This window comes from Notothenia rossii (genome assembly GCF_949606895.1).
Source record: "Notothenia rossii genome assembly, chromosome: 5".
Classification (NCBI taxonomy): Eukaryota; Metazoa; Chordata; class Actinopteri; order Perciformes; family Nototheniidae; genus Notothenia; species Notothenia rossii.
In genome coordinates this window covers 40,842,028-40,914,116 of record NC_136903.1, presented here as the reverse complement: position 1 = coordinate 40,914,116, position 72,089 = coordinate 40,842,028, and the positions used below count along the sequence as shown (strand labels likewise).

The 72,089-nt window shown below is 41.1% G+C and overlaps 2 long non-coding RNA genes across 4 annotated transcripts; one reads left to right on the top strand and one right to left on the bottom strand.

The window, feature by feature from the left end:
• Positions 1 to 9,514: 9,514 nt before the first annotated feature.
• On the bottom strand, positions 9,515 to 19,746 carry LOC307040767. 3 transcript variants are annotated; one of them, XR_013808597.1, is made up of 5 exons: positions 19,492 to 19,746; positions 18,786 to 18,856; positions 18,517 to 18,563; positions 16,003 to 16,320; positions 9,515 to 10,031 (listed from the first exon to the last, which is right to left on the bottom strand). It is a non-coding gene; the product is annotated as an uncharacterized lncRNA (long non-coding RNA). The 3 variants fall into 3 exon arrangements; XR_013808598.1 differs by lacking the exon at positions 16,003 to 16,320; XR_013808599.1 differs by lacking the exon at positions 9,515 to 10,031 and having other exon boundaries at positions 15,874 to 16,320.
• Positions 19,747 to 34,997: 15,251 nt separating this feature from the next.
• Positions 34,998 to 44,875, top strand: LOC307038715. Its single transcript, XR_013808074.1, has 2 exons — positions 34,998 to 38,390; positions 39,660 to 44,875. It is a non-coding gene; the product is annotated as an uncharacterized lncRNA (long non-coding RNA).
• The last annotated feature ends 27,214 nt before the right edge of the window (positions 44,876 to 72,089 follow it).

Sequence of the window (72,089 nt, the reverse complement as noted above, 5' to 3'; positions counted from 1 at the left end):
TTCCGTCGTATTACCTTTTGGCAATATATTTTTTGTTTTTGTGTTTATCTGTGTATTGTTAGGGGGAAGGGTGGTAGCATCTCTATGTTTTTATGTAATCTTGTGTTGTATTTTCTACGGTCTTGTGTTGTTGTTTATATATTTTCCCCTCCCTTCCCTTGATGCGTCGATGTCACCCTTCAGAGATGAGCATGACAGGCTACAGTGTGATGCAGCCAAAATCAATGAATCTTTCAAGAATTATTATTCTAAATTATATAGCACAAAAAATAACTTGAATGAAGAAGCCTTAGATAGTTTTTTCGGAGATTTTAACATCCCGAGCGTCAGCTTGGCTGAGAGATCTGCTATGGAGGCACCTGTTTCCCAAAAATGAAATAGAAAACGCAATCATGAAGATGGCATCAGGGAAAACTCCAGGGGACGACGGTTTTGGAACAGAGTTCTATAAATGTTTTAAAGAACAGCTTTCACCATATTTACTGTTGTTATTCAATGAAATATTAGAATCTGAAGCCATGCCTCCCTCCATGAGCAGGGCCAATATCTCATTGTTGCCTAAACCGGGCAAAGATCCTTCTCTGATGGGTAACCACCGCCCTTTAAGCCTTCTAAACTGTGACTACAAGATTCTAGCCAAGATACTGGCACTCCGTTTGGAGAAGGTTGTTCCATCTATAGTGCATCTAGACCAAGTAGGTTTCATTCCAGGCCGCCAGTCCTCAAATAACATGAGGAGGGTTTTTCAGATTATCCTAGAAGCAAGCTCCACTAATTTGCCAATGATTGCAGCATCACTAGATGCTGAGAAAGCTTTTGACCAAATAGAATGGGCATATCTGTTTTACACGCTCAAAAAATTTGACTTTGGGCCCAAGTTGATTAGCTGGGTTAAGGCTTTGTATAGCGCTCCCTTCTCTTCTGTTAGAACTAATGGGTTAATCTCAAAACCTTACCCCTTACACCGTGGTGTGAGGCAACGGTGTTCTGTTAGTCCCCTACTTTTTATTATGGCTCTAGAACCATTAGCCTGTGCAATTCGCGCTAATGGTGACAAACATGGTGTGAACATTCATGGACACGATTTCAAATTAAATATGTACGCTGACGATATACTTCTTACTTTGAGCAAGCCAGCACTCTCTATACCCGCAGTTCTTGATATGATACATTTATTTGGCAGCCTCTCTGGATATAAGATAAATTGGAACAAGAGTGAAGCAATCCCACTTAACTCATATACATATAAACACAACCTAATGAGCACCCCCTTTATTTGGAAAACAAATGGAATGAGGTATTTGGGAATTAACATCGTCTCTCCTATCTCTAAAATCTTTAGCCTTAACGGCCCTGCTATTTTCCAGTCCATTAAGGAGGACATCAACAGGTGGATGGCCATACCACTTTCTCTATGGGGCAGAGCAGAAACCTTGAAAATGAATGTTCTCCCAAGGCTTTCTCATATTATCTCCTCTATCCCTCTTGAATTCCCACTAAAATGGTTTAAAAATATCAAATCCCTATTCACTCAGTTCCTTTGGAATAATAAAAAACCAGAATCGCACATAATAAGTTGATCATTCCAAGATCAATGGGAGGTTTGGGAGTCCCAGATGTATTCCAGTATTATCTGTCCTTCAATGCAAAGTATCCATTATCGTGGGCGTACAAAAGTGCCTCTTCGGCAGTTGGCAATGGCTGGAGCAATCCATCATTTCTGTAAACCAAAACATATCTCTGGCATCAATGTGGTACTGCCCAAAACCACCACCCTCAATGGATAATACCATCATCTGCTTTTCATGCTCTATTGTAAAGCAACTGCACAGGAGACTCAACATAGAGGGGCTCTCTTTACCATCTTGCCCCATTTGGAGTAACCCCTGTATTTCTGCAGGAGGAGGCACTTTAAGTAATAATATCTGGCAGAAGGCTGGTATTACTACAATTGGACAGATATATAGAGACCAAACCCTTCCATTTCAACAAACTCAAAAATCAGTATGGTCTCTCAGGCTCATCTTTTCTATCATATGCACAACTAGCATCTATTATTAGTACAAAATGTAAGGAGGGAGCCATGCCTGCTTCATGTATGGAAGAGAACCAGCGCCTCAAGAAAGCAATCATATAATCAGGTGTGGTCTCTAACATTTATAAATTATTATCTAGGGATGCCCAGAATACCTATTCTCCTGTCCAACTTTCCTGGGAGCATGCCTTGAATATCTCTCTGTCTGCTTTGCAATGGAACTTCATTTGGAGGTCAGCTATGTTCTCTTCTAAATGTGTAAGATTCAGAATCATACAGTTCAAAATTCTCAATAGAGCTTACATCACCCCTGTTACAAAATCCAAGATGGACAATAAACACAGAGACTTATGCTGGCATGAATGTGGCAAGCGAGGTACATTGTTGCACCTACTCTGGGAATGCCCAGCGGTAAAAAAACTTTGGTCAGAAGTAATATCCTTATTGTCTGAATCTTTAAAAGTTAATTTCCCTACATGTCCCATTGCATGTCTACTGGGTCTCAAGCCAGATGGCAATCTTGCAAGGACTACCGATCGGCTCTGGACATTGGGCTGTTTAGCCACAAAAAGACTCATCCTATTAAACTGGAAGGAACGCAAACCAGCCTGCTTTACTAAGGACTCATGGCTGAGGGAGTATCTGGACCTACTGAACATGGAGCGTGCAGCTTCTCTGCTGGGGGATTTTGAGGGGAGACAGGAGGATTGCGGTTCACTGTCCGCAGCTCTCCTATCTAACCCTGTCAATATGGCATCTCCTGTGTAATGTATAATGTATTGTGTATGTAATGTCCTGTGTATGTCACAATCAGCTGTTTTAGGAAGTCATCCTTGCATCCACCCCCCTCCCCCGTTACGTTTTGTTTAGCTGTTTGTTGTTACATGTTTTGATGTACGGTTTGTTATCTGGAGCAATGTCTGTTTATTTTATAACTGAAAAAAATATATATATATATATATTAAAAAAAAAAACACACAAAAGTAGCACAGAGCTCTGTAAAATGCAAGAATAAAACATGATAGCTAAAAAAAAATGAAAGCGACCCTCTACCACACAAAACAACACCTGTAAATAACCCAATTTGTGTTCTTTGACATTGAAAATGATATTGCATTGTGTTTGTTACTTTCGTTGCAGTTCTTTGTCTTAAGTGTAATTTGGCATGCTTTTATTTTGAAGGCGAGTTTACGCTGTTGACAGGAAGCTGGTGTAGCTATGGAAACAAGATGAACTTCACAGCGGGCGGAACTTGTCATAAAGTCCGCGATAATAAAACCCACCCATTTTGAGATAAGATATGATTGGTCAATTGTTTGTACTATCATTTGACATTACTCTCTCATTGAGTTACTATACTGTAGCGGGCCCTGTAGCAGGTGAATTTTAAGCTGGACCACCAATCAGCTCCTGTCTTCACAGTAACTCGCAGAGACGAGCTTCTTTCATTTAACCCTTCACATTCAAACAGAAACTGAAAAGGCAGATTCGAAGGATTTATTTCTTTGGAAATGTTATTTTAAATACAATTAAATCAAGTTCTTTATTTTTTTTATGTTTTTTAATATTATTTTGGAGAATATCTTAGGCCCTTTCTGAGGGCCTAGAGGGCCCTGATGGCTCGCCAGTGTACTAACTATGATAAACTATGTAATACTACTAGTAATTGAGTTAACACAACCACCAAAGTCCATTTATTTTAAACGCGTCATTCAGTTGGGTTTTTAAAGCTGCATTACTGCTTTATTAGAGCAGAAATCATTGGAAACCCAGTAGAACACTCAAATCTGTGCTGGCTAAATCCAAAGTTATAAACAGCATTGCTGTCAGGGTAAAGTTTAAATTAAGTCAAAACTGAGCGTTTAAAACGTTTCAGTTGAAACTAGTAGTGTTACTTTATGACACTGATAATACTTGTGTACTTTTACTTTGGCAAGATTTTGAGTGCAGGATTTTACTTGTGCAGTAATGGCTTTATTTACATTAATTTAAAGTGATGTACTTCATGTAAAGTAGTGGTCACCTACCAGTCGATCGCGACCGACCGGTCGATCGCGAGTGTGGTGCGGGTAGATCGCGGACCGTTAAAAAAAAAGTAACAAAAGAAAGAAAAATAAAATAAAAATAATAATTTTTGAAAAATACATTTTTAGATGTAAACCTATCATCCACCACCCCATTAGCAGGTGCCACTTGATTGACGTATATTTGAGACACCTCAATAATATAATACATTAACCGTGCTTTACGTGAACCTCATCATGACACAAGAGACGACGGCAGGACTGTAATTTCCCATGTTCAGTGAACGCAACTGAGGCAACACACCGACCAATCAGAGAGTTGCATGGAAATACACGTGTGCTTGTGTCATTCAAGCTCGGCTCTGTGTGTGTGTGGCGATAGGCATTTAGTGTGATAGAGAGGGAGTGAGGGAGAGAGGGAGTGAGGGAGAGAGAGGGACCGGTGCTAGCGGGGACCATGATGTTAGCATCTGGTTAGCTAGCTGCACTAACGGACATGAGGAGCTGTTTCCACAACAAGCTGGAGGAGAGTCCTCTCCTGTCAGACTGAGGGGCTCAGGTGAGCTAAAGGACTCTTGAGTGTTGAGAACAGTTTTGTCACAAATTATTCAAAAGATTATTTCCGTGGCACACCGTCATATGATCATTATAGTTATACAAACAATAAGAGAATAAATGAAAAACAGGTATGAAATAGCCTACTATATGGCAGTAAAACAAGAATACAGTTTAATGTTTACAGTTCTGTTTTATATGGGTGCTGAGAGAGGTATCCATAGATCTCTTCCTGTTGCTCTCAAAGTGCACCAGATTGATGCTTTCAACTTCAATATTTAAAAAAAAGTCTTCCCGGGGGAGCATCCCCCCGGACCCCCCTTGAGGAGGTGAGGTCCGCACCCCAATAGCACTTTACCCCTTGCCTATATGCCGTGAGCTGATTATGGAGCCTTCATTGTAACAGTAATTCAGATGCAATTAGCCTATATAAAAGGCCTCAAATTGGAAGCATTGTCTGGGCTGTCTTTTTCCCTCAATTCTGCAATAGGTAGATCTCGCCTTTCACCTAGGCCGAGGTCGGTGATCTTGGGCTTAAAAAGGTTGGTGACCACTGATGTAAAGAGACTCATTACTTTCAACAAAGCCAGGTGTGTGTTTGTGGTTGAGACAGAAGCGGTGACCTAACCTGGCTCATCAATAATACTAATAATAATAATAAGTGACCTAACCTGGCTCAGCAGAGGATTTTCTTAGTTACAGACTGACCGCTCACCCAATCCTCACTCCACTGACTCAACAGTAGATTATAACGCTGACAGCAGATTGGAAGGATTTGCACATTGCTGCATTTAGTTTGAAACAGACTTTCTGTGACTTTCTTGGTTTGATACTGAAGTGCAAATTGAGGTCAACTGATGGGACCAAACAGTGGGTCAGGACCCGGTGCTGGGTCATGGGAAGGCTGCTGTCTCTAAATGATTCTGCAAAAAAAAGATTTGGTTCTTTATTCTAACCCGCCAGCTATTTGAATTCCTTTAGCATGACATAATATAGTCATAACTCAATCAATGCAGGTAAGCAGTCTAATAAACCAAGTTTAGAAGCTTTAAAATGTGGCTCTACTGATCTGCAGATCCTGCCAAACATGTGAGTGTGTGTGAAGTGGCACTTGAAGACCTCGACCACACACCCTGCCCTCTGTCAGCACACACAATCCAAATCTGTAAACACCCTGCAAAGCCGCTTTTCTTTTCCCCCAAATGTGCCAGAATCTTCTCAAATAATTGGGAATAGTTGAAATTCAGAGTCCAAAGAATGGCATCATTAAGAGGCTTTGATTGGTGGAGCACCTTCATTGTGGCGGGCAGTCTGAGTGAATGAGAGTCAGTGAAGGAGTACTCTAAGCGTTTGAAAAGATAAACACTATCCCAGCAATAAGATGAAGTGTTATTTCAGAAGACTATTGAAAGTCTTTGGAATGGAACAAATGGAGATGCATGCTGGGAATTAACTAGGCGACTTAGCTGTGGTACGAAAAGTAGAAAGGTTTTGATGACATTCTATCAAATCTCTGGAGCAGGGATCCAACACAAATACTCTCAGAGGCACAAGGCCACAACATGTTGATTTACATATTTATGTTTCAACATGTTTCACTCCATCAACTATGTCCATGGCGTGCTCTAGATTTGTTTATGTTTTTGGTTATGTTTACACATCCAAACCTGTTTTCAGTGTAGTAGTAGTACTACCTCATGTAAAAATGCAAAGCTTTGCTAATGCTGTTAGGAAGTATGATGATTAAATGTTTGCATCTTGCAGGCTTCCAATTGTGAGTGGACCATTTAACCACTGTCATGTGTATTTTTGTAGGATAGGCCTTCTATTATTAATATAATCCTTATAGATGCAATTAACAGTAACCAGTTATCTTTATTGTAAGTGTTTTTTGTCAGATAAGGGTTGTGAAATGTTGTCATCTTCAATTATATATTTATGACTAACTCTGGCTTCACAATTTGATATTGCTAACAAATGCCTGTTTGTTAACCTATCCAGCAGAAACAGAGCAGCATGTCAGGTGTGCGTCCGGCTGATGTATTAAAATATTCACTCTGTTTTGGTCCACAACAACTTCTGTGAAAATGTCTTGTTTTTAAAATGCTCCATTGTGTGCACCAGTCGTCTGCTGAGCAGGAAGTGAACGGTGGGTTTTCAGGGCTTTTGTAAAAACAACAGATGTCTGTTGCTGCTGGAAATGAGTGTGATCAGAGCATTGAGACTGAGCCAAAGAACTGGTGAAGACATTTTAAATTGTTACTGGCACAAATGACAAAATATAATTTTCAAATTAGATATCTTGCTATATTATTAACTAACCCATATTATTGATGGCAAAAGTTCAATTATTTGCTGCAATCCTTGGTGAATGAAACACCTATAATGTTGATTTGCAGTGGGAATATGAAGTTGCAGCAAAAAGTCAAATCCCCCCCAAAATAAACAAATACAAATCCTCTTGCCACAGACAAGGCAGCATAGTCCCGCTCCTCATTCCAGCTTAAACTCTATAGTTAATGTTTCCACATGGTGTTATACAGTAAAGAGTTATTTCTTATCAGTGTGAAAGACAGACAGACACACAATCCTCTCAGATCTGGATCGTCCTCCCTCCTCCTTCCTCTTCCCTCCCTTTCTGCTCAGCTGAATAACCACTAAAGGTAAGTGAGATCATAATGACCCTGCATCGTCCATACAAACCTGATTAGACATGCAACCCTCTGCCTAATGAGCTGAAAAACTGCTGTGTGTGTGTGTGTGTGTGTGTGTGTGTGTGTGTGTGTGTGTGTGTGTGTGTGTGTGTGTGTGTGTGTGTGTGTGTGTGTGTGTGTGTGTGTGTGTGTGTGTGTGTGTGTGTGTGTGTGTGTGTGTGTGTGTGTGTGTGTGTGTCTGTGTGAATGAAATGTCTGTATTTTGCTCCTTTAGTCACAGCTGTGTGTGGTATCGTCTAACGTACAATGACACTATAACCATGTAAACACACACACACACACACACACACACACACACACACACACACACACACACACCAGAACTATGTGTTGATGCATGTAAGTGATGTGTCTTGGTGCCATTAGGGGGCAATCAAAACCAGTTGACAGAAAAAACACAATAGCTGTCTTATTAAGTAATAATAGATATGGCCTTATATTATATTTACACATCCTACGACAAAGAGGAACATTAGAATTCACTCAAACTGTTGTTGGTTTTCTCTCAAAAAATGTCACTCCCTCTTTTAGCTCTGGTTTGGTCTCCACCAACCCCTGAGGAACACACTTTAATTGCTACATGCTGCTCCTCTCCAAAGTCAATAACTTTGTCTTACCATTTGATTTCTTTCTTTGCTGAAAACTCCTGCTGATGGAAATGGGGTTGATGAGATCTGTGAAACTGATACATAAGTGAAATGTGCAGGGCTGGAAAGTTGGTTGTACCTTTGCTGTGCTGTTTCCAGCCCCCAAACCAGCCTGAAAATCATAAAGTAGAAAAGCTATACCGTATATCAATAGAGTATCCAAGGAATACACACTATAAAATATAAAGAATAAATGAAAACGCTCTACAATAGACCACTACACACTACAAAAACAGAAACATATAGACATAGGTTAAACATAATAAATGGTATAAATGTAGTGTGCATTTTTGTTGCATGTACCATAAATTCTATGTAGTATGTGCATTTTTTATAATTGGGGAGTGGACGTCACATCCTCTGTGGGGGGTCCGTGGGTAAATGTTATATAGGTTACTACAAAACATGAAACAGTAGACCAGGGGTCTGCAACCCTAGGCATTCATTTTGTAAACCCTTTGAAGAGTAATGTCACACCGGTGTGAACGAGGCTCCCTCCTGTCAGATGGAGGGAGTAAATACAGCAGCAAGCTTTGGGACGGCCTCCCTTCCCTTCGGCAGAAACAGGAAATGCCGTAACTGTATGTAACAACAGTTTCAAATCAGCATCTCTTAGACAAAAAATTAAATTAATAACTAAAATAAAACTCCAAACATCTTTCATTGTGTTACTTTTTTGTAAAGCTCTTTTAGTTTTAAACCTGATGTTTATAAGCTCTTTAGTTTTTGCAACAGTCTGTAAATATACACAACTTTATAATGAAATGCACACATTTACCTTTTTCTTGACTAATCACAGGCATGATCCTAAGTTAAAAAAATATGAGGTTATCATGAGGTTGTTAACATCGCAGTTTATCAGTGGATGTTTGCTGGAACTACTTGTAGACAGCTTGTTTCCTGACGGACACACAGCGTTGACTCCGGTCAGGTAGAGACGTTTTGCAGAGAGGTTGGATGTTTTCCGCTATCCCTAACCGGCAAATAAAGTATTTCCTAGTAACCAAAGGAAAGGTTAATAAAACATGTTCCCATTGTTTTGCTATCATCACTCCTCAGTGTTTTTCTGTTGAGAAATAGGGTGACACGAAGCAAAAAAAGAAGATTAAAACAACATGGAAGCTATATTGGCGTTAGCAGCGTCCACGATAGTAACGATAGTAAAAATGGAGTAGGCCTATGCAAATTAAATGTATACATTTTTTGGATGGAAATGTTATCAAAAGTTTAAACATGTGTTAACTTCAGCATTATTTAAATAAATGCATTTGAAATACATAAAGATATCTAGAGAAAAAATGTCATGTTATGTGCATACAGTAAAAGGTGGACATAACATATTTTGAGTGATCAAGGACGCTTAAGTGTTTGTAGCCTGTGTTGAATATCATTTTAAGAAAGCATGGGAATTTTTTAACATCAAATAATGTAGCTAGCAAATGTATAGCCATAATAACTGCCAGTTATTTATTTTTATTTCAATATTCAGAAACAAATAGATTGGCTATATGCACACATACTTTTTATACTAGTCTTTACATAGAAATACAATAACAATAACCTGTTTCAGGAGAAATATAAAAAGGTGTTTTAAAGTGACAACTTCCTGAAAGAAACACACAACCACCTGGATACATACAGAGTGCAAACACTTGACTTAAGTCCAATCTACATTTAAAACAGCTGTTAAACAATAATAGCAATTGGTCTTGATGCTTTTTATACTCGTTTTGACATAGAAATACAATAACAATAACCTCTGTTCAGGAGAAATACAAAAAGTGTTTTAAAGTGACAATTTCCTGAAAGAAACACGCAACCAAACTGGATACATACAGAGTGCAAAAACTTGACTTAAGTTCATACTACATTTAAAGAAGCAATTGGTCTTGATGCCAAACATGTTCGAATTTAAAGAAATGCATGCAGTCCAGGTGGATTAAGGCTGATATGCTAAACGTGGCTGGCTAAGCCAGAGGGAGGTGAAGAGTCGAGTGTGGCAGTGTGGTGTTCACATTCACTGGCAGGCTCCCATGTGTCTTCCCAAGTTCCGCAACTGTAGAGTGGACAACGTGTCGTTAGAACAAAGAACAAACCTTCCGATCATTGTTAAAGAAAAACAAACACAAGATTAATTTACCAACACATGTTTGTATTACCTTCAGTTTTACTCCTTTTACTGTCAATGTTGTTCATGAAGCCTTACCTAAGCTAGATCCTAAGAAACCGGCTGGCCCGGACAACGTAGAACCTTTCTTTTTAAAGATAGCTGCAGATTTTATTGCTCTTCCTCTTACTACTCTTTTTAACCTCTCCCTCAGCACAAATGCAATTCCAAAAGTATGGAAGTCAGCTTATGTCTTGCCTTTGCTAAAACGAGGGGAGGCAACTATTTTAAATAACTATAGGCCAATCTCAAAATGTTCAGTTCTGGCGAAGGTGCTCGAACGCCTAGTGTTATAAATAGGTATCTGGCTTGATGATTGTCTTAGGCCCCGGCCACAAGAGGACGCATACGGCTAAACGCATAGGATTAACGCAAACGCAATCGCAAAAAAGCTTCCGTCCACACGCAATGTTCACCGGATAGTGTCTGTCCACACGAGACCAATATGGTCTAGCTGCGGCCGCGGACAGTACATGACACTACACGACACGCCCACCTGACACGTCACTACGGTGGCTGAGAAGGGTCTAGCTGCGGCCTCGAAAGTTGTACTTCCAAATATGGTCAGAAGAGAGCACGCCCAAAATGTGAGATGCTGACGCAAGGATATTTAAGGAGACATGGAGGTTTACAGACAACAGACAACAAACAATATGGCGCACCGAGTACAGGTAATTAACGTATTGTGGTTTATATAATATATATAATATAGTTTATTATATTAATATTAAATGTAAAGGAATGGAATAAATATATATATATATATATATATATATATATATATATATATATCTTAGCTCTTAGCTTGACATGCTCGACGTTCAGTTAGCATATATGCTAACTGAACATGCTCGACGTTCAGTTAGCATATATGCTAACTGAACATGTTCGTTCAGTTAGCATGTCAAGCTAAGATATATGTATATATCTTAGCTTGACATATGGAACAATGCATGTACTCTAATTTTTACAAGAATCTGATGTGTTAGCTGCTATACTGTAGACATGTAAATATGTATAATTATATTATTATTTTAAGTGTGGTTTAAAGTTAAATGATAGTTTTTGGGTAGAGCCAAGTAACCCAGGTGGATGCAATCAGGTAATTAGGACAGAGCCTCTGTTTATAGATGGGGTTTGTGGCCATGCTGTTGGCCTGACATTTAAACTAGCTGAAGGGCTTCCTGTTTGAACCACAGTTAAATCTAGAGGTTGTTTTGTGCATAACATATCAACCAAAGAGTAGAGCTGGCTGAATCAGATGGAGTTAAACTTTTTCATTTTTTTTTCAACAAGATATCAAGACACAAAATGTGCTCTACCAAATGGTGGCGCTGGCAGTTAAAGGGTTACCTTCTGAAAGTGAGGAAGTATGACCAGCTTTGTCCCATAGGATTATACAGGCCAGTCCATTGCTGCTTGTTTAAGGAGTTAACTATTTCCAATATTAAAGTCACTTAAATTGTATTCTATTTTATTCACCTATAGACAAACAACACAACACTCCGTGATGGAGCACGCCCAGAGCTCAACAAATTGGACTCTGACACCTTCCAGTGTCCATTTTGTGAAAGGACCGGGTAACACCCTGGTCTGATGGCTCATTTGCAGAGCCACCAGAGGTCACTTGTGAAATATGGAGGTAAAAAAATCTATGATTCTATATGATCATTGAATACTTCATCACATTACATGTTATTTGTTAGATGTGTTTAATGCCTCACTCATTATGGATACATGTGTTATTTCTGTGCCCCAGGACATCCTTGGTGTAAATTAATTTTGCATTAGAAATTGAACATTAAAAAATTAGATTTATATTCAGCTTATGAATTGTTAATAATGCTCGAATAGTATCCCTATTTGGGGTAGGCACAATATGAGCATAATCACACATTCAATCTGCAAAAATTCAGTTTATAGGCAAAAATATTATTGTTGGTGACATGATTATTTATTGCTCTCGCACAAACACCTTGTTTCAAATAGCATATTTACAAGAAATTCATTTTGGTTTGTTTCTAGAATCCTCTAAACCACTTTCTGTCTCTTTTTTAGGTTATAATGTTTATAAATGCAACCATCTCAAATGTGTGGCCAGCAGCCATTATCACTGTGGCTTTTGCCCAACAATCATTGGGAGAAAGGAGATGTTCTTTAGTCACTTTAAAAACTGCTGCACCGAACATCCAACTACGTTGGCGGCGGCCCCAGCAACCACAACAAATCCTCCAGTGATGGCCCAGACGGCCGCTCCAGTGATGGCCGCGACGGCCGCTCCAGTGATAGCCCAAACGGCCGCTCCAGTGATGGCTCAGACGGCCGCTCCAGTGATAGCTCCGGCTGCTGCAGCAACATGGCACAATATTTCCACAGCCCCCAAAATTGATGTCAAAGCGCTAAACCACAACATGTTGTTTTTGTAGCCTACAACTAAAAAGGAAAAACCTACAAATGCACATACAAAGGCACCACTCATCCAAAACATCGGACATCACAGCAAATCGCCACCTAAAATCACAGTTTATAGATAAAAAAAGGGGACTTTTTGCAGTTTCCAGGACATTTAAGGGTCCTGTGCACTATATTCATGTCCAAAAATCTAACTTAGGTATCACCTGTCAGTTGGAAACGTGCAACAGGGCATATGACTATGCACGGAGAAGTGGGCTAGTCGGGTTTGACTGCGTCCATGTCCAGTCCTTGACGCACAGCCCTCTGGCCACCAATTCACCTATTGTTCACGATGAAGGGATTCTCACAGACATGGTAGTGGGTTACTACTCCTAAAATACATACTACATAGAACTTATGGTACATGCAACATTTTTTTTGTGTGGTACTGTGTCATTCTGAATCGAACCTGGATCATTTTTGGAGGAGTTAAACCGTGCATGTCAAAATAATGGTTGACTGTCTGATGCCCCTGGACACTGACGAGGACCACTCCTATAACAGGAGGCCTTACAGCTTCCTTCCTAAAGAGTCGGTTAGAGAATGGACACATTAAAGTGTACAACCCCTGATGCATGTGAATTTATAATATTACATATATGACTTCTTTATACCATCTTGTCTTATCAGTGAGATGGAACTTTGTTCTCATGACCTCCCCAAGAACATGAGTGAGGAAGTGCAGCAAAGGCTGAAGGACTTCAGTGAAAGATTCCGAGGAGTTTTTAAATAGGCTTTAAACTCCTGCAGGTCAATATTTTTTTAAGTTGACCAGCTCTGATTTTCCACATGATGTTCTGTTCAATAAATGTTCATTGAGGAAAACGGTATCAGTGTCTTATTATATTCATCACAGTGAATGCTGAACTTGCCGGACCATATACTGTAGTTGAAAGTAAACAATGAAACACTGGCTTGCTTATATCAAATCAATGCAATTCCCACATGCCCTACCCCGGAACCTGCGGTCTTCAGACTGTGGCCCCCCGCACCAACCTGCGATCCTTCAGGGACAGAGCCTTCAGTATGGCAACCCCCACTCTCTGGAACGCTCTCCCTGCGGAGATCTGAAACATCCCCACGCTTGACGCCTTCAAAAGGGCCCTCAAGTCCCATCTGTCTGCCAAGGCCTTTGGCCCCAAATCTATTTGTTGTTTTGTCTGACTGCCTTTTGTTATGTTTGTTTCTACTCCTGTTCTTGTTTTTAAAGGGACCTTGGATCTCATGAAAGGCGCTATATATATCCAATTACTATTAATACATCATTGGAACGGTAAGAATCTCAGCTACAACACTGACTAAAGCCTTTCCATCTCCAGTATGCCTACATGACAAGCATTTTTATACAGTAAACATATCTTTGATTTATTGCAAAATTATAAAATAAAATTCACCCCTGCTGTCATTCTGGCTTTCGCTGTTCAAATGAGATGTCAACCATCAAAATGGGATAAGGGGTTCCAAGGGGTTCTCAAACGCATAGGTTATTAATTTATTTGCCTAATAGTTGCTTAAAATGCTACAATAACATTTGCAATTCGTTTTTAATCTGCCATGTACGGTCTCTCAGCCACCGTAGTGGCGTGTCAGGTGGGCGTGTAGGGGGCGTGTCGTGTAGTGTCGTCAATTCGCTTTTAATCTACCATGTACTGTGGTGCCTTTCAGCCACCGTAATGTCGTGTCAGGTGGGCGTGTCCTGTAGTTTCGTGTAGTGTCGTGTACTGTCCGCGGCCGCAGCTAGACCAAGCGGCAAACTCTGTGGAAGAGCCGGGACGCCAATACGGAAGTGGCACACACTGCAGTTCATATATTGGCCGCTAGGGACTGACTGCAGAAAGGAGCAATTTCCATAGACCCCCATGTTAAAATGCCCAACTTTACAGCAGAAAAAAACATGTTTCTACCCATGGATGCAATAAATATTATTATGAATATAGTTAGATTCCCCCTTCATGATTATGGATCTGTGAGTGAATTGTTTTCTAACACGACCCTTTTATTTATATTAGGTCTTAAAGTTTTTGCATAAATTAGGGCGTGGTCACATTGAGTGACGGCTCTGTGAAGTGACTGCTACTGTTAGCTTCTTGTCTCTCTGCTAGCTGCTCCGTGAAGCTAACTACAGGCACTCTGCCTGTTCAGCTCATCCAGGGAACACAACTTGCCCCGGGCCGTGTTTGTTTGTTCTTCACCCTTATATATCGGACTATTGTGACTCGCTCTGCGGTTGAAACAGACGCTGCATGAATGCGGTTTTGCGGTAAGTGAAATTCGAGTACTTATTTATGTGTTAATGATTTTAATCAGCTAAGTAATTAATGTTAAGGCTTGGGTTAGCGTGTAAGCGAGTGGTAGCTACATCGGCGCTAACGATGCTAATAGTAGCCTCCAAGTTAAAATCATAAACTATATTTATAAAGGTTAAAACGAAATAGACAAGTGTTAAGTGGGATAATACTGTACAACAAACGGCTTCTGTTTGAGGTTGATAGAATAAGGTCATCCTTGTAACTTAGAGAGATATTTTATTATGTAGGTAGGAACTGTATGCATCACTAAGGTTAATTTAAATTGGCTATGCTCAAGTATGTAAACTAGCTAATGTTGAAGTAGTAGTGTATGTGAAATCAACCTCACAATAAGATGTGTGTATATTACAATTATTAATGTCATATTTCAAGATGATTACTTAGATATTACAATATGGTTGGTTGATCTTGAGTTCATTATTGAGCTTACACGTTAACAACACAGTCATCTGAAGAACAAACCCAAACCTTGTTGTTTTTATGAATTGCATTACCAAATTGGTATCAAATAAACAGTAAGCATTGGTAACACAACTTCCAAAGTTACAGTAGAATAAAAAGGACCCTGACTCGGACAATACACAATCCAACATGTTCAACAGAAGAGAATCAGTTATATTGTTTGTACACATGGTACTTTAAGTATATATCTGTTTGTTTAAGGTGTCCAGGTGATGCAGACAAGCTGGACCAGATAACTGATATATCAGGTTAAGAGGCACATTCAAATAAAGATTGGTCTTTAAATACATGTTGTCTTTTTAATTGTTTGTCTAAAGTCAAAGATCTAGAACTGGTACTTAGTTTTAATGATACAGTCTGGTTATTATGCTGTTTGGAGGAGGCCTCACAGGTAAGAGCACTAACTAGCTACCATCACATGTACCTTAGCTTGACTTAAATGTATTAAACGTATAGTTAAGTGATATCAAAATATAAATAACTAAACATGTTAATATTTGCTTGATTCCAGTGTTGAATTTAGCACAATTGCATACAAACGTTAAGGGATTTTAAGATTCTGAAGTATTATGCTAAAAACTCAATAACTTAGATTATTATTTATAGTTTTGCTGAATAGTTTCATGTCCGCTTACCTTAGAAACGTAAAATGCCACGGCAGTGTGCAGATGGGGAGCATGTTAGCTTAGTTTGGTAGCTTCAGCTAGTTCTGGAACTTTCAGCTCGGTGGCAGGAGGTCCCGCCTCGGCTCCGCCTCTTTGCCCTTATTTGGAGCAGGCTGGAGTAGGCGGGAGTTGAACTCTGACGTCACTGTCGAGCAGATAGTGGCCGACTCCGCCTACTAAGGGCTTCTCGGCAACTCTGCAGAATCCTATGGGTGACGTCACGGACCCTACGTCCATTTATATATAGAGTGGCGAAGTCCCTCCCCTTCCGGTGGACCTCCATGGGACCTTATATCGGAAAAATAATGTATTGAAGTCAATGGGGAGAGAAAGATTATCTTTCGATCCCGTTTGAATTGTGCCACGAATTACACATATGATGTTTGTCAATTTAAAAGATAATTTTGCAAGTCAAAAAAATTAAAATGTGTCGTAAAACTGTGAAGTTACACATTTCTTTGTGTGAAGCGCTCTACTAACTACAAATCTGGTCTTGCACACGTCACCAAGATGGCCGTCACTTTGGTACATTTCACCTCTTTCTTTCAGAATGAGGCGAAAAGTATTAAAAGAGGTGAAAATCACTACAAGTCTTGGCATGTTGAAAGCTGTAAATATGAAAAAGGGGAGTTAGTCGGTTCCGTAAGAGCCAGCATGCGGGACGGCTTTACAAGGTTTCGGTGAGTAACACGAGTGTAATGTGTAACGTTAATGTCAGCTAGCTAACATTAGCTAACAAGGTACACTCTCGTGTTTTGTTTTAGTTGCTCTTCGAGAACAAGCAAGAGGTACTGGTATGATAACAACCTGGTACAAAGCACACAGGCATCTTGTTAAAGTAAGTAAGTACAGTAAGTAAATGTATTTTTAGCTATCTGGAGGGAATACATCAGTTATGACAGCACTTAAGCGACTCTGGGATTTGTAGTCTTTCTAGTTGCGTATTTTTCATATTCTTATATTTCAACAGTTTTAAGACAAACTTTGAATTTTTTGACATGGAAATGATTTTTTAAGATTGACAAACAACATATGTGTAATTCATGGCACAATTCAAATGGGATCAAAAGATACGTTTTCTCTCTCCATTGACTTCGATGTATTATAGCAGGGGTGGCAGCGGGAGGGTTAACTCAGTCTCTGAGAAGACGAGCGCGCAGTGCCTTTCACGCACCGCCTTTCACGCACCGCCTTCGCTGTGTTTACCTTCATAATCATAAGGCTAAAGGGCGACCGCAGGCTGATGTGTTTTAACCACACACCTCTACACACACACGACAACGCAGACTTTTGTTCCTCCATGTTTCATTGTTATTGTTTCACTGAGCGGACCCGCCCCTTTTTTTTAAACGCTCCCTTGTTTGGTCCATCTGCGGCGGTAAAAGTTTTTGTGCGCTGTGATGATTCGGCTGTACCTTTAATAATGAATATTAAATGTTGTGAGGAAATCTTTCCACCAATAATTCCACTAAGTATTCCAAAATGTATTCACTTCAGGTTTACGAAAGTAACTGTAATCAGATTACTCGTGTTTCAAATGTAACGCGAGCTGAATACAGTTACTTGATTTTTGTATTCTGATTACGTAACGCCGTTACATGTATTCCGTTACAACCCAACCCTGGTTGTATGTCATCCTTATTGTTGTTCTGTTGTTTTTATGTTAAATGTGTAACTAATGTCCTGCAGGTCACCCTTGAAAAAGAGATCTTTTGATCTCAAGGGGCTTTCACCTGGTTAAATAAAGGCTACAAACAAAGAGGGATTCATTTAAAACATAGGTAATTGACATTTTTTGATCTTTGTTAATGTGGCACTATGTAACTTAAACCTGGTTTTAATAGGTTTCCGGTGTTATGTTCCAAGGAGACCTGGCCGTTATAAACACACAGGGATAAAGTGGGTAGTGGTGGTCTAAGTGGGCTGAAGATCGTAAGGTTGTGAGTTCAAATCCCGCCTGGAACACCACCAAAGTGTGCCCTTGAGTAAGGAACTTAGCCCTTAGTTACTCCAGGGAGAATGTCCCTCTAATTGGTAATTGTAAGTCGCTTTGGATAAAAGCGTCAGCTAAATGGGAAGAGAGTGACTCTTCCCATCGCAGTTCAATACTGCTCTCCTCTGCTTCCTCGCTGGTCTGAACTGTGACCATGGGTTTTATGATCATCATTGTTCTTATCCTCACTGCAAGTCTTCATGGAATATAAGACAACACTATCGTATTTACCTCAGGCAATAGAGCTTTTTCCAAAAGATTTTAAGGAGCACTCTTAACTACCATCCAACTTCAGACAGGAGGTGAAGCTAACATATACCTTTCTTTGTATTACTTGTGTTATGATACCTTAATGAAAGGGTGATTGTTTGACTACTTTCTTAAATACTTTGGTTACTACTGTAAACAGTACAGATTAACGAGAGAAGGGAAATGCCACTCTGAAAGGGTTAAAAGTGCAACAAATGTAATAGTATATGACTACGTCTTACCACATAGAGCTAGGCAACCAGCATACTTTACATTCTGCTTTCCCCGCCTACACACACACACACACACAAACACACACACACACACACACACACACACACACACACAAACACACACAAACACACACACACACACACACACACACACACAGGGAACAATAATTGTATTTGAAGAAATTTTTTTTTGTTTCTTTAAAAAGGCCTGAATGAGTTACTGAGTCAGACAAGCAACCAAATGAAAAAAAGGTAAAAGTATGGCTTCTTCAACTTACCTTATTGATCCTTCTCCCAGTTGTTATTTTGTCAAACTTGAAGAACTTCTGTCTTCTAAATTTGTGGCAACCTTAAATATACAAAGAGAAGAAAACGTTTAGTCAACCACGCTTTACAGCTGAATGAAATATATGTTTTGTTCACAAAGTGGAGTTATCCGTTGTTCCACTTCATGTGAGTGTATCCGTGGAGGTTGCTCTTGTAGCCAATTTTATGATGATCACTTCATTTAATTCTCCTTTGTCTAATAAACCTCTTTTTGCTTTTATTTGTTCTATTTGACTTTGTATACATGTCTAGTCTATCTGAAAATGTATTCCATATAGCTGTTGTGTTTTCATCAGATCTCTCTTGAGAATAAAACCCTGTCCCCATGAGATCAACTATATCATTTTGAAGTAAATCAAACATTGTAAAATGATCTGCAGACTTGTCTATTTGTTTCAAATATGTTTGTCCCTATTTCATGTAATCCAGCAAAATGTCCTGGGCAGGCTTCAAAAAACCCTCTTAGGTTAGCCATACATCAATATCAACCATGACCTTTTCATAAGCCACCAAAACGCAGCTAAACAATATATTAACAATAACATGCTGTGCACTGGTCTGGTTACCTGAATGAAACCTGGTTTATACCCAATCATTGATTTAAGTTAAATGTGCCTGGTATCAAAGGTATTATTAGTGTGTGAACTCAAAACTTACCATCTGTTTTCATCTTCTTCTTTTTTGGCTGTTCATTCAGAGAAGACTGGGAGATGGCATGAGGAGGAAGAATACCGGATTGTGAGGGAGAAGAGGAGAGAGAGGTTGAACATGGCACCAGATTAAGAATGAAATGACTTTCTTGCTGCTAATGGTCTGTAGTTGTTGCTCGGAAGCTGGTCTCTCTTGCTGCTCTCTGATAAGGGTCTGATATTGTTGCTCGGAAGCTGGTCTCTCTTGCTGCTCTCTGATAAGGGTCTGATATTGTTGCTCGGAAGCTGGTCTCTCTTGCTGCTCTCTGCTAATGGTCTGTAGTTGTTGCTCGGAAGCTGGTCTCTCTTGCTGCTCTCTGATAAGGGTCTGTGGTTGTTGCTCTGAAGCTGGTCTCTCTTGCTGCTCTCTGATAAGGGTCTGTGGTTGTTGCTGTGGAGCTGGTCCCTCTTGCTGCTCTCTGCTAATGGTCTGTAGTTGTTGCTCGGAAGCTGGTCTCTCTTGCTGCTCTCTGCTAATGGTCCATAGCCGTGGGAACATGTTTCAAATGGGGGGTGCTGTGGGGATGACACCAGGGCTGGTTCTGACCAATGTGCTGCTAGGCAAGATTTTAGCTGGCAATGAAAAACCTCTACAAAAGACCAATACACTGCAAAAAGAGAAATATATTGACATGGTGCACAGCTTATATAACAAGGCTTCAAATGTATTATATATTATAACATGTTTTAATTGGGGGGGGGTGGACTTCACATCCTCTCGGGGGGATTTTAAAGTAAAATGCTTCAATTTGGTGCACTTTGAGCGCCCAATTAGAGACTGATCTAGGGGGTACAACTCTAAACACCCATATGAAAAAGATCGGTTTGCATTTTATTAATCAAATAAGTAGGTATGTGAACATTTCCAATAACCTACCATAGCCAATAACAAATGCATGTAACTTATTTTATTTGTGTTGTTCATTCATATCTTATTTTACCAGTTAACATTTATTTATTTATGTATATTTTAAAATCTCTCCAGTCTTAAACAATATTTTTGGTTTACTGTCCTATAGTATACATTGGAATGATTTCAAACCTGTTTTTATTTATCCTAATAATTATAAAGGTGTGCCTTGGAAATATTTGTTTACATAAATTGTGATCAAAACGTTTGAGACCCACTGAGATAACTTCGACTAAAGTGAACTATCTAAGCCCTCAGAGTCCTTTACCTCACTGAGCCTCTCAGTCTGACAGGAGAGGACTCTCCCTCCACATTATTGTAGAAACAGCTTCTTATATCCGTTAGCGCAGTAGAAGCTAACAACAATCCCCGCCGGTACAGCGGTATCCCCTCTCTCTATCTCTCTCACTTTGGCTGTGAGCTGCGGGCGCCTTATAAGCCAACATCCCCCACTTTCATCACTTACAGCGCCCATCGTACAGGGCAAATGAAAAATGTAACCGGGGTGAAAAGGGTGTTATCTTTACTTAATTATGAATGTTGTTACATCAAGGCTGAAAATTCGTTTTTTTTATTATTATATCTTGTGGAAGCGCAGATCCCCTGTCCTCCACCAGGGGGTGCTGCAGCACCCTCAGCACCCCTTCTTCCCACGGCCCTGTAATGATCTGTAGTTGTTGCTCGGAAGCTGGTCTCTCTTGCTGCTCTCTGATAAGGGTCTGTGGTTGTTGCTCGGAAGCTGGTGTCTCTTGCTGCTCTCTGATAAGGGTCTGTGGTTGTTGCTCTGGAGCTGGTCTCTCTTGCTGTTCTCTGCTAATGGTCTGATATTGTTGCTCGGAAGCTGGTCTCTCTTGCTGCTCTCTGCTAATGGTCTGACATTGTTGCTCGGAAGCTGGTCTCTCTTGCTGCTCTCTGCTAATGGTCTGATATTGTTGCTCGGAAGCTGGTCTCTCTTGCTGCTCTCTGCTAATGGTCTGTGGTTGTTGCCCGGAAGCTGGTCCCTCTTGCTGCTCTCTGATAAGGGTCTGTGGTTGTTGCTCGGGAGCTGGTCTCTCTTGCTGCTCTCTGCTAATGGTCTGTAGTTGTTGCTCGGAAGCTGGTCTCTCTTGCTGCTCTCTGATAATGGCCTGATATTGTTGCTCGGAAGCTGGTCTCTCTTGCTGCTCTCTGCTAATGGTCTGTAGTTGTTGCTCGGAAGCTGGTCTCTCTTGCTGCTCTCTGATAAGTGTCTGTGGTTGTTGCTCGGAAGCTGGTCTCTCTTGCTGCTCTCTGCTAATGGTCTGTGGTTGTTGCTCGGAAGCTGGTCTCTCTTGCTGCTCTCTGATAAGTGTCTGTGGTTGTTGCTCGGAAGCTGGTCTCTCTTGCTGCTCTCTGATAAGTGTCTGTGGTTGTTGCTCGGAAGCTGGTCTCTCTTGCGGCTCTCTGATAAGGGTCTGTGGTTGTTGATCGGAAGCTGGTCCCTCTTGCTGCTCTCTGATAAGGGTCTGTGGTTGTTGATCGGAAGCTGGTCCCTCTTGCTGCTCTCTGATAAGGGTCTGTGGTTGTTGCTCTGTAGCTGGTCTCTCTTGCTGCTCTCTGCTAATGGTCTGTGGTTGTTGCTCTGGTCTCTCTTGCTGCTCTCTGATAAGGGTCTGTGGTTGTTGCTCGGAAGCTGGTCTCTATTGCTGCTCTCTGCTAATGGTCTGTGGTTGTTGCTCGGAAGCTGGTCTCTATTGCTGCTCTCTGCTAATGGTCTGTGGTTGTTGCTCGGAAGCTGGTCTCTCTTGCTGCTCTCTGATAAGGGTCTGTGGTTGCTCGGCTGTGGGAGTTTCAGATGCAGGTTGATGGGCAATGGAGCTCTCTGTAATGCAGGTTTATCTACAGTATTTGTTCAAATAAAAAAAGTTTGTCCAATGTATGTGGGTCTTTTAATTGATATATATATATACGTAAAAGTGGGGTAGGTAATTCACTTCAGAAACACTTGTTATATTCCATGGAATGCTCTTAACATCCCGATAGCAATGAATACATTAAATGCTTTGACAATAAATACATAAAATGTCATCTGTGGAAGACGTGGCGCTGTAAAAAGTACGACCAATCATCTGAGCCGGCCCGGCTGAAATAACTGGATGGCCTACCTGCCTGTCAGCCTTCCATCTCTTGCACAAACTTATCTCGTGCCCTCATTGGTCATGTGCACGTTCGTATGTGTTGGAGGAGGGGCTCTGTAAGGAATTCTGAAGGAAGGGCTCTGTAAGGAAGTCTGAAGGAAGGGGCAGATTTCTTTCGGCTGCGTACTTTCAAATTCTAGAGCACTCGAGCTGGTTTCTCCAATCTTACCTACCCTACCTTTAACACGATCTTTTAAAAAAGAAAATACTCTTACCCTTTGTCAAGAGGAATTCATAACACCTCTGCATTTTGACCAATAGGATTGTGTTGGTAGGAGTGGGGGGCATTAGGTTATTATATTAGCAGCCGACCTATTTGAAGCCCTATTTGACTTGCCATAAAGTAGAATGGGCTTGTAGCCTACAGCCTCCAGTTTCAGCACCTGAAATGAACAAAAGCAGTTGACACACATTTGGTTGACCCGCTACCTTAAACCCATTAATACTGTTTATTTTGGATTATTATACAAGCAAAATGAAGGTATCTTGCATTGTATAAGACTAATTGTTATTTGCTTGCAAGGGCTAAGGTACACCTGCTGGTTCTGCCATTGCTTTCATTACAGCAAAATCATTGTTTTACAAAGAACAATACGCATTGTTGCTCTTTTTTTTGTACCAAAAAATACTGTGTACTCTAATAAAATATTTACAACATTTAAACATCACAATCACACAGATGGGTCAAAGAGGTAAATATGATCACTGTAAGATGTAACATCTGACAATAAGACTATATTTTCAAAGGCCTGATCATAATGTACTAATATTTTTAGTATGTTAAAAAAGGGAGTTTCAATTCAATTGACAGAAACTTATGAAATATTTGTACTTACTGCAATACAGGCAGAATCAAGTATACGTACAACATTTCTGTTTTTCACCACACCTTGGCCCCATTCACTATCCAGTGATGCCACTTTTTCTTTTAGTTTTTTTTTGGTTGACAGGCTTCCGTAGCAGGAACTGCATGTTTTCCTGCTCGCCTGATTTGGAGGCTGGCAAGCAGGGCAGGGCCCGAATTTAGGTTGAATCATGACAAAAGTATACAAAAACAAAAACACAGAAAGGGACTAACAACAGATGGACAGATAAGACACATACACAGGTACACAGACAGAGATACACAGACAGCAACAGAGATAGGACAATTTCACAACAGCAAGGACAGGGAAATGAAGGGGACGTGGCTCTTAAAAGTGCCTTTGTTTAGATGATATTATAGCTTGTAATGGAGTTTGGCTTTCAGAATAACTTAGAAGAATCTGTTGAGAGAAGAAAAAACAATTAGGAAATGAACACCTTACATTTTAAAGTGGCGTTATATTTGTCAAAGAATGAACAATATCAACATAGCAAGATTACAAAAATACAGTTTTGAGCTATGGTAACATAGGTAACTGGAAATAAATTATTAATGGAAACCATACAATTCCCTATGACTGTAACCTGTAAGATCTTATCTGACAAATACAGGTCACCTAATATTTAAGGGGCTTGGCATTAGTGAACTTTTATGATTATTTAATTTGTTTTATTGTTGTGTCATTCATTTAATAAATAACCCCATTAAAAACACATAACTGACACATAATAACTACATTCATAAACAATCACAAATATTATTTCATGTAATAACAGGTGTTGGTGGTGGAGTCGTTTGCCACCTCTTGAATAAAGTTAAACTTCAAAGGCAACCTATGCTGTGCTAGCTAATAGCTAGCAGCTAGCTAGCATTCTGCACATTAGTAAGTTATACTTTCTTTTTTTAATGTCTTAAAATGATTTACAGGCAAAAAAGACGACTACCCTGCACTTGCAAATGTTCCAACAATTACTTATTGGGCCGACATAAGGCTGTTTGTGTTGAATATTGAATGATTTTCTTGATTTCTGTCACATGTTTGTGGTGCTTCTTACCTTAATTTCTATAAAAGCCGGCCAAAAAAAGTTTCAGGAAGACTGATCATCTGTACAAAAGTTATACTACGTCATGCCATATTAAATGTGATGGATTGAAAAATCAGAGACAATTGTAGAACAATTTCTGGCTATATTACGTACATCCATTTAAATAATTCATTACCCAGCATGCATCATCTCAACTTCACATACAGTAAGAGAAAAAAATGCCTATAGGCCTATTATTTTTTTGCCTAACTGTCACCGAGGCCAATCACAGAGTATGAAAATTACAATTTTGTCATTTTTTATAAACTATATATAAAGAGCATAATTTGTTGCAATGACGCCTCGCACCATATGCTTCAGCTGAGAACGGACTGCGCTCGTTGAATTTCGATGCAGCGGGGAGCGTTCTCATGGCGTCTATTATCAACGCTATGGGAGGTCTATGAAGGTATATGGGACGCCCTGCCCATTGAAAACTGACGCTCAAGGGGTACCCTGTACGTAATGGTGTGACGGGGAGGGGCCCTGACCGTCCGTCAATATGTGACGAGTTGGGAGTGAGAACGTGTTGAGTGAGAATGTGCTGTCTTCTGTATAATTGTTCTTGTGAAAACCTGTTATGAGTGGTTTATCAGTAAAAACAGAGCTGAAGGAAAAAAGGTTGTTACTGTAGTCATATCATAATATCAATTCAAGAAACATGTTTATTAGGAATGTTTTATTTTTAAATGGCTCATTTGGAATATTTGCTTTTTAAAGAAAATATGGGTAGCTCTTAAAAGAGCTTTTGGTTTGGAGGCTCTTAAAAGAGCCACCCTACACCACATTCTGCTGCCATGGCACTGCACCCTCCTCATTGAAATAGGAGCTGAAGGTCTCCCGCAGTTGGATGGCTCTGCGTGTGAAATTGTTGGAGCCCATCCTCGGTGCATCATGGAGCGTTGGAGTAGCTGGAGCTTCATCCGTGGACTCTGCAAGAGGTGTGCGCGATCTCCTTCCTATCGTCTTCCTGCGGAGGAAGTTGTGCAACACACAAGCGGCCTTCACACACAACTCTACTACCTCCGGGCTGGTGGTAATGACACGCCTCAACATTCTCCACTGAGATGAGAGGATGCCAAACGCACATTCAACCACCAACCTGGCCCGGCTGAGGCGGTAATTGAACATCCTCCTTTCACACGTGAGGTGACGTCCAGCGAATGGACGCAGCAGGTTGTCCAGCAGCGGAAAAGCCTCATCCTCAATGAACACATGGGGAAGAAGGCCCAGCCGCTCTGCTCCTGGGATGACGGTGTCAGGTGGTAGCTGCAGACTGCCATCTCTGAGGCTCTCTTCAAATGCAGAATTCCGCGGGCTCCCACTGTTCGCTGCTCCTTCCAAAGCCTCCAACATCCACTACCCTGAAGAGGTACTGGGCATCCACGACAGCCAGCAGTACCAAGGAGTGGGTGGACTTGTAGTTGAAATACAGGGACCCAGAATTTGCCGGAGCCTGGATAACCACGTGCTTCCCATCAATGGCACCAACACAATATGGAAAGTTCCAGCGCTCCTGGAACTCAGCAGCGATGGCTCTCCAGTCCTCCGTCTGTGGTACCGGCATGGTCTCCTCAACCAGGGCGGTCCAGATGGCACCCGCAACCTCCCTGACGATGACAGCCACTGTTGAATGCCCGACCCTATAGCTGAATGCTATGGTCCTGTATGAGTCACCGGTTGCCAGGTACCTGAGAAAAAAAGTAATATACATGAATTAAAAAAAAAAAAATTGCAGACCACACACACGCATGCACACACGCACGCACGCACGCATGCACGCACACACACACACACACACACACTGTGTGCCACAGTACTGCTGCAGCACCCCTCTCTGCCTTACTCACACACACACTTTTTTATTCACTTTTCCACATATGCCATACACAGGGGAGCAAGACTGTGTTTATAGCTATCTAAATTAATGAATTAATTCTGAACTAAATCGCAGACTTCATTCATCATTCATCCATGGCATGCATTCTCTCTCTTTCTATACAGAGTCAGATTAAAAATGTAGAAATACACAAAACGTACCATAGGCAGATGGCGAGTCGCTCGGCGGGTCCAATTGACAAACGCATATTGGTGTCTGCCTTTGTAATCAATGGACCCACTCTTCCGAGCGACTTGTCGAACTGGTCTTTGCTCATCCTGAAGTACTGCTGAAACAGTACGCCATCGAGACGGAGCTCTTGGACCAGAACGTGGTATTCCCCCCGTTGCTGACGTTTTTTCTTTATGGAATGTACCCAACAGCGACGCACACCACGTCGCCTCCTGCGATACAGTGCATAAATCAAAGCCAACCTTGCTACCAAACCGACATCCATTTTGGCTACAGTGGAGAAGAAGAACCAGGCTTTTTTGCTTTGTATGTCCGGGGCAGGACATTCATGTGATTGGTTGTTGGTCGCGTTGGTCGCGTTTAACCCCCAAGCTTCAGCCACGCCCACCACCAAGAGTCAACGCACGCCGCCGTGTGGACGGGCCGTAACTGACAGCAACAAAAGTCTTACATTATTCAATTCAAATAAAGAAGTAAAAACAATAAGTGTGGCTTGATATTGAGTAAGAAAAAGGTTGATAAACGCTTTGAGAATGGATCTGCGGAGAGCATTTCGCCGCGATCCCAACTCCTCTATTACGAACGTGCAGGCAGCTCTATGCAAGTCAATGGGACGCCCTACCGTCCGTCCATATGTGACGGGTTGGGAGTGAGAACGTGTTGTACGTGAAGCCCGTAAAAGCTGCACCGCATTTCGAGTCGATTGTGATTCATAAAGGGAAACCGGCGTAGGAAGTGCTGTACGCACTTTCCTCGCCGGTACGCAATGTTCAGTGAATCGGATAATGTATGGACCTATTTTTCGGTTTTCTACTATACGTAAGCAACCTTCCCACATGAATCCTACGCACAGCGTTATAAATGAGGCCCCAGCTGAGCAACAAGAGGAGGAGTTAGAAATACTCGTTCCCAAAGGTGAGGCGGTTACAATCAAGATGATTCACCCCCCACCTATATGCAGTTCTTGAATCAAATGATGAGATGGGTTTAAGTGATGGGGATATTTAAGTGATGGGGATTTACAGATTAGGGGAATCTCCAAATACACTGGATCCCTGTTTTAGTCTGTACCAGAAACACCTCCTGTTAAGACTATGGACAACCGACCGGTGACCTATCTGAGCACAATTATTGTAAAAGTTATTGCAGTAGAAACAGGGTACTAACCCACAAGTACAGCTTTGTACGTACAAACTCTATGAACAAAATTCCCCAGCAGATTGTGGCGACATTGCAGATATGTCCAGTCACAAAAGTTACTTACTGTATGTTCTAAATAACAGTGAGATTTAAAGTGATGGAGAAAATATGGGGACGTTCTTTTATAGTGTGTGAAATACAGTAGGCCTATGTGGTGCTTGAAACATGTAGGTATTTCAATTTATGGAAGAAAATGGTTACCAGAAAGAGTTATTTGAAGTAAACATGTTACAGTGGGTGAAAACAATGTTTAGGGATATGGTAACAATTATTAGTAGACATTAATTGTGTTTAGATGTCATTTAACATCTAAGACAGATAGTATGATTAGAAAAATAGAGTGGAAAAGATTGGATTTATTTTACCTCAGTGTTTTAGAATTTTCTATAGGTAATGCGTCCCTAGACCTCTCTCTCTCTCTCTCTCTCTCTCTCTCTCTCTCTCTCTCTCTCTCTCTCTCTCACTCTACCTGTCAGACCGCTACGACCCCATCTTCCAAGCAGACAAATTACCTCACCACAGGAGACTCCTCCTTCTCTTCCATCGAACAGACAGAGAACAAGAGCTGAACCAACAACGACGAGACTGCATCCAGAACCATCAGTGGCGGCGCCAGAGTATTGTTTTTGGGTAATTTATGGTAGGGCTAACCCATACAGTGGTGGTGCTCAAGTCAGTATTTGCAATGTATTTACATACACCGTACACGCTCCCCTTGACAGTGAAACGCCACGCGTGAGGTTTAGATTATTTCCCTGTCTCAATCCAAAATGAACTGTATGAACTAAAAAGGCACATTTTGTCTTGTAGTAAATAAAAAGGGCGACCTGGAGCCAATCCTGCAATTTCCCCACAGATGAAAGAGTTGACATGCTGAAAACCCAACCCCTGCAAGGGGGTCTGGGGGGATTCTCCCCCAGGAGATTTTTTGAAAAACTAACATAAAATACATATTCTGGTACTTTCTTGAGAAGAAAAATAAATAAATCTATTACTACACATTTAAAAAAAATGAATGCCATTTTCGTTTTTTGTTACTTTGTTCTGAAAGCTGAACCTGCTGCTCTTCACAGAGAGAAGAGGGAAGAGGCTGTGTGAATTACTTTATATTGTGGATAAGGGTGGATAGCCCCCATTGTTCTGTGTGTCAAAATGAAAGACAGCCCACAGTCCCACACACCTATCAATCATCAAACTGTGGGGTCTTATTTCATTACGTGTTGATTTCTATTAAAGTCAACAGATATTGTTCTAAACTGTATTAAAGTGAACATGTATTATTTGGGACTGTTTTCAAGTAATCCTATATATAACCTTCTCACTTACACTCACTGACCCAGATACCAACACACACACATATTATTTTCAAGGTTCTTTCTGGGGCCAATATAATCTCAGGCACCAATATATCTGTGTACAATGTTTGATTGTCTGGGTGTGACGGGGTTCTTCAATATATAGGCTTAGTCAGTTGTTTAAGCTCCAAAAAACTTTATTCTCAGCAGCACACAAAATATATATATACTGTTCGACAAAAAAAAGAAACAGTATAACTAAAGCAAACAAAAACAAAGATCACCAAATTAGGTTGTCTGTCCCTCTAACCACATGCTGGCTGTTGCCTTCACTGCAACACTCTGCCGAATGACTCTTTCCGGATCCACACCGTCCCTTTTGTACCCATAGCCCCTCCCCACAGGCTTACCGTCAACAGGTTATACAATTATCTCCAAATCACCTTGTCAACATAAATGTAATCCCTCAAACATGAGGAAACTATCCGACCCAAACATACACAGGTTAACTTCCTCTTAACACACTCATTCCCCATAATTAATCAACGAAAAAGAAATAATAAATTGCATCCTATTTAAATCACGGAAGTGATGCGCCTCCGTTTTTTCCACCTTCCCTTTGCTGGGGAGACGGCGGCGACACTCCGCCCGCCGCTCCCCACGTAAGTATCGTGTAACATAGTTAAAATGTATGTTTAAATAATTGTGGGCTCACAAGCGTGCACTTATGGTCGCGCTACAGAAAGAAAGGGGAAAAAGTGGACGTTTTAGTGATGATTTAACCTGATTCATTGATGAACGGAAGAGAGCTGTGTGTGTGTATGTGTGTGTGTGTGTGTGTGTGTGTGTGTGTGTGTGTGTGTGTGTGTGTGTGTGTGTGTGTGTGTGTGTGTGTGTGTGTGTGTGTGTGTGTGTGTGTGTGTGTGTGTGTGTGTGTGGGTGGGTGGGTGGGTGTGTGGCCGCTGTCAGTGACTCTGTGATCCGCTCCGTCACACTGGGAAAGAATAGTTTGTGTGAAATATTCCTTGGGAAAGTAAAGGAGTGAATTCAGGTGCAAGATAAAGATTGACTGTCCTTGTTTACTTCCGAAGCTCTCACGCCAGTGGCGGCCGGCCCATAGGGGCGCTAGGGGCGCCGCCCCCCCCTCTTCACACATGTTTGATTGTCATTCAAAATTAAAAAATAAATTAAAAAATATATTTCCAAAAAATATATATCTTTTATTTTTATTTTTAAAGAAAAAGGTAATAGTTGGTATCAGTAAAATGTATAATCTACAATAAAATCTCGTTTTAAATTGTTTTACGATGTCTAAAGTTACTGATAAGTCACATGTTTCCTGACTGGCCACAGCGTGTATCATTACCCTCTCTCGTCCGGGCGGTAGAAAGGAGCCCTCAGCCAGAGCAGCAGCAGCCAACAAGCTGACTGTTGCTATCTGTAAACTATGCCGCCGAAACATAATTTCAGCCAATCAGCATCGTCAGATCTGATGCTCAAAGGGCACCATGTCAGCGCCCTGGCCTATGTGTCTGTGAGTTGTTTGGGCTCGTATCCAAGGTGAAGCTACAGTAGTTGTCTGCAGGTGTAGACTCCGTTGCTAGTGGATCGCCGGAGCTGTAGATTAACATTTACATGCTTATTGTAGTTGTAAGGGCAATGCCTGTGGCACCATGGAGCATATGTGTGGGCTGGACCTGTATTTTACAGGAAAGGAGTGATCAAATTGTCAAGTTGTCGATTCTTGTTCAGTTTTCATCTTCCTCACCCTCTCAGACTTTGAGTTACGCGCTGCTAAAGAGACGCGCTACCATGGAAACCAAACAATGGTGTAGCTGTATTAAAGTCAGAGTGGAAAGAGTCGTGAGTAAATCTGATTTTGTCAGAAATCGGGAGAAATGCGGGAGTCTCCTGCGAAAATCGGGACGGTTGGCAAGTATGACACACACACACACACACACACACACACAACATTTTTGTATTTAGTCTAATGAATTAAATAATTTGAGTCTTCCCAAAACAACAGTGTTCTGCAGTTCCCCCCCCCCCCCCCCCCCCTCTAACATCACCAGAAGTCATGATTTAAGGGGTCATTTCTCAAAAAATCATTCCGGGGACGATCCCCCGGACCGCCCTAGTATGGTTTTGTCACCAATCCATAGCCCCACCAAAAATATTTTCCACCAGCCGCCACTGTCTCACGCTCTGTTCAGAAGTAAAATACTTTTTCCCAGAACTCTGATTCGCTGTATTGGGCCCGACCAGAAGTGAATCCAACCAGTAAGAACACCTAGGGGAGTGAGCAACCGACACAACTCCTCCCCACGGACTCTCTGATTCGCTTAGGAGTGAAATCGACCAATTAGAGATTTGGGGGGGGGCGGAGCAACCGACACAACTCTGCCCCCAAATATGTCTATGTATACTGATGTTTATTCATGCACGATGCCCCCTGTTTCTGACTGGCTGGTGTTAGAAATTTAAAATCAATGTTTTAATGGTATAATGTAGCTTAAACATACTGTCAAGTGAAATGCTCTTTTATACTGAAAAAACAGAAATGCTTGTGCACAAGCAGTTAAGCTTTTATTCTGAAAATCCTTCATCTACGGTTAGCATTTAGCATGTGGCTAATATACGATTTCCTAAAGAGGTGAATTGAGTAGCAAAATGACATGGTGTGGTGAAAACCGAAACCTACTGATTTAACACTACAACTATAGATGTCGAGATACTACCATGCTGAATATTAAATGAAGGTACAGTTTATTTGAATACATTATTATTTACAGACGAGCATAGCCGTGGGAACATGTTTCAAATGGGGGGTGCTGTGGGGATCACATCCTCTAGGGGGGTCAGGGGGGAAGATTTTTTTTCAACATTATAAAGTAAAATGCTTCAATCTGGTGCACTTTGAGCTGAATTGCCAGAGACTAGATCTAAGGGGTACAACTCTAAACACCCATATCGAAAAGATCGGTTTACATTTTAATAACCAAATAAGTGTGTGGACATAACCAATAACCTAACATAGCCAATAACAAGTAAATGTAACTTATTTTATTTTTGTTGTTCATTTATTTCTTATTTTACCAGTTAACATTTATTTATTTATGCATATTCTTTAATCTCTCCAGATGTAAACAATATTTCTGGTTTACTGTCCTATAGCATGCACTGGAATGATTTCAAACCTGTTTTTATTTATCCCAATAATTATAAAGGTTGCCTTGGAAATATTTGTTTACATAAATTGTTAACAAACCGTTTGAGACCCTCTGAGATAACTTAGACTAAAATGAACTATCTAAACACTCAGTCCTTTACCTCACTGAGCCTCTCAGTCTGTCTGGCTATCAGTCCTGTCCAGACAGCTGATATCTGTCCTGTGTGTGAGCTGCGGGCGCCTGATAAGCCAACATCCCCCACTTTCATCTTACAGGGCAAATGGAAACTGTAACCGGGGTGAAAAGGGTGTTATCTTTACTTAATTATGAATGTTGTTAAATCAGGGCTGAAAATTCGTTTTTTTTGTATTATATTTCCATTTAATCTTGTGGACGTGCAGATTCCCTGTCCTCCATCTGGGGGTGCTGCAGCACCCTCAGCACCCCTACTTCCCACGGCCCTGCAGACGAGAGTAGCATGTGACAACATCCGGAAACCAAACCAGCCGTGAAGTATTTTCTGTATATTTTAGAGTATTGATTACAGCATTTAGAATGTGTTACATGAAAAGTGATAAAAGAGAATATGAGGAGAAAAGGCGTGTTAAGCATATGTTGAATGTGAAAAGTACCAATCCTCTGTTTAAATGCAACAACGGACATTAGAGACGAGACGAGGCGAGCCGGCTGGCGGGGAGGTGCCAGCAGAGGATATATAACAGCACGGGACGAGAGATTCGCTCTCTTCTCTTCCCTAACGAGGAGCGGATCACAGCTGTTTGTCTGACTGAACAATATCATGCTTGTGACATACCCGCGCCTTTTTTAATTAAAGTACCCAATTGAACCTTTACAGAGACTCCATTTAGTCTCCTTTTAAAGCTTCTCTCCTGGACGGGAGAATAACGAACACAGTTTACAATCTGGTGAGCTCCCCGACGTGATCCCGCTGACCGAGGAGAGAAAACCAACCGGCTGTTTCCTGGAGACGCTTGCAGCCATTCGACACACAAGAGCTCAAATCAATCGGTACGAAGATGCCTGTTATGACAAAGATTCTTCACTAGTTAAACTAGGCAATGTTAGATTTGTGTGTTTGACGGCAGCCGGCGGATCCTGAAAATAGCTGTGCATTTTAATGTTAAAACAACCCAAATTGATAAAATAATCACTCTAAAACCATGAGGCGTTGTTTTGTCACAAGCAGGGTGAGTTCACACTTTATTTTGTTCCATTAACCCTGCATGCTATTAACCATGTGTGGGTGCTGAATTTTAAATATAAATGTGTGTGGACATTGTACTTCGGATAGGTGCCTTGCTGTTTTCACGTAGGTGTCTCTTGTTACGTTAGTAGTTAGTTAGCCTATGACGTAAGGGTATATAGCCCATTTGACGATTTTTGTTAAGATCTGGAGACATAGCGAATCGGTTAAGGGCCGAGTAAGTGAAAACCAGCAGGGCATAGCGAATTAACTCAGGGTTAAGTAACCAAAGTCAGTGCTTTAAAGAAAGTCCTTTTCGAGAAAAGGCTTGGTTAAGGTCTAAGCCTTTATCAGTGGTTAAAACTGTTCTGTTTTTAAAAAAGATATTGCAGGTGGGTTACGGTAATCGGAATTACAACAGCAGTGCAGTAATAAGACGACGGTCTATTATTAGTTGCTGATAGGTCTCCATATTGGTCCCGGTTTGGCGTGTCCAAATAGCAACAGTTAACCAATAGTAGACTATAAAGTCAATTATTACGTGGACAGGTTTATAGCTTGTGCGTAAGGGTTCCTAACTTTAAGTGATGATACCAATAAGATAAAGCCCATTTTCTCAGAGTAAACTAAATAGAAATGTTATTTTAAACTACAGTGTTGTGTGTTGAATTTACTAGACAAAATATCATCCCACCATTATTTCAACTCCACTGTGAGAGCCACGAGGTGTTTTTTCAAATCCCTTTGTTCTTCAGGTCAAAGGTTGGAAAACCAGTTGTCATCTTGTCTTGACCTCATGTTCACAGTGAACCACACGGCAGTCGCCATTTCATGAAATGCTAATTAAAGTACTCTGTTTGCTTTAACACACTGAGGCTAGGCATTCCATCTTGGAAGTACTTCTGCTGGTAAAAGTGTATTGGCTGGTTTTGGGCAAATGTGTTTTGGCGGTTATGTGCTGTGTTGTTTAACCATAGTGTAATGTTCTTCCTATTTTAAAGATATTTTTAAGGAAAATAAGTTTCTCCTTGTTAAAAACAAGTCAGTTTTGCAACAGCTATTCCCTAGTGGATTAAGCTGGAAATTAAAATAGCGCACTCTGGTGGTAGTACAGAATTATTACACAAATAGAAGAAACACCATAACATTGTGAAGTATAATTTTAAGTGTTATAAATAAACACATGCTTGATTGCCAAGATAGAATTGCAAGTGGTTTCTAATTATAAGAGAAGAAACTTTACATAATACTTTTTCAAACACCAATTTATTGAAGCTAACACAAGTAGTGACATTAGCATAATTTCATACATTTCGGTATGCACTGTACACAGGAGATTTGGATTTGAACCATATTCATATTTCAAAGTCAAAACCATACACGGTACAACTTTATTTTAACATTTCATATTTTAATTTTGCATAATTTTTATATATTAATTAACTTTAATATTTTACCTAAAACTTAAAAAAAAAAAAAAAAAATCTATAACTTAAAAAAAAAAAAATTAATAAAACCTTGAGCAACTAAAAAAAAGAAAAAAGATTTAAAGTTCGGACGAACAGCAACGAAGGTGCTAGTCAGAAGATTAGTGCTTCATCTTTGATAAGTTAATAAATAATTAGAGAACATGTCACCAAAACAAACTAAGTTGAGACTAGACGCAGAGCCAGGCTCAACAGCAGATATCAAGGGAAGGATCAAAATCAGATCAGATGCTATAACAGTTCCAAATCTTAGACAAAAGACATGGAACCACATGGAGAAACTGTTGGAACAGTGGCAAACGAGAGGACTGTTTCCAGCAGATGATCAGCCTGGACCAACGAAAGCCCATAGAAAAGCTGTAGTTGAACATGAGAATGCTGAATATCTTCAACAGGAAAAAGCATGGATCAAAGCCGGACAACCCTCTTGGTATGAACCTGCTAAAAGCGCTATGAACATGCTAAAAGCGCTATGAACAGAGCTAAAAAAAGAAAATCTAGAGTTACAAGTCTGGTACTCCATCTAAAATATGTCAGCCAAGAATCAACGAACAGCATGTATGTGGCTCAAGGAGCAGAGCTCACAGCAAAAGAAGATAAGAAAGAAAAGATAGAAGAAGCTCCAGTAATCCAACCTTCAAAGCTCCTTCCAAGCCTGACAGATGCGCCTCCTCCCTACATGACAGAGAGCGGCTGGAGAAGGAGGATTGAAATACCAATCATGTACTCACAGAGACATGGAAGCATTAGTGGCAAAGCTACCTCCACTCACGAAAGGAGGTCAGAAGTGGGTGAATGATCTGGAGAGATACACAGCCCAAGACCACCTGTGTTTGGGAGACATGAGGGCCCTGCTCGGACGGATTGAAGGACGACTTGAAGTGAGAGCAATAGATTCCAAGGCCAAATGCACCAACTCTCCAGATTACATTTGCTTCAACAAAGTCAGGTCGAGGTATTTGGCTGCCATTCGTCAAATCTACCCAACAACACGGAGTTTACATGCCCTCAACAGCCTGAGAAAAGAACCGGGGGAAGACATGTATGCCTTCCTGAAGAGATGTGAAGGAGTGTGGGAGGACTGCACTGGAGAACGACATGACGTTTCACCTTCTGTCGTAATGCTGTGGAAGAACGCGGTCATTAACGCCCTTCCCCAATCAGTGCAGGCAAGCCTGGGAGATGTGGTGGCATTAGACGCTATACCCATTGAAGAATGGAGACAACATCTCATTTACCACGATATGAAATACCAAGCAACCCAGAGGGAAAAAGACGAAGAAATTAAAACATTACAACTAAGACTCTTGAAGATACAAATAGCTGAGAAAGATACCGAAGCTAATAAAAACAAGAAAGCGGCAAGGCAAATGGCAGCTACATCAGAGAAGGCAGGGCAGATTCCTCCAACAATTCAAGCTCAGTAAGAACCAGAGAATGCAGGGCAGACATCTCAAACAGTTAAATCTCAGATACTGCCAGAGAATCAGATGCAGAACCAACAACCAGGAGGTTTCCGAGGAGGCAGAGGCAGAGGAAAAGTTCTCCGGTTTGAGGGATGCTACATATGCAATCAGATGGGCCATTGGGCTAGAGATTGTCCACAACAACAAATGAAATGCCCACCACATGCACCAAACAACGGCCCACCATGCAGTTTCCATGATGACGACGGAGGCAGGGGGTCCCAGAGATGTCAAAGACGTACAGGATTTCCAAACATGAACCAAATGCCACTGACAGCCTGGAATCAACCACAACAATGAGGAAGCTTAGAGGACCAGACCATCAGGTGATGCATCTTCAGCACTAGAGTATTTAGAAATCCAGCTACATAGAGCCACATATGTCACCACAGGAGGGAGAGGTTGAATGTTATTTAAAAGATAGTGAGTAGAATATTGCATTTACACATAGAGCATCCACAGATTAGAAGTAGCAGAGTAGAACATTTAGCAGACTATTTTTGTAATTTTGAGAAGGATACAGATTACAAGTGATGTTGTTCCCCCACACAGAAAACTATTGTGTCGACACAGCTAGTGAGGTCAAGAAGACGGGCTTCCACCCAAAATATGCAAGGGGCGGCGGTACACCTGACGTGAAGCTGTCCAGACCTGAAAACAGAAACTCGATTCTGCTGTGATGAAGTCTGGCTACAAAGGGAGGTGTTCCAATAGGGTCGCTTGTCTCAAACCAGTGAAGAAGTCAACAAGAACCCAGCAGAACTAGAGAGTGACTGTTAGCGGGAGAACAGTAACGGAGCGACAGAGACTGGCCCAACATTTTCCAGCCAGTACATATATAGACCCCGTCAGAAGACCGGGGCTGTGTTTAAAGGGGAACTTCATTTATTCTTAGCCAGAAGTGCAGTTTTTAATCAAACAAATTATGTGATTTATGGAGTCAGATTACATTTTTCTCATAAACACAATTTTATAATGGGTCTGAAGTATCTGTTTTAAGGCATGAGCCGCAGATTAAATAACATAACACTGATTAAGAGCTTGGATTAAGAAGTTGTAGGGTTTTTACAACAGTTTCAAGAATCAGTTTTTATTTATTTATTCTTGAGTAACTTTACTGATTTATAGTGTAGTGCGTAAGGCAATATCTCATTTTGAGTGAGGGGCACCAGCCCTTCATGCAGGTCACTCTGTGAGAATAGTTCATATTTTCCCTCCAGTTTGGAGAAATATTATTTTATCATATGTTAGTTCAGCAGTATTAACCAATCCTCTAATCCTAGAATTATTGAGACGCATTAGCGAAACAAGGGGTATTGTTTTTCGCAGCAACGATGATGCATAATACCATGACAAAAGCCATTATTGAAACAAGTAAAATATTTGTTGTGCTAATGGCAGATTTTTTAAAGAATATGCATTTATACCATCAGAAAACCATACATCATACGATATTTTTGTACGCCTTATGGGTACATGGAGAAGTTATATTTATTTAATGCAACGTTATGGGTTTTACATGTCCTGTTCATAATGGGGTAATCATTGCAATATTAATTGAGCATTTTATGCTCAAAGGAGGGAGTGTCATGATTATACAGATATGTTGATTTCAATGACGTTGTAGTTAGTAAATAATAACATGTAGTTAACAATAGGTCTCATAACAACAAGAGGTATGCCGAAGATTGGGCCTTCTCCAAGGAGGGAGTGGTCCAGTTTTAGATATTAGACAAATAGAAGTGGATGAATATGTCAGAACTCTGAGTAATATTATGCAAGTTTTGTCTACACAGGCTAGGAAAACTACAGAGATACCAGACGAGACACCAGAAGAGACTCCTGTTTCGGCCAGGTGATTGGGTGAGGGTGAAAGTTCACAAAAGACAGTGGGCTCATCCCCGGTGGACGGAAGTGTGAAAAGTTGTAACAAACTTCACACGCGCTCCGGTTTAAAGGTAAAGAAAAAGGAGCAAATTGACACCACCTCACACATTGTCACCCTTCACTGGTAACTTCCAGAACATTATTGGAAGTAAGGACTGATTTGGCAGAGCTGGAACAAAACAATAAATAGAAATAAGATAAAGATAGAAACAGCTCAAAAGACAAATAGTCTATAGATTTTTATTGATTGTACATTAATGTGAAAACCAATTTTTTGTTTTACATCTGAAAAAGAGTCCAATTTTTTGTATGTTATTTTTGTACTCATTATTTAAATTCTGTAACGGACACAACCAGGGATAAAATAGAGATGATTACAAGAACAAAGCCAAACCAATTGTGGGGTCCCCTAGGGATAAGAGGCAGAATAGCATTGTTGATTGTGCTCATTACACTTGGCACCTTTCTGGTTGGAAGGGGAGTACAATATCAAGTAAAACATGGAACCATTAGTTCACTCATAGAGAATGCCCACATCGCTAACAAGACTCCAGCTGTGTTTCAGAGACTTTCACTTATCCCCAGAGCCAAAAGATCAGCTGAGCAACAAGAGGAGGAGTTAGAAATACTCGGTCCCAAACAAAAGGCGGTTATAATCAAGATGATTCACCCCCCCTATATGCAGTTCTTGTATCAAATGATGAGATGGGTTTAAGTGATCGGGATATGTAAGTGATGGGGATTTACAGATTAGGGGAATCTCTAAATACACTGGATCCATGTTTTAGTCTGTACCAGAAACACTCCCTGTTAAGCTATGAACAACCGACCGGTGACCTATCTGAGCACAATTATTGAAAATGATTGTTAGACACAGGCTACTAACCCACAAGTACAGCTTTGTACGTACAAACTCTATGAACAAGATTCCCCAGCAGATAGTGGCGACATTGCAGATATGTCCAGTCACAAAAGTTACTTATGTTCTAAATAACAGTGGGATTAAAGTGATGGAGAAAATATGGAGACGTTCTTTTATAGTGTGTGAAATATGTGGTGCTTGAAACATGTAGGTATTTAAATGTATCGAAGAAAATGGTTTCCTGAAAGAGTTAATTGGAGTAAACATGTTACAGTGGGTGAAAGCAATGTTTAGGGATATGGTACAATTATTAGTAGACATGAATTGTGTTTAGATGACATTTAACAACTAAGATGGATAGTAAGATTAGGAAAATAGAGTGGACAAGGTTGGATTTATTTTACCTCGGTGTGTTAGAATTTAACTATACGTAATGCCTCCCGAGATCTCTCTCTCTCTCTATCTATCCGCCTGTCAGACCGCTACGACCCCATCGTCCAAGCAGACAAAAGACCTCACCACGGAAGACTCCTCCTTCTCCATCGAACAGACAGAGAAGCAGAGCTGAACCATCTCCACCTGAGGAATCCAGAACTACAGGTGACATAAAAAGGCACACTCTCATCGGTGCCCCACAGGACATGAAGTTCCAAGCTGAGCCACAAGATTTGGGCACAAGAGCAGAGTGTGGGACATGAGAGCAGAATACGCCCTCCATGCAACCAGTAGAGACTGTAAAGGAGGAGATGAAATGCAAAGCAGATGGGACACTGAAAAGAGTTACAGCGGAAGGATCCAAGAGCAGATGGACTGAGGAGAAGGTGGACGGAGGAGAGGAAAGGACGGAGGAGTTGGCATGGTCCGGCAGAACGTGAGGGGGTCGTGGCTTGACAACCAGAGGGGGAGAGAAGGAAAACGGGAGTGAGTGAGTTTACACATAAACACACTTATTCACCAACGAGAAATACGTAAAGAAAAAGGTTTATTAGCCATGAATTAATCAATTGGTTAATTTATAAAGAAAGAAAGAGAAAACTATTAAATAACCCTAAAAACACACTGAGGGTAGAACATATTATTCAATCTTTTCATCATATAAACAACTTATTCTTTAAGAGATTTTTATTCATGTTTGAATTTGGGGAAGATTTAATTTGTTACAGTATAGAACTACAGTTTAAAGGGATGGTTTTAGTAACCACTCTTTAAAAGCAGACAAATCTTTATTTGTATGGAAAATGTTAAAGGTAGAGCTAGTACCAAGCCAAAGATAGTATTCCAATCTAGAGTATTGATTTCTCCATTGCAGCATGGTTATTACCTCAGGATAACTGTTAAGGAGGAAATAACATTTGTTTGTCGTCCAAGATGTAGAGTTTTAAAAAGACACTGGGCAAAGAGCGATAGCAAAGTTAAAAAAAAATTAAACTAATGTAATTGGGAGTAATACATGCGGGGCCTTGGATCACTCATTGTGATGGTGCATATTTGTTACAACAAATATCGTTCAGGGAGAAGGGGTCGCTCAACCCACCCTGCAGATGTTTTAAATCTTACTTGCAGCTTCACAGGGAGCGCACGGCACCAGAGTATGAGTTTTAAAAGACACCATTCAATCAGTGATGACCTGACATTTAGAGATGTTATTTAAAGGAGAAACATATCTGCCATAAGTGTAAATTCCTGAATTAAACTACAAACCATTAATGAAATGACTTCTGTTTTAAAGTCCTTGTTAAAGGAGGGAGTAATTATCACATGCTCGACACCCAAGGTTCCACACACTGTTAAAGGGGTTAGCATAGCTATTTAAGTAGACCAGAATTGAAAATAAATTAGTATAATGCGTTATTGATATTCCACCGGTTCTCACACCATTTCAGGGACTTTATCACTGCATTAGAACAGACCACCCAAAGGTAATGAGTAGGAACATTTAAGTGATGAAATTCTACAACTGTTGTAACTGACCAAAATCTTCTCCCAGAAATGACTGTCTAGAATGCCGTACCCCAGAGTAGAACGTACAACGGCCCCTTCTAGAGAACATATTACTTTCATACCTTAAATGGTATGAAAGGAGGGAGGGTAAATTTCTCATGAGGAGACAGTTACAAATGCTAGCAGAACAAGACGACCAACCCCCGTATACAGATGTTGATGACAATGATGAGTTAGTTTGAATGATGTTCGGAGATGAGATTAATCAATGAATGTCCAGGCGATGTGATTCTTTAAATGATGAAATCATGTGAAGAAGTGAGCAAAATTAAAATGCTAAAATGGAGTGAATCCATTTCAATTTACTTCATACTATTCCAAGATAGTATATTTGTATTATTCCAATTAATTTTACACTATTCTAAGATAGTCCATTTTATTTGACTTTATTATTTTATACTATTCTAATATGGTAGATTTCATGTTGTATAAATCATTGCTATTCTAAAATGGTTTGTTTCTTTTCACTTTGTAAAAACAAGTGCCTTAACACTGAGCGTGGTACAGTATGAGAACGGTTTCTGTGAAAGGAGGGAGGAAGAAATGTTCTGCTACCAAGCCATTGCTGCTATTTTGAAGAATGATATTGAATGCAAACACTAGAAGTTATACACAAGGGGAAACTTTTATGTTTGAGACCAGGCAAATAATTTATTTTGTATTTTTGTAAAGTTAAGCCTACTGAACCATTCCATTTAGATTGTATGTTTGTAATATGAGTTATGTATTATGCAAAGTTCAGATGAATAACTCATTGATTTCAGTATTATACACACCTTTTAGGTGTGTAAGGAGGGACTGTTAGAAATTTAAAATCAATGTTTTGATGGTATGATGTAGTTTAAACATACTGTCAAGTTAAATGCTCTTTTATACTGAAAAAACTGAAATTCTTGTGCACAAGCAGTTAAGCTTTTATTCTGAAAATCCTTCATCTACGGTTAGCATTTAGCATGTGGCTAATATACGATTTCCTAAAGAGGTGAATTGAGTAGCGAAATGACATGGTGTGGTGAAAACCGAAACCTACTGATTTAACACTACAACTATAGATGTCGAGATACCATGCTGAAGGATTATTTGAATTATTTGAAGGATTAAAGTAACGTGTTATGGCAGGAAAGTTACATCTGGTATATTCATTTTAATGTCACCTTATATATATTCATGTGTGTTAAATCTGAAGGGACAAAGTATATTTTCCCTCCCCAATATATTGAGGTGAAGTCTTTGTGTTTAGAGAAGGATGGGAGCAGGGGACATCCTAATTTGGGGATAGCTCCAAGACTCTGGAATGTTTCCCTCATAAAAGAAGAGGGTGCGTTACACATGCTTGGGGCAAATATGTGTGTTTTCATTGCAGTAAATATATGTGCTGCATGATTACTGTTCAACTATACCTCTGTTTTTATTCTTTCATGTGTGGGTACTAAATGGCTACAAACATTGTGGAGAAATTAGCTTAAACATGTTTTATTACTCTATATGAAATGGAAGCAGCTTTTATGATAGGGACGAGAGAGCATTTTCAGCATGTCAATTATCAGGGAAATCTACTTGTTTTCAATAGATGTGTGTGGTTAATTACTTTGTATTAATAATAACAGTATGTGTAAAGGAAGCTGGAAATATACAATGTGAAACCTTTTATTTGAAGTAAAGATGTGAACAATAGCCTGTGTGCTTATGTTAAACACGACCAAAACTGAAGTTATTGTACTTGGCCCGAAGAATCTACGAAACAAATTATCTAAAGATATATTAACTATGGATGGCATTAATTTGGCCTCCAGTGAGACTGTAAGGAATCTTGGTGTTATATTTGATCAGGATTTATCCTTTAACGCCCACATAAAATCAATTTCAAGGACCGCCTACTTCCATCTACGTAACATTGCAAAAATCAGGCATATCTTGCCTCAAAACGATGCAGAGAAACTAGTCCATGCATTTGTTACTTCAAGGCTGGATTATTGTAACTCCTTATTATCAGGGTGTACCAAGAAGTCAGTCAAGTCGCTTCAGCTGATTCAAAATGCTGCAGCTCGTGTACTAACCAGAGTTAGGAAAAGGGACCACATTACTCCTGTTCTGGCTGCCTTACACTGGCTCCCTATAGAACACAGGATAGAATTTAAAATTCTTCTTCTCGCCTACAAAGCCCTTAATGGGCAGGCGCCATCTTACCTTAAAGAACTCATTATACCCTATTGTCCTACTAGGGCATTGCGTTCCAAGAATGCAGGGTTGTTGGTTGTTCCTAGAGTCTCTAAAAGTACAATGGGAGCCAGAGCCTTTTCTTATCAAGCTCCACTTTTGTGGAATCAGCTTCCAGTTTGTGTTCGGACGGCAGACACCCTATCCGTTTTTAAGAGTGCGCTTAAGACTTTCCTTTTTGATAAAGCTTATAGTTAGGGCTGATTAGATTCAGCCCCTAGTTTTGCTGATATAGGCTTAGTTTGTCGGGGGACATCTTACTTCTTCCTTCTCTCTGTCTATACCTGTGTACTCTCATGTTCCGATTAACCCAGCTTCCCCAAATGTCTTTCTTTTTGGTGTCTATATACGCCGGGATCCGGAGTCATGGATGATCCTGCGGTCCTGTGTCATGGATTGCGAGTCCTGGATCTTGAGACGTGGCTGCGGTCCTGGATCATAAGTCCTGGATGGATATCCTCGTGGATTCATCTTCTTATTATACACACATGCATTTCAAAACATTTGGACTACCTATGTTGCAAATGTATTATCTTTTCAATTTACACACGGCATCTATTGCACGTCTGTCCGTCCTGGGAGAGGGATCCCTCCTCTGTTGCTCTCCCTGAGGTTTCTCCCATTTTTCCCTTTAAACTGTGGGGTTTTCTCTGGAAGTTTTTCCTTGTACGATGTGAGGGTCTAAGGACAGAGGGTGTCGTATTGTCATACTGATATTCTGTACAAACTGTGAAGTCCACTGAGACAAATGTAACATTTGTGATATTGGGCTATATAAATAAACATTGATTGATTGATTGATAGCTCAAATGGCGGGAGGGGCTGTAGGACAAATGAGTGTGTTCTCTATATTAGGCCTGTGTGAAGTTTGACTATTTGAAAAGCATCTCTAATACTGCTTAAGAGCATAGGTAATGTGTTCCTCTTTATTATTGATATGAAAGTAATTAACATGTATTACGTATATTTAGCCAACTATAACAACTATATCTTAAAACATACTTTTAACTTGTGTGTGGCAGCCTGAGGCGGGAAGATGGACACAGGGACAAAGGGCCATAAAGGGGATGTGTGTGTGCTGGCTGCAAGATGTGAAATAAGATAAGGAAACTTGTTGTTTAGAGCAGGTTCGTACCAGACACCAAAAGGTGTCTGGTCTTCGTCAAACTGAAAGAGACTTTTTGTTTCCGGGTTTCTTCTGCTGTGTCGCACTGATTGGGTGCGACAGGCCATGTGTTGGTCTCTCCCAATAAGATGACCTCTGGGGGAAAGCACGCACACACCTCCTCCTGTGTTTTAGTATGAAAACCTGTGTTTTCCTTTGGTTCGCGCTCTTGTTTTTGACCGGCCGTTCCTGAGACCTGTCTCACACGTGGTAGAACCTGAGCCCGGAGTACTCTGCAGAGTGCTTCGTGATTCCTTTGTATTTGTATTGTTACCTTGTATCATTAAAACAAGATTATTGTTTCACTTGCATTCTGGTGTTTCTTAATCCCTTCCTTTTTACGAATTTACCCAGCTTATCAAACGACACGCGGAGACGAGGTTGGTTTTAAACATCCTCCAAATCTCCAACAATGCTGAATATTAAATGAAGGTACAGTTTGTTTGAATACATTATTGTTTACAGACGAGAGTAGCATGTGACAACATCCGGAAACCAAACCAGCCGTGAAGTATTTTCTGTATATTTTAGAGTATTGATTACAGCGTTTAGAATGTGTTACATGAAAAGTGATGAAAGAGAATATGAGGAGAAAAGGCGTGTTAAGCATATGTTGAATGTGAAAAGTACCAATCCTCTGTTTAAATGCAACAACGGACATTAGAGACGAGGCGAGCCGGCTGGCGGGGAGGAGCCAGCAGAGGATATATAACAGCACCGGACGAGAGATTCGCTCTCTTCTCTTCCCTAACGAGGAGCGGATCACAGCTGTTTGTCTGACTGAACAATATCATGCTTGTGACATACCCGCGCCTTTTTTAATTAAAGTACCCAATTGAACCTTCACAGAGACTCCATTTAGTCTCATTTTAAAGCTTCTCTCCTGGACGGGAGAATAACGAACACAGTTTACACTGGTCCCGATATCCGTATCGCACGGCAGTAGAGCTGGGAGTCCAGAGTGCTCTGTAACTTGTATTTGTGTTTTTTTACCAATAAAACAGATTATTGTTTAACCCTGGTGCTTTGGGTTCCTTCTTTTGTGAACCAGCTCATCAAGGGACGGCGCGGAGCAAAGGTGTTGCTCCAACACTATCAACACGTAATGTTGTATCGATGTATAGAGAGGCGAAGTAACGCCCATCTACTTCCGGTCCATGGGACCCCGGAAGCGAAAAATTATACATTGAATTCAATGGAGAGAGAAAACGTATCTTTTGATCCCGTTTGAATTGTGCCACGAACTACACATATGATGTTTGTCAATCTTAAACAATCATTTCCATGTCAAAAAAGTCACATTTTGTCGTAAAACTGTTGAAGTATAAGACTATGAAAAATACGCGACTACAAAGACTACAAATCCCAAATCCCATTCTGGGTCGCGTTTGTGATGTCACAGGCGATAATGCTCCAAGTGGTTGAGACTCGTAATTAAAGTGAAGAAGAAGATTTCATAACTGATTTATTACCTCCAATAAATATAAGAGATTGCTCCAATAAATTCACTTTTACAAGATGCCTGTGTGCTTTGTACCATGTTGTAATCACAAAAGTGATCATACCACTTGCTCGTTCTATCGCTTCCCGTCTGATGAAAGGACCAGGAGTCTCTGGATCAGACATATCAGGTAATATCATAGGTAATATACATGTTGTGCATGGAACATAGTCAAGTTAGCTACCTAGCTAGTAGCGACGAGTAGCGAGCACGTTAGTTAGCATTACATTACTTAGCCTTGTCCTTTTTAGTAGCCTTACCATGAAGTTATTATTTTATTACATGAAGTACACCAAAATGTTAAACAGTAAGAGTAATCATCATGGTAAGTATTTCGTGAAACATTTGAAGAGTAGCCTACTGTGCCCTCCACCGGGTGCTAAGGAAGCAGTTCAGGGAGAGTCGAAGGAAGGCAGGCAGGCAGGCAGCTTTGCATGACATTCTTCTGGACGTGTTTCATTGTGATGACAGTGAGGGTGAGTCAATCTGTTTGTTGGAAAGTCAGTAGTTGAGTGATTACTGAGAGAAAATTATTAAAAGAGATAATTATTCAGTGTTTTTACTTTAAAGTGTTGTTACTGACCTTTTTCTCTTTTATTTTCTTTACCTCACCTGTAACTGCTGAGACCCTGAGGAACATGCACACTGACCTGCTCTGGCAACCTGATTTCCACTGTACGTAATAGTATTTGGTTAGGGTATATTATTTATATACATCAAAGGCACAATGCACCCCCCAGAGACACACATGTATTGAGTGTTATATTTTGCATAGGTCATGTGAAATCATCTTTACATACTAGAAAACTGTAGGAGCGGCAACTTGTTTTGAAATTGAATTTTTAATATCCGATAATAAAGTTGATCTGTTTTCTTTATTCTTCTCTCTTCCCAGCTCCATCCATCACCGTTCTCTCTTCCTGCAGGTCCTGCTTGCTAATCAATTCTTTATTGTTTTACACAATTACAAATAAAGTCAATGTATTGTATGACATGAAGTTGTGCTTCATTCTGAGTCAATAATAAATTCATTCTGCCTTCAACTGCAAAATGATTGTGGACTGCACCGACATCCATGTAGCTGCCCCCCAGTAAGATGAACCAAGCAAAGCTGACACTCAACATACAGCTGTGCTCTTAAGTTGACATGAAGAATTTGTGAAATATTGTTAATTATTTGGAAAAAATGACTGACGATGCAGAAAACTTTTTTTATTTAGGAACAGTGGTCAAGTGAAGCATTTATCACCACATATGTGTCACACTTAAAAGGCCAAACACACTGGCCAAACACACCTCGTTTACAACTCCCCAGTTGACAGCCATGACTCCGTCTAAATTGTACCCCCCAAGCACCCTCTTCATGAGGGACGCGCATGGAGTGGATGAAAGTCCCGACCTCAGCACAGCACCAAAATTGCTGGCTGTCAACCTGCCCTGCCTGTGTAACTGCCACTGAGGATTTGTCCGCTGTCCTACGGTGGCTGTCTGGATGGCAGCTTGCTGATCTCTGCTCAGTCGCATTGAGGCAAGAATTGCCTCAAGCCCACGACCCCCATGCTCCTTCACCAGCTCCGGCACGTTGAAAATGGCCTGATGTTGAGGCTGCAGCTCTGGCTCAGGTGACAAAAGCCATGCCATGCCACACTGTGTGCCCCTCAGTGCAGACCTGAACCACTCTACTTCCTCAGTGGCGATGTCTCTGGCCAGTGGGTTGTATGTCTCCTCTTGCTGTTGGTAGAGTTGAGACACCGGCTGGACTACTTTTGAAGTGCCAGGCTTCCTCCACTGGCACTCAACTTCTGTGGAGCTGATCTGCCACATGGCAAATATTGCCAATGCTGCAGCGTGGCTGCATTTGTACATCCCCCGTGCACAACCACAGACAGCGCTCTGCATCGTGCCATCCTCTCCCATGTAGATCTGTACAAATAAAGTAAGTACCATGTTTGTTAACATGCTATAATAGATTGAATGAGCAATACAAGGATGGTCCGGATCTGGGGGTGGGAGGGTTTATTTTTCCATAGTTTTGTCCTCTTGTCTGATTGTTGTTATTGTTTGTTTTTTCTCTATTTTTTGTAATTTGTGTTGTATTGGTTGTGATTGTACATTGTATTTTTTTAAATGTGTATTACATTTTGGAAAATCATTTGATAAAAAAAAAAGGATTTGGTCAGGATCTAGACTCAGTGTGTAGTTTATGAATTAATCAATGCTCTCTACATTAGGAAAACACATACCAGTGTACCAGAGGGAGTCACACACAGCTGTGCCAAGAAAACCAAACAAATTGACAAGATAACCAAAATCCTTGAATCTACACACAGCAAATAAACTCAAATGACACAACGAGATGTAAAAAGGAGATCACACATATAGTCGATATAAAACTGGCCGCTTCAATCTGAAGAGCAACTAAAACAAAACACGGGAGTGTACCTTGTTCTTGTGAACACTAATGTTATCCATAGCATACACACCCGTATACAGTACACCCGTTCTAGGTTCTGATTGGCTCTCTAGGTTGGCATTCTAGCTTCTGACTGCCTGTCCAGGTTGTCAATCACAGCCGTGGGCATATTATACTAGTCGACTCGTAACATCGCTAAACTTTTTTTCTTGACGGTTTTCTCAGTCAACTAATGCTATTGATAACAGTAACATGAATTAACACAGCCCTGCACACTGCAGCCATTATATGCCGGGTCTGTGGTTCATCATCTTCTTTTTCATTCTCCTCCTTATTGACTGACATTAACGTTAAACATTGCACTCATGTTACTCACCGAAACCTTGTAAAGCCGTTCCCGCATGCTGGCTCTTACAGAACCGACTAACTCCCCTTTCGTGTATGTACAGCTCTCAACGTGCCCAGACTTGTAGTGATTTTCACCTCGTTTTATACTTTTATTCTCATTCTGAAAGAATGAGGTGAAATGTGCCAATGTGACGGCCATCTTTATGTTGGTGACGCATATTGTGCGGGACCAGAGACATGTAGTTCACTGAGCGGCTTAACACAACAAAATGTGTTACTTCACAGTTTTACGACACATTTTTATTTTTTTGATTTGCAAAATTTTCTTTTAAATTGACAAACATCATATGTGTAGTTCGTGGCACAATTCCAACGGGATCGAAAGATACGTTTTCTCTCCCCATTGAATTCAATGTATAATTTTCCGCTTCCGGGGTCCCATGAGCTCCCCCGGAAAGGGAGGGACTTCGCCTCTCTATAGAGAGCCGCAGTGACGTATCCTTAAACCCGGAAGTAAACTCCTTTCGGTTCCTTCGTCTAAAACGCAATGCAATTTCTCCATAGGATTTTGGAAAATAGCTCGAAATAAGATCTGTGGTTGACACATATTTAAGAGATGGATCACGTTTTGTTCAGCCGGATAATATCCACATGTCAACCCTACTTTTATAATTTTTGAATAATAAATCTAGTCGGCAGAAGCAAAATGCTAACGTTATGCTATAAACGAACTACAAGCCAGTACAACAGCAGGGTCGCACGACTTCAACGTCACGCCAACTTAAGATCGTTTTCACTGACTTGCACTGAAACTGCACTTTGAACATTTTAAACTGTATAAACCGGTTATCTAGGCCAATTTTGTTTAATGTATACCACGTTTATCTAGGCCCTTTTTGTTTTATGTATACATGTCACACTGTGGGAAACGATATTTCGATATTTCTGGATGTATAACACATGTAGAATTTTTTACAATAAAGCTGAATTTGACTTTTGCGTGCTTGCATATTTTAACAGAGCTTTTCATTTTAGCCACACTGAATTTAACTAGAAGTCATGGCTGTGTTAATTACCAGTCTGATTTCGTTTTACAAAGATGACAAGAAGAGTGTAGATAGAGGAGAGAACCACTACAAGTCAGGACACGTTACAGTGCAGCCTAGATGAAGGTGTGCTTACCGGTGTTGTCAGGGCTAGCATGAGGGACAAGGTTTATAGTGTCGGTGAGTAGTGATAGCAAGAGTACCGTTAACCTTTTAGGACCGAGTTAATTTATTCACATTAATTCCCATCAACAAATCAATTGTATGTGTCACATGAAATCTTTATTAGGCAAGGCAAGTTTATTTATATAGCACTTTTCAACACAAGGCAATTCAAAGTGCTTTACAAAAAATGAAAGACATTAAGAAAATGGCATTTAAAGTCAGTCATTAAAAAGAAAAGCTAATAAAATAAACATTAAAAGAGAAAATACATGGATAAAAGTTACAGTGCAGTCTAAGATATGAATAGTTCAATTAAAAGCAGCGACAAAAAGAAAAGTCTTCAGCCTGGATTTAAAAATAGTCAGAGTTGCAGCGGACCTGCAGGTTTCTGGGAGTTTGTTCCAGATATTTGGAGCATAATAACTGAATGCTGCTTTACCATGTTTAGTTCTGACTCTGGGGACAGAAAGCTGACCAGTCCCTGAAGACCTGAGAGATCTGGATGGTTAATAATTTAGCAGGAGGTCAGAAATGCATTTTGGTCCTAAACCATTCAGTGCTTTATAAACAGCAGCAGTATTTTGAAATCTATTCTTTGACACACAGGAAGCCAGTGTAAACACTTCAGAACTGGAGCGATGTGATCCAATTTCTTAGTGTTGGTAAGGACTCGAGCAGCGGTGTTCTGAATCAGCTGCAGCTTTCTAATAGATTTTTTAGTGAGACCTGTGAAGACACCATTGCAGTAGTCCAGTCTACTGAAGATAAAAGCATGGACATGTTTTTCCAAATCCTGCTGTGACCTTAGTCTTTTAATCCTAGATATGTTCTTTAGGTGATAGTAAGCTGATTTAGTACCTGTTTTAATGTGACTGTTGAAACCAATAACTAATTTAACCCGCTGACAAGAGAGCCCACCTCCGAAGATCGTGACTGGCTGAGGGACAGACTCGGGGGCAGGTTTTCAGGAATTTCTTGGCTTCTCTCCCCCGAGCCAGAAGAGGAACACTACAGCTTGGAAACACTTACTGTTCCTGAAATTATCAAATATGTTGGGCATCAGGGACCTGAGGCAATTGTGGCAAGCATGGCATTGTCTGAAGAGCAACAGAGGGCAATTCAGGTGGCTACCACTGGTCAGCGAACCAACCCAAACTGGCATTTGTTCAGGAAAGGAAGGTTGACTGCCAGCAACTTTGGAGCTGTCCTGAGGTCAAAGCGTGTGACTGCTTCCTTTATTGCCAGGGTGCTAAGGCAACAACAGGCCCTTGATGGTGTTTTGTCTGTACAGTGGGGGACTATGAATGAATGTGAGGGCGTGAGGGCATTCACCACTGCAACTCAGATGCAGGTCCATGAGTCAGATTTGTGGCTCTCCCTATCAGAATTGTTGGGGACATCTCCGGATGGTCTGGTAGGGTCTTCCGCTGTGCTGGAGATAAAGTGTCTCTACAGAGCCAGGGAAATGACAATTAGTGAAGCATTGCAAATCAAGGGCTTCTTTGTCAGTAAGGAAGGAGAAACATTCAGCCTGCGTGAGGAACATCCTTACTGGCACCAAGTGCAAGGTCAGCTTCACCTCACTGCAAGGAAGAAGAAATAAAAAAATTGTAAATTGTTTTTAATTTACATTTACTCGCCTTTGCAATGTTGTGGTTGTTAGAGAGTCAGCTCGTCTGTTGGGAAGATATAAAATATAGTTTCATGGAAGTCACACCGTCACATATACTGTAAGAGCATTAAGACATACAGTACATAGGCTAAAACAAAACATCTAAAGATATAACCTTGCACTTTGATAAGTCTCGTGAACATTTTCACTATTTTGACATTTTTATAGATGAAAATTGAACTAAAGAAAATAAATGGTATATTAATCCATATTGAAAATAGGTGTCAGCTGCTACACTAATTATAATAGTTATATTTTTCCTAATTAATTAAGATAAGATATTACTGTATTGATCCCAATTTGGGAAATGTTTGTGTTGCAGCAGCATAACAAGAAAAACAAAATATAACTTATTATATATACAAAAGTATGTGAGGGATGTAATATTAAATTGAATATAAATGTAAAATGTACATGTGATTTTACGTCCAAGAGAAGCTATGGAGCAGAAAGTTCTCTGCCAGCCAGAGGTGATTTGTTATTAGTTCAATATGTCAAACTGATTTCCCTGACTACAATCTTTAGTTACACGGTGAAACGTTATGCTGCTTTTACTAATAAGACTTATCATATAAGCCACACAGGTTTTAATAGGAAGTATTCATTATCTTTACTTATGTTGCGGTCTTTTCAGCAGCGCCATCTCTATAACGGCGATACAGTCACTACCCATTATTTACATTTCACCGTGACATGGACAAAAATGTAACGTCAGCTTACCTCATGGCACAAATCCAGACTCTCCTTTGGAAAACATTGGCCGGGAAACGATAGAACAAGCACGTTTCATGCGAAGACCTGTGGCTGCAACCCGGAGCAAAGCAACAAACCATTGCGTAGCTAACTAGTAGCGCTAGCTTTAGCTAACGTTAGCCAACGAAACGAACTGCCGAGTAAAATTGGAAAACACTGGTAATTAATTATTCTATAATTTGTAAAACTACGGTGTTAAAAACGACAATTTCAAAAATACAGATTCTAATGGTCAGATATAGATATACAGATACTAAAGATAGGCAGGTACTTGCTTTCAAGCAAAACACAGGGGAAAACAAACTTAGCGGGAGTGTTTACGTGTTCGGCGTAATGACGTACAACGGCCTCGACAATTTCTGTAGTCCTATTCAGCCATTCGGTAACAACCATCGTTTTTCAGACACGTAAACTCTTCAAAAATCCCCAGTGGGGTCACTGCTGATGTATTTAATGTCATAGAACAAAACGTCAATTACTTCTTAAATTTGTGTCAACCACAGACCTTATTTCGAGCTATTTTCCAAAACCCTATGGAAAAAATGCATTGCTTTTTGAGGAAGGAACCGGAAGTGCTAAAAATGCTAACTTACTTCCGGGTTTTACGACGCATCACTGCGGTTCTCTATATAGAGATGTACTACAGCAACAGTATTCTCCGTCGGGACTTCCTCCAACAACACCAAGCCGTTATCTTGATTCTGATTGGCCAGAAGACATTATCAAAGATGTTCTATTGAGAAGACGATCACTGCGTGACAAAAGTTTCTAGTCTTCGGTGGCTACTGAAAGCAATCTTACTAACTGCTGTCTGTGCAATTTACTCCGCGAGATGGCGGACTTTATTTAACTTACTTTAACATCATTATTCATGGTGGGGCTAAGCCATTTCTTGGTATGGCTGTAGTCAGGGGCACCGCCAGGGATTTTGGGACCCATGAAAAGATATCACATTGGGCCCCACCACCAGACCCAGGCCACGCCAACCAAGCACATTTGCTGTAACCACACCTCCAGAACCCAACCCACTCATTTATGCTTTAAATAACTACCTGTACAGGCTTGCCTCTATCTTGTAGTCCAATACTAACCGCACAATACTTACTGACACTGAGCTGTGAACATATAACACTGGGCAGACGTGCAACATTCTACAGTAGAATTCACTATTTCATATAAAACTAACATTCCTGACAATAGACCTCAATATTCATCTTTTATGGTGTATATGCCTTTTTAATAAAAAAATTCAATGGAACATTCATAAATCTAAATAAATATAACTTAAATATACATGACCTCTTAAATTAAAATAAAGTGAACATTAACACCAATATTATAATTTATAAAATGCTATAACAAAAAAAACAACATAAGCAGCAGATTTTTTTATTAAATAAAATACATACCAACAACAAAATAAGCAGGTATTAAAGTGTAAATGGACAACAAAATGGAAGTGAAAAGGAAATGGAAGTGAAAAGGCCTGATGGTGGTGCTAAATTAGAGCCTATTACCTGTTCTCAGTCTTTTTCTCATCATGTGTCTTCTGTGTGATCCAAAATCTCTACCATAGCCTTGCCCTTCAACAGTTATTGCGAGCCCTTGCTCAGCCTTACTCACCAAGAGCCAAGCACCTAGCCTTCTTACAGGCAAAGGCACTGATCAAGTCCTTGAAGTCCAGCTTTCTAGCCAACTGGCTTTCAATGGACAGCATGGCAAGACTGCAAAGCATTATGGGGGGACAGGGCTTCTGAGCCTAGAGATTGATCTTTTGGTCATGGCACCAGGGGGAGGGACAACTGATTTAGTATGAATAGCTGCTAAAAATGTACCTGCATTTATTAAATGTGAGCTAAAAGAGGAGTGAAATGAAAAACCTCAGCATTTTCTGTGAAGATATTAACAGTACTTAATGTCAGCAAAACATTACAATTATTATTTACAATGGACTAAGCTTAGCTAACAGACTAATTTCCACCATGGACCACCCACCTTTTCTTTTGAAAAACTGGGTGACATACTGTCGCCCTTTAGTCCCTCTCTCTTGTCTTTCTCTCCTTTCTTTTCTTTCTTGAAAGCCTGACTTTGTGAGTGGTTGAGACATGGGGATGCTAGTAAGTACTAGCATCCCTCCTCACATGCTCCGCCTCTCACTCTCTGCCAGAAAGTGCAATATGGTCTAGCTGCGGCCGCAGACACTACATGACACTACACGACACTACACGACACGCCCACCTGACACGACACTACGGTGGCTGAGAGGCACTACCGTTAAAAGCGAATTGACGACACTACACGACAGGAGGAGAGGTTTTGGGGTTTAGGTTTGGGAGGGAGGAAGGAAGATTAGGATTAGGTAAAAAGGTAGGGAGTGGTTAGGGTTAGGATGGGGGGAAGGGAAGGGTTAGATTGAAGGGAGGGAAGAGAACTGCTACCCGGGAAACAGGATGCAACGCGTCATCTGTGAAGCTCCGCCCACGTTGAGTTCCCGCCCGCATCGAGCTCATTGAGGCACTGCGCACTGCAGTGAGGGGCTTCTCGTCCGCGGCCGCAGCTAGACCCTTCTCAGACACCGTAGTGTCGTGTAGTGTACTGTACTGTCCGCAGCCGCAGCTAGACCCTTCTCAGAAAGTGCGGTGCCGCACAGCGTTTGGAGGCAGGCCCAAACCATTACATGTAAATAGAGAGGGGTGTACAGAGGCTTTGGATAATTAACTTTTGGCAGAAAAAAAGTGAAATGAATCGTAAGTGTAGTGAGTACATTATCAATTTAACTTTATATTAATGTTAATTGTTGATGATTGATGAAAGGTTACTTAAACATTTTTTCTTAATGTTCTAAAAATGTTTGGGGCCCCTGTCAGTCACGGGCCCTTAGAATCGTCCTAACCTTTCACCCCCTTACGGCGCGCCCCTGGCTGTAGTCTACCCCAGCCATACCCTGGCGCCGCCACTGAGAACCATCTCCACCTGAGCCATACAAAACCAAGACAGCATGCTGACATAAGGAGGCATACTCTCATCGGTCCCTCAGACACGACATGAAGTTCCAAGCTGAGTCACGAGATTTGGCACAAGAGCAGAGTGTGGGACATGAGAGCGGAATACGCCATCCACGCAACAGCGAAGAGACTGTAAAGGAGGAGATGAAATGCAAAGCAGTTGGGCCACTGAAAAGAGTTACACCAGAAGGATTCAAGAGTGGATGGACTGAGGAGAAGACAGAAACTGAGGAGAAGACAGAACCTGAGGAAAATACAAAATCAGAGGAGTGGGCCTGGTCTAGCTAGCAGAAGGTGGGGGGGGGTTGTGGCTTGACAACCAGAGGAGGAGAAAAGGAAAACGGGAATGAGTGAGTTTACACATAAACAGACTTATTCACAAACGCACATAAAAACTTACTTATCGTAGCTGCACATACAGTACAAGATATCCGATTAAAGCTGAGGTTCCACAGATTATTTAGGTATCATCACTAAGTGATCCGAACTTGCGACAGGGGAAGCAAACTCAGATATCCCAACACGTACATTTACGTAGCTTTTATGGGAGATCGTCTCACCGTAGCTGTCAATCTGATCAAAATACTTGTTCAATGGCATTAAAACAAGAAAAAACGCGGCTGGATCGGTTAATCCATAGGTTGATAATGTTTCTGGGAAATATCTTTTTTTATTTATAATCCATAATTTCATTTGTATGTAAAAATCGGAGAGTAAAAGTTAGTTGCTAATGGTAGCCACCAGAGTTATCGCAGCTTCCGGTCTTGGCTATGTGGCAGTCTCACACACACACATTACCAAATAAGGAGTATGTGGGAGTTCCCCTCGATTCGATTGGCTCTGACGGTTAGAAAGAGATCTCAATCAGCAAAATCGATCAAGGGGGGCCAGAGATATGGAAAATCCACCCAAATGACCCCAGAAGTGTTTTTTTGTGTGCTAAATCTCTCTAAAAAGGTCAAATTTCACTTGTTTTGCATCAATCTTGATACAGGGTACTTATTATATGTTGTACTTTGGATTCCTTAAGCTTTTAGTCTACCATCCCATCATTCAAGGGAGGGTTTTACCAGGGGCGGACTGGTGGGAAAAAATGGCCCGAGGATTAATTGACAGACAGGCCCACTTCATGCGCGGCATGTATCGGCCGGCCGGCAACGAAAGTATGTTACTTAACAAAAAACCCTATGCATTTAATGTTACTTTGGACCATTATTCATATAGTAATCACATTACCTGAGCCCTTGAGTTGCAAAATAGTTACAGCATACATTTAGTGATTTTAATGTTAACAGATCATTGATGCAATAACATTTGGACCCAATTTGCCTGACTTGACGCATGGAATAAAACATGGGTGTATGAAACATCCTCAATGTGGGTGAGACAATTTAACAGGGGGTGTGGGCAGGTGGTAGGAAGAGATTTTTTCAAATGTTGAAGTTAAATGCGTCAATCTGGTTCACTTTGAGAGCAAAGTTAGGGACTAAATCTATGGATACATCTTTCAACACCCATATGAAACAGAATTGTAAACAGATTTACTTTTTCTTTCACCATTTATTTGAACAGCAAGTGGAGGCAAAAGTGATTGCACCCAAAACAATAAACCTGCTAGCTAAATAGCCTAAACTCAGTAACGGGCCGTTTCTCAATCTCGAGGAAACTGGCTTCCAAGCCAATATTTCAAGGATGCTATATCGAGTGCCGCCGAAGGACTGTTCCAATCTGCAGCATACTTGGAATTCCACCGAGGCCGTGTCCTTGGTTTGGGGGTAATTTCGAGGCTGCACATGGGTAGACTTCGCGTCCTTAAAATCCCCACAATACTTTGCGCACGGACCAATTTCCCCAAATCTGTGGAGGAAAATGTAAGGCGGGGCCTCTCATATGACGCACACCTGCACACTTGCTAGCCTGTTCCACTCTTCGTTTTCCGAATGCCAGGAAGGATTCTTGCCTAGCTTCTGAAGCAAGTGACTCGGAAGACATGTGCTGCCAAGCAAGCATCCTCGCGATTGAGAAACGGCCGCAGAATGTGGGCAACACGTTCTTCTCCACAGCCGCACGACCTCTGAGTCAGACGTCACTTCCCCCTTTTCTATCCTATGGGTATAGCCACTACCCCTGAACCCCGTTTCCCTGCCAACCAACTATCTGATAGATAGAACATAGGTAGCCTATCAAAATGGCCCTGCCCAGTGGGGTGGCCGGAACACTTACAAATGTGGGCTAGTAGGATTTAGGTAAGCAAAAAGAAAAAGGGAGTGGCCGGAACACTTACAAATGTGGGCCGGTAGGATTTAGGCAAAAAAAAAAATATATATATTTATTTTCTTTTTTAAATTTGTTTGGCCCTCCGGCCCTCCGGCCCACGCACAGCACCGGTCCTCCGGGAAAACTCCCGGTATTCCTAATGGCCAGTCCTCCCCTGGTTTTCACTATAAGTAATTTTCTTTTTTGGACGGACACAATAATTTAAATTCTTTTACTGTGTTCAATCTGAATTGACTTTAAAATAAAAACATCTATATTGATTCTGACTCTTATAAATCCAACTCACAGGTGTAACCTTGCTTTGAGAAAAAAGATTATTAATTTAACCCTTTTAGAAGGGAAGATATAATCATTTGTTCTGGGAATGTCATTTTCGAGTCTGAGACCTGAAAAACAAGTTCGGGGATTAACAGGTTAAATATTATGGATGTTCAAAGATGAGATAGTTCAAAGAATGTCAAAATGATGTGATACTTCTAATCAGGCCCTGACTGGCCATCGGAAGGACCGGGAGGTTTCCCGATGGCCTGGCCTGTGCCTGCTGGCCTGAGGATTTTTTTTGGATACGTATGTATTGTGAACGCAACGCTGCGAAAATGTGGGTCTGACTCTGCCTCACAGAGGGTGACTGGCTGTCTACATGATGTGGCCTGCCGACATGGCCACTTTCATACAGATCATACACTAATGCCCTCGATTGGTCTCTGTGTGTTATTCAAGCTCGGGAGGGTGTTTGTGTATGTGTGGCCCGAGCGAGAGAGAAAGCGCGCGCACCGGTTACGTCTGTTGTTGTTGTTAGCATCTGGTGCTAGCTAGCTGCGCTAACGGATATAAGGAGCTGTTTCAACAACAAGGTGGAGGAGAGTCCTCTGCTGTCAGACTGAGAGACTGATAACTACAGCTCAGGTGAGGTAAAGGACTCTGTTACCTCTTTCACACCAACGCAACTCTGGTTCAAGCTCCGTGCTAGAGCTTTTCAGGTTCAGAACCGGTTCTTCGGTTTAGCTCCGGCTCTTTTCACACAGCACAGAGTCCGACTGGTGCTGCGTCATTGCGTCATCGTTTGCGTCATGACGTAACCGTTTGCGTGCCTGCTTCATAAAGCCAAACTGCGCGGAAACCCCTCACAGCTGACACCGACAACAACAACAATGGCCGATTGTGCTCCAGCTTCCTCTGTACCTCTTCAGAAGACCAGATTCCCAGTAGGTAGCTGGTGTCTTCAGTGGACCACTGCTGCTTGTTAAAGAGTAACTTCCAGGTTAAAGACATCTGTGAATAAATGTGTAAGAAAATGATGAATACACTAGATTTTCAAAAACATATACAGAAATATACACTACAGTGACATCTGGCGTCGTTTTTGTAAGAAATGTTCACTTCCGCATAAAAAAGCCTCGGCACGTGACCTCCCGCGTGTGTCGTAACATGGGGGAAACAAGGGGCAGAGCGGCCGGTGTAACGTATTAATAAACATGGATCCCAATGCTAGTTTTGACACAGAAGACACAGAAGAAGTTGAACATGAATATTCAAATGCATATGACGGACCACAACCTTATAATTATGAGCCTGCTAGGCGTCCAAGAGACCAGGAGCAGCCAAGGATTAGAAGAAATAATGGCCATCGGAGAGAAATTGAGCTGTGGTGTGAGGAGAACCAGTGGAGAACTGGGCAGCTATCTTGGTGAGTGACCGGCATTAGCTACAGAATGTTAGCTGACGTCACATCACAACATTGTGAAGTTAGCTATCATATATCAGGCTATAACTAAAGTAGTATTGATAATATAGTAACTTTACTGGCATGACTGTTGATACTGATCCATAACAGAAACTAATGAGCAAGTATCAGCCGTATCTTGCGTTACCTAATGCAACTCCACACGACGGTGCTGTGTACCGGAGGGGAGAAGCGAGATACGGCTGATACTTGATGATCTGGCGGAGAAAGGTTGTGGAGCCTCCGTTGATATGCCGTTGTAAATGGCTTGATGGAAAGCAGGTGTGTAGTCGGGGAGGGTGCACAGCTGATTGCAGCAGGTGAGTGGAGGTTGAGCCGGGAGCCAGGAGTGACAGCCACCACACACAAACAACACAGACAGGGGGAAACAAACAAACACAAAGGAAACGGCTGGAGCAGTACAGCCACCACAGCGTTACCTAATGCAACTCCACACTAGTCTTACGGTGCCGTGTACCGGAGGGGAGAGAGAGAGCAGCGAAGGGGGGGGAGAGAGATGTAATACGGTTTCCTGATAAAGCTGTGGAGAGTATGTGCTGCAGCAGGGAGGTGGATGCACAACGCACCCAGGAACTAACGCTAGCTCCGGTCCTTTTCCCGTGAGGGAAACTGTGGACTCGATGTCCTGACAGGGTGGTATTTGTGCAACCTGCACAAACACAATACTGCACCATGATTACAAATGGTGAAATGCAATGTAAAACTACCGAAAAATACCAGCTCACTAAAACACAACCTCTCAACTCAACGCAACTACTAACTATACCCGCGGTCAGAGAGCGGAGATGTTTACCCTTTGTGATGTAATATGATGCGTTTGACGTATGACCTTAAAAAAAAGACGTTTTTAAGAGCAGAGCTCAAAATTGCTCCTTTCCCTCTGAATTCCTGCCCTTATGTCTCGTAAAACATATAAAATCCTACATTCACTTTTTTAATTGTAATTTTCAAGCAAGTTTAAGCATAAATGTAGAAAGAAAAAAAACCTGCAAGATGCCATCGTTGTGTACAAACTGGATAAAACGCCGGCTTTTTGTTGTTGTTCAGGAGTTGGATATATACCATATCCAATATGAAAAAACATTGAAACTTATATATTTACTAACATACCGTTAGTGGTTATGGCCATGTTCTTATGATTTTATGATTATTTAAATGTATACAGTTCTGCTTCATATGGGTGTCTCTTTATTTCCCCCTCAAAATGCACCAGATTGATGCATTTAAGTCCAACATTTAAAACAAATCTTACCGGGGGAGCATGCCCCCGGACCCCCCTATAGGATTTGAGGTCCACCCCCACTTAAAATATGTTCACATGAATAGGTTCCTAAATAGATTTTCACATTTTTTTAAATCGTAACCCATCTCCATATGTTCATAGTAGTAGAATAAAGTAGTAGTAGATTTCAACTAGAGGGCTATCACTATGGGCAGCAACGCTGTAAATATTGACAAATAAATCCAGCAAAATGGCACAAAAAACTGGTAGTGGCCTGGCTGGGTGTAACATTTCCGGCCTGACTTATTGTCCCAGTCCGGCCCTGCTTCTTATGATCCAAATGATGTGATACTTCTAATGATGAAATCATTAGAATGAAGAACCAGCTACAAAGTAGTAGAATTACTTTGTACTATTCTAAAATAGTTTGTTTCTTTTTATACTTTGTAAAAACAAGTGCCTTAACACTGAATGTGGTATAGGAACGATTTCTGTGGAAGGAGAGAGCAAGAAATGTTCTGATGCCAAGCTAATTGCTGCTATTTTGAAGAGTGATATTGAATGTTAACACTAGAAGTTATGCACAAAGAAAAACGTTTATGTTGAAGACCAACCAAAGTATTTTTTTGTATTTTTGATGACGGTTATTGAACCATTTCTATTTTTTCGATTGTATGTTTTTGATATGACTTATGTACTATGCAAAGTTCAGATGAAGAACTCATTGATTTCAGTATTACTTCCATACTGGGCTTAAAGGGTCTGTAAGGAGGGATTGTAAGAAATTAAAATCAATGTTTAACCTGTTAAGCACTGAGCCTGTTTTTCAGGTCTCAGGCTCGAAAATAGAGAACCGCAGTGACGCGTCTTAAAACCCGGAAGTAAGTTAGCATTTTTAGCACTTCCGGTTCCTTCCTCAAAAAGCAATGCATTTTTTCCATAGGGTTTTGGAAAATAGCTCGAAATAAGGTCTGTGGTTGACACAAATTTAAGAGGTAATTGACGTTTTGTTCTACGACATTACATACATCAGCAGTGACCCCACTGGGGATTTTTGAAGAGTTTACGTGTCTGAAAAACGATGGTTGTTACTAGGGATGCACCGAATATTCGGCCGCCGAAAATTATCGGCCGAAAATGGTTAAAAAGGCTCTTTCAGCTTTCGGCCGAAAGGGTTTTAGCACCGAAAAAATATCACCGAATGTCAGAGAACAGGGTTACGTTGGTAAGCTAACGTGTTGTTGTGATGACGTAATCAAAACACAGCGACAAGCACGGCGCGCGACCATGCTCGCGGCTGGCTCACAGCCAACATGTCTGCCGCTTGGAGATATTTAAAAATATCAGAGAAAGAGGCGCGGATTGCGATTTGTAAAACGTGTTCAGCTGACATTTCTCGAGGGGGTGTAACTGCAAAGACTTTCACCACTTCGGGATTACTCCACCACTTGAAATCAAAACACCCGGACAAATATGCGGAGTAAGATCAAATCACAAGCACTGAAAGCGAGAGACTGTTCAGCGCTGCCTCTCATGTGCTTGATGAGAAGAGGAACAGACTTATGGCTGATAAAGCAGAGAAGCTAATGTTCATTAAAAAGAACCTCCCACTTTTCCTTAATAAGTAGACAAGGCTGGCTTATCATAAGCTTATCTATTTCTACATGTCTACTCTATAGGCTACCCACTTTCCTGAACAATTTTCATTGTGAGTTATAATTCACCATCTCACGTTATCATTAGGGGGAAATGACAGCAGCACAGTGTTCAATATATTGTACTTTCGTTATCTAAATGATACAATGTTGTTTACATTGCTCATGAGGACAGACCACCTTATTTGCAGATTCTTGAAATTGTAATTTAATTTGTAATTGATTGTGGATTTTGTATCCAGTTTTCACTTTATGTATCTTTATACAATGTGTACTACTTTGCTTATGAGGACAGACAGCCTTATCTAGATTCTTGAAATTCAATTGTAATTTCATTTGTAAATAGTTACATTCATGTGGATTTATCCATTTTGCACATTTGTATGCATGCACTTATAGGTGAATTTGTTGTTGTTGAAGCCTTGCTGTTACAGTCTTTATTTACACTATTTTGTTGTAGGCCTACTGGCCTAGATGTTTATGTAGTTTTAAAGCACCTTGGCTTTCGTCTGAATGCACTTTGTTGTAGTTATCCTACAGAGAAAAGAAAATGGACTTGACTTGGAATTAATGTAATGTATGCATTCAAAAGTGCTGAATAAATGTTTTATGGACCCATACTAGTGATTATTATTTAAGTTAAGTTTTTCCATAATCAGGAAGCTGAACAACATTGGTAAAAAATGTATACATTATATATATTTCTATTAATCATTTTCGGCCTTTCGGCATTCGGTTTTCGGCCAACTGTTTCCTATTTTCGGTATCGGTTTCGGCCAAGAATTTCCCATTCGGTGCACCCCTAGTTGTTACCGAATAGCTGAATAGGACTACAGAAATTGTCGAGGCCGTTGTACGTCATTACGCCGAACACGTAAACACTCCCGCTAAGTTTGTTTCCCCCTGTGTTGTGCTTGAAAGCAAGTACCTGCCTATCTTTAGTATCTGTATATCTATATCTGACCATTAGAATCTGTATTTTTGAAATTGTCGTTTTTAACACCGTAGTTTTACAAATTATAGAATAATTAATTACCAGTGTTTTCCAATTTTACTTGGCAGTACGTTTCGTTGGCTAACGTTAGCTAAAGCTAGCGCTACTAGTTAGCTACGCAATGGTTTGTTGCTTTGCTCCGGGTTGCAGCCACAGGTCTTCGCATGAAACGTGCTTGTTCTATCGTTTCCCGGCCAATGTTTTCCAAAGAAGAGTCTGGATTCGTGCCATGAGGTAAGCTGACGTTACATTTTTGTCCATGTCACGGTGAAATGTAAATAATGGGTAGTGACTGTATCGCCGTTATAGAGATGGCGCTGCTGAAAAGACCGCAACATAAGTAAAGATAATGAATACATCCTATTAAAACCTGTGTGGCTTATATGATAAGTCTTATTAGTACAAGCAGCATAACGTTTCACCATGTAACTAAAGATTTTAGTCAGGGAAATCAGTTCGACATATTGAACTAATAACAAATCACCTCTGGCTGGCAGAGAACTCTCTGCTCCATAGCTTCTCTTGGACGTAAAATCACATGTACATTTTACATTTATATTCAATTTAATATTCCATCCCTCACATACTTTTGTATATATAATAACTTATATTTTGTTTTTCTTGTTATGCTGCTGCAACACAAACATTTCCCAAATTGGGATCAATACAGTAATATCTTATCTTAATTAATTAAGAAATATAACTATTATAATTAGTGTAGCAGCTGACACTTATTTTCAATATGGATTAATCTACCATTTATTTCTTTAGTTCAATTTTCATCTATAAAAATGTCAAAATAGTGAAAATGTTCACGAGACTTATCAAAGTGCAAGGTTATATCTTTAGATGTTTTGTTTTAGCCTATGTACTGTATGTCTTAATGCTCTTACAGTATATGTGACGGTGTGACTTCCATGAAACTATATTTTATATCTTCCCAACAGATGAGCTGACAGGAAACCTAACACTCTAACAACCACAACATTGCAAAGGCGAGTAAATTTTTATTTCTTCTTCCTTGCAGTGAGGTGAAGCTGACCTTGCATTTGGTGCCAGTAAGGATGTTCCTCACGCAGGCTGAATGTTTCTCCTTCCTTACTGACACAGAAGCCCTTGATTTGCAATGCTTCACTAATTGTCATTTCCCTGGCTCCGTAGGGACACTTTACCTCCAGCAAAGCGGAAGACCCTACCTAACCATCCGGAGATGCCCCCAACAATCCTGATAGGGAGAGCCACAAATCTGACTCATGGACCTGCATCTGAGTTGCAGTCGTGAATGCCCTGACGCCCTCACATTCATTCATAGTCCCCCACTGTACAGACAAAACACCATCAAGGGCCTGTTGTTGCCCTAGCACCCTGGCAATAAAGGAAGCAGTCACACGCTTTGACCTCAAGACAGCTCCAAAGTTGCTGGCAGTCAACCTTCCTTTCCTGAACAAATGCCAGTTTGGGTTGGTTCGCTGACCAGTGGTAGCCACCTGAATTGCCCTCTGTTGCTCTTCAGACAATGCCATGCTTGCCACAACTGCCTCAGGTCCCTGATGCCCAACAGATTTGATAATTTCAGGAACAGTAAGTGTTTCCAAGCTGTAGTGTTCCTCTTCTGGCTCGGGGGAGAGAAGCCAAGAAATTCCTGAGAACCTGCCCCCGAGTCTGTCCCTCAGCCAGTCACGATCTTCGGAGGTGGGCTCTCTTGTCAGCGGGTTAAATTAGTTATTGGTTTCAACAGTCACATTAAAACAGTGACTAAATCAGCTTACTATCACCTAAAGAACATATCTAGGATTAAAAGACTAATGTCACAGCAAGATTTGGAAAAATGTGTCCATGCTTTTATCTTCAGTAGACTGGACTACTGCAATGGTGTCTTCACAGGTCTCACTAAAAAATCTATTAGAAAGCTGCAGCTGATTCAGAACAACGCTGCTCGAGTCCTCACTAACACTAAGAAAGAGGATCACATCACTCCTGTTCTGAAGTCTTTACTCTTGTTCCTCACTGACACTAAGAAAGTGGATCAGATCGCTCCAGTTCTGAAGTCTTTACACTGGTTCCTCACTGACACTAAGAAAGTGGATCAGATCGCTCCAGTTCTGAAGTCTTTACACTGGCTTCCTGTGTGTCAAGGAATAGATTTCAAAATACTGCTGCTATTTATAAAGCACTGAATGGTTTAGGACCAAAATGCATTTCTGACCTCCTGCTAAATTATGAACCATCCAGATCTCTCAGGTCTTCAGGGACGGGTCAGCTTTCTGTCCCCAGAGTCAGAACTAAACATGGTAAAGCGGCGTACAGTTATTATGCTCCAAATATCTGGAGCAAACTCCCAGAAACCTGCAGGTCCGCTGCAACTTACTACTTTTAAATCCAGGCTGAGGACTTTTCTTTTTGTCGCTGCTTTTAATTGAACTATTCATATCTTAGACTGCACTGTAACTTTTATCCATGTATTTTTTCTTTTAATGTTTATTTTATTAGCTTTTCTTTTTAATGACTGATTTTAAATGCCATTTTCTTAATGTCTTTCATTTTTTGTAAAGCACTTTGAATTGCCTTGTGTTGAAAAGTGCTATATAAATAAACTTGCCTTGCCTTGCCTAATAAAGATTTCATGTGACACATACAATTGATTTGTTGATGGGAATTAATGTGAATAAATTAACTCGGTCTTAAAAGGTTAACGGTACTCTTGCTATCACTACTCACCGACACTATAAACCTTGTCCCTCATGCTAGCCCTGACAACACCGGTAAGCACACCTTCATCTAGGCTGCACTGTTACGTGTCCTGACTTGTAGTGGTTCTCTCCTCTATCTACACTCTTCTTGTCATCTTTGTAAAATGATATCAGACTGGTAATTGACACAGCCATGACTTCTAGTTAAATTCAGTGTGGCTAAAATGAAAAGCTCTGTTAAAATATGCAAGCACGCGAAAGTCAAATTCAGCTTTATTGTCAAAAATTCTACATGTGTTACACATCCAGAAATATCGAAATATCGTTTCCCACAGTGTGACATGTATACATAAAACAAAAAGGGCCTAGATAAACGTGGTATACATTAAACAAAACGGGCCTAGATAACCGGGGTATACAGTTTAAAATGTTAATATATTTAAAGTGTTCAAAGTGCAGTTTCAGTGCAAGTCAGTTGAAACGATCTTAAGTTGGCGTGACGTTGAAGTCGTGCGACCCTGCTGCTGTACTGGCTTGTAGTTCGTTTATAGCATAACGTTAGCATTTCGCTTTTGGCGACTAGATTTATGATTCAAAAATTATAAAAGTAGGGTTGACATGTGGAGATTATCCGGCTGAACAAAACGTGATCCCTCTCTTAAATGTGTGTCAACCACAGACCTTATTTCGAGCTATTTTCCAAAATCCTATGGAGAATTTGCATTGGTTTTTCGCGAAGGAACCGGAAGAAGTTTACTTCCGGGTTTTACGACGCGTCACTGCGGTTCTCTATGACATTCCCAGAACAAATGACCATATCTTCCCTTCTAAAAGGGTTACATTAATAATATTTTTTCTCAAAGTAATGATAAACCTGTGAGTTGGATGTAGAGTCAGAATCAATATAAATGTTTTTTTATTTTAAAGGAAACTCAGGTTGAACATTGTAAAAAACTGTAAATTGTAGTGTCCGTCCAAAAATTATGTTTTACTTATAGTGAAAACCAGTGGGCGTTGGACGCGGTGGTACGCCGTGTTTAATAATTAATAATTTCATAATTTATTGTGAAAATATTTCCGGTTAGCATTTGCCTGTGGCTAACGTTGATGCTAAAGTCTATTTTGAAAAGCTATTCCGGAAAAAGTCTCCGGAATACCAACAGTAAGCTTGACTTCCGGTTTTACGTAAAACACGATTAGAGCCCTTTAAAATACATTAAATAAAAAGTCATGAAAGCGAGTAGGAGGAGAAGAGGCGTGTGGAGTTAGGTAATGAATATACAACGTCTAAATCCTCTGTTGCGCGATATCGGACACAGAAGACGGGAGGTCCCCCTGCATCGCCAGCCGGCATTGAAAAGGAGGAGCTGACGGAGGATATATAAAGAGGGGGAGACCCGCTGCACACCCGGGAACACAGCTGCTGCTGCGCTCCCCTCCACCACCTTCTGTTTGTTTCATTACCACGCTATTTAATTAAAGTAACCAAGTTGACCCTTCTCAGAGACTCCATTGTCTCTTACTTTTTAAACTTCTCCCTGGACGCGAGAGAAAATAATACTTCTAATAGTAGGTCACATATATCAAATGCACCCTATAGGACTCATCATTGCAAACTGTATAGCCCAGCGTTTCTCAAAGTGTGGGGCACAGAGATGTGATAGGTGGGTCGCGAATGGACGCGATGAACGGGAGATTATTTTTTATTTTTTTAAATAAATATTTTGGACCTCAGGACGGAATCGAACCTGGGTCCTCGCGGGCGGTAGTGGACTTTTACAGCCGGAGACTCACAACAGCGGTGGACTTTCACAGCGCCGGAGCTGCCGGAGCCTCGCAACGGCGGGTGTTTATGGCGGGTGTTTGCGGCTGCTCACACACACACAACTGAAACCACAATAATTTACAGACATATGTACATACGTTGCAGTCGGGAAGAAAAGCAATGTGGAGCGGAGCTCACCACTTCATAAGGAGTTTAACCGTGACACTTTTCGAAATCCCGTTTGTGTCCCCCCACTTTACAAATGGGCCTATGTTTATTATTATTTTTTAACGCAAGCCGTCATCCCCACCGAGGAGCACACGGCCTCTGTTACCGACAGAGAGCTAGAGAGAGCACACCTTTATCTATTTAATATAGCCTAGTTGTAAGAAATGTAGTAAGAAATCATTCCAATGTGTACTATAGGACAGTAAAAATAATAAAACAGTTTAAAAGGGGAGTGATTAGTCAGATATGCATAAATAAAAAGGAAAGAATGCTAACATAAGATAAGAATAAACAAGTGTATGATTTGTTATTGGTTGTGATCATATTCTAAAGTTGTTTGGATTATTGAAAAGTATACAGCTCCCCTTTCATCTTGAGTGATGAAAAAAAAAAACTCTCCTCTCGACTCTCTCATCCTCTCTGGACTTTCTCTGTCCTCTCACATCGCGGCCGGCTCGTCAGTCCCCTCCTGCTCCCTGGCTAAATGATGCACTGCGTGCTAATAGAACCATCCTTCGGGCAGCAGAGCGGAAATGGTGGAAATCCAAACACCATGACGACCTCCTAACCTATCAGGCTCTCCTCTCCTCTTTCTCTGCTTCCATCTCTCAGGCAAAAAGCACTTTCTTTCAAGATAAGATCCAATCTTCCTATTCCAATCCCAAAAAACTATTTTCTATCTTCTCCACCCTCTTGGACCCCCCCAAAGCACCTCCCCCCTCCTCCCTTCTGTCAAGCGACTTTGTTAACCACTTTGAAAAAAAGGTTGATGATATTCGCTCTTCTTTTTCTGACTCACCTTTACTCACCGCTGGGTCACCAGACCCTCCCTTCACCCACACACTGACCTCCTTCTCCCCTCTCTCTCCAAGTGAGGTTCTTACCCTTGTTACCTCTGCCCGTCCTACCACCTGTTCTCTGGACCCTATCCCCTCAAGCCTCCTTCAGACTATCGCTCCTGATATTCTACCATTTCTCGACCATTTCATCAACACTTCTCTAACTTCTGGTCACTTTCCAAACAGTCTCAAGGAGGCAAGAGTAAACCCTCTCCTTAAGAAACCCACTCTCAATCCGTCTGATGTTATTAACTACAGGCCCGTCTCTCTCCTCCCGTTCCTGTCTAAAACACTTGAACGCGCTGTCTTTAAACAACTCTCCTGTTATCTCCATCAGAACAACCTTCTGGATCCGCACCAGTCTAGTTTCAAGGCAGGTCACTCAACAGAAACTGCTCTCCTTGCTGTCTCTGACAAACTGCACACTGCTAAAGCAGCCTCCCTCTCCTCTGTCATCATCCTTCTGGACCTGTCTGCTGCATTCGACACGGTGAACCATCGGATCCTCCTTCGCACTGTCCAAGAACTTGGAGTTTCAGGCACTGCACTTTCCCTCCTCACCTCATACCTCAACGACCGCACCTACAGGGTTACTTGGAGAGGGTCCAAGTCCGACCCTTGTCAATTAACTACAGGGGTCCCTCAGGGCTCGGTTCTTGGTCCCCTCCTCTTCTCCCTGTACACAAACTCGCTCGGGTCTGTCATTAGCCCGCATGGTTTTTCATACCACTGCTACGCTGACGACACCCAACTAATTCTGTCCTTTCCCCGCTCAGAGACCCAGGTCGTCGCACGCATCTCTGCTTGCCTAGCAGACATCTCTCGGTGGATGTCTGCTCATCACCTCAAGCTCAACCTTGACAAGACTGAACTGCTCTTCCTTCCGGGAAAAGATTGTCCCACTCTTGACCTAACAATCAACATCGGCACCTCTGTTGTTTCCCCGACTCAGACTGCAAGGAATCTGGGTGTGGTCCTAGATAACAAACTGTCCTTCACTGCAAACATCGCTGCTACAACCCGCTGCTGCAGATACACGCTTTACAACATCAGGAGGATACGTCCCCAGCTGACCCAGACATCAGCGCAGATTCTGGTCCAGGCTCTCGTCATCTCACGCCTAGACTACTGCAACTCCCTCCTGGCTGGTCTACCTGCATGTGCCATCCGACCTCTGCAGCTCATCCAGAATGCAGCGGCTCGTCTGGTCTTCAACCTTCCCAAATTCTCCCACACCACACCGCTCCTCCGCTCCCTTCACTGGCTTCCAGTAACTGCTAGAATCCACTTCAAGACACTGGTACTTGCGTACCATGCTGCGAATGGATCTGGCCCTTCCTACATCCAGGACATGGTTAAACCGTACACCCCAGCACGTGCACTCCGCTCTGCATCAGCCAAACAGCTCGCTGCACCCGCACTGCGAGGGGGAACCAAGTTCCCGTCAGCAAAAACACGTGGGTTTGCTATCCTGGCTCCAAAATGGTGGAATGAGCTCCCCATTGTAATCAGGACAGCAGATAGCTTACATATCTTCCGACGCAAACTGAAAACTCATCTCTTTAGACTCCACTTCGAGCGATAGAATTACTAACAAAGCACTTATATACTAATAAAGGGCTGGCTTTCTAAATGCCAGTTGAGTAGCACTTGAAATGTTTGGCTCTATGAAACCTGATGTACTTATATGATTCTGTTTTCTTAAAGGTTGTATCTTCCTGGTCGAATGCACTTATTGTAAGTCGCTTTGGATAAAAGCGTCAGCTAAATGCAATGTAATGTAATGTAATGAGTGTTGAGAGCTGTATCCATAAATTCATGTTGTGCTCAAAGTGCACCAGATTGATACATTTCACTTCAACATTTAAAAAAAAGAAAATCCCAGGGGTGCATGCCCCCAGACCCCCTAGAGGAGGTGAGGTCCACCCCCAAATAAAGCAGGTTAAATTAATTAAATTGCATACATTTTATTTTAGTAAACACTGAAAACGGGTCCCACAGACCCAAAGAGCACACAAAGGTTAAAGGTAAGCATATAATCATGTTCAAATGTGCTAAATACAATGAAAAAACAAAAAAAGAGGAGTAAAAGTAGCTCACGACTTGTTTTATTTGTTGAAAGTAACTCTCATCCTAAAAAAGGTTGGAGACCCCTGTTATAGAACGATACATTTGACCATTTTAAGCTTGGCCTACCATTTTATTGGAGCGATGAGGAACAGGTGGGGCTTGAAAAGGCCCACCTGTTCAAAGTGGGGAATGACAGAAAAAGTTTCAGAACCACTGGTATAGCCTAACTGGATGGTCCTCCTAGTATGCGCAGGATGCAGCATTGGTTTCTATTAATGTATAAAGCCATTTTAGGAAAGCTTCCACTCTCAGTGATGCAAATTAGTCGCTTTTTGGCGCCTCCCGCTTTTTTAACGCTGCTTTGGGTGACTTGTGTAATTCGTGGAGAACCGAAGAACACAACACGAGCGTAACGTGTCTTCACGTGGTTATGTCTCATCTGACAGGAGTGTGTACTGTAGACTAGACTACAGTGCTTACGGAGAGCACCGGAATTCGTTCCAGCTCTTCAAATATTGCAGTACCCATAAGGAGCCGTACACATGCCGCAGTGTTTGCGTGGCTGTGTCTTTAGTTGTAAGCACAGTGGTGATCTGTTGTTATTAGCATCTGGTTAGCTAGCTATGCTAACGAATTTAAAGAGCTTTTCTACAACCAGGTGGAAGAGAGCTCTCTCCTGAGAGGCTCAAATAACCTCAGCTCAGTGAGGTTAAGGCACACCTTGATATGATCATTATAGTTATTAATGAGACATTATAGACTAAATGAAAAACAGGTATAAAATACTATATGACAGTAACTAAAAAGTTGTTTACAATAACAAGAATAGAGTTTAAAAGGGGAGTGATTTGTAAAATATCCAAAAAGAAAAATCTGCTTACATTTCTGTTTCAAATGGGTGTTGAGAGATGTACCCATAGATCTCCTCATGTTGCTCTCAAAGTGCACCAGATTGATGCTTTTAACTTCAATATTTAAAAAAAAATCTTCCCGGGGGAGCATGCCCCCGGACCCCCCCACTTAAATCATGTTCACATAGATACTAAATACATTTGCACACATCTTGTGTCCATATCTTTCTGTTTTGGTGGTCATGCCACACCGTGCGCATGCATGCATGCGTGAGTCATGGTAAAAT